General features: G+C 42.3%; 1 long non-coding RNA gene and 3 other non-coding genes across 4 annotated transcripts; all 4 read right to left on the reverse strand.

Annotated features, from left to right (window-relative positions):
- Nucleotides 1-19,736: 19,736 nt before the first annotated feature.
- LOC122722287 lies at nucleotides 19,737-24,340 on the reverse strand. The gene is made up of 2 exons (XR_006349235.1): nucleotides 20,406-24,340; nucleotides 19,737-19,947 (listed from the first exon to the last, which is right to left on the reverse strand). It is a non-coding gene; the product is annotated as an uncharacterized LOC122722287 (long non-coding RNA).
- Nucleotides 23,635-23,727, reverse strand: LOC122722333. Its single transcript, XR_006349301.1, has one exon. It is a non-coding gene; the product is annotated as a small nucleolar RNA R64/Z200 family (small nucleolar RNA).
- Nucleotides 23,816-23,898, reverse strand: LOC122722332. The gene has a single exon (XR_006349300.1). It is a non-coding gene; the product is annotated as a small nucleolar RNA U54 (small nucleolar RNA).
- Nucleotides 24,105-24,182, reverse strand: LOC122722331. The gene has a single exon (XR_006349299.1). It is a non-coding gene; the product is annotated as a small nucleolar RNA Z199 (small nucleolar RNA).
- Nucleotides 24,341-72,089: the final 47,749 nt, after the last annotated feature.

Here is a 72,089-nt window from a genome sequence, read left to right on the forward strand (position 1 = left end):
AAGGTTTGATATCAGCCCTACAGGCTCGTAGGCTCCTCAGGAGGGGTTGTCAGGGTTTTCTAGCTCATGTGAAAGAGCTGGATAGTTATGTCAGAGAGCCCGCCTCGGTGCCAGTGGTTAGAGAGTTTTTAGATGTGTTCCCAGACGAGCTGCCAGGTTTACCACCTGCTAGGGAGATAGAGTTTGAAATTGAATTGATGCCTGGAACCAGACCAATCTCTATCCCTCCCTACAGGATGGCACCAGCAGAATTGAAGGAGCTTAAGGAGCAGTTGCAAGAGCTGGTAGACAAGGGCTTCATCCGACCGAGTACCTCACCTTGGGGTGCTCCAGTATTGTTTGTGAGAAAGAAGGATGGATCCCTCAGACTTTGTATCGACTACAGGCAATTGAACAAGGTCACTACCAAGAATAACTACCCGTTGCCAAGGATCGACAATCTATTCGACCAGCTAGCAGGAGCAGGTTGTTTCTCCAAGATAGATCTGAGATCAGGGTACCATCAGCTGAGGATAAGGGAAGAGGATGTACCGAAGACAGCCTTCAGGACCAGATATGGGCATTTTGAGTTCCTTGTGATGCCGTTTGGGTTAACCAACGCCCCTGCAGCATTCATGGATCTCATGAACAGGGTTTTCAGTCAGTACCTGGATCACTTTGTTATTGTCTTCATAGATGATATCTTAGTGTATTCCAGGAATGCAGAGGAGCATGCCCATCATCTGAGGTTAGTTCTGCAGACTTTGAGGGAATACGGCTTGTATGCCAAGTTCTCCAAATGTGAGTTCTGGCTGAGGAGCATATCATTCTTGGGGCACGTTGTGTCAGAAAATGGGATTGAAGTGGACCCCAAGAAGGTAGATGCTGTGGCTAACTGGCCTAGACCCACTTCAGTGACGGAGATCAGGAGTTTCTTGGATTTGGCAGGTTACTACAAGAGGTTCGTTCAGGACTTCTCTAAGATTGCAGCTCCCCTGACCAGATTAACCAGGAAAAATCAGAAGTTTGTGTGGACCGACCAGTGCGAAGAGAGTTTTGAAGAGCTTAAAATGAGGTTAACGTCAGCACCGGTGTTAGCTTTGCCTAATAGTCAGGAGAATTTCACAGTGTTATGTGATGCATCCCGAGTGGGATTGGGTTGTGTGCTAATGCAGAATGAAAGGGTGATTGCTTATGCTTCTAGGCAGCTGAAGAAGCATGAGTTGAATTACCCTACACATGACCTGGAAATGGCAGCCGTAATCTTTGCACTCAAGATGTGGAGGCATTACCTTTATGGGGTAAAATGTGAGATCTTCACCGATCATAAAAGCCTGCAGTACATCCTGAGTCAAAGAGATTTGAACTTGAGACAAAGAAGATGGGTAGAGCTGCTGAGTGATTACGATTGCAAGATTCAGTACCATCCGGGTAAGGCGAATGTGGTGGCAGACGCCCTAAGCCGGAAATCACTAGGCAGCTTATCCCACATCACGGCTGAGAGGAGACCGGTGGTGAAAGAGTTTTACAAGCTCATTGAGGAAGGTCTGCAGCTAGAGTTGTCTGGTACAGGTGCTTTGATAGCCCAGATGAGAGTGACACCTGTGTTCCTGGAGCAGGTGGCTCAAAAACAACATGAGGACCCAGAGTTAGTAAAGATTGCCAGGACGGTTCAGTCAGGCAAGAATGAAGAGTTCAGATTCGACAGCAAGGGGATCCTCCGCTATGGGAATAGACTATGTGTACCAGGTGACATCAGTTTAAAGGGAGACATTATGAGGGAAGCTCATAATGCCAAGTACAGTGTTCACCTTGGAGCCACAAGATGTATCAAGATCTGAAGAGAGTGTATTGGTGGCCAGCTATGAAGAGAGAAGTGGCACAGTTTGTGTCAGCCTGCGAAGTATGTCAGAGGGTGAAGCTGGAACATCAGAAGCCGGCTGGAATGCTTAACCCACTACCTATTCCATAGTGGAAATGGGAGAATATAGCTATGGACTTCGTAGTGGGGTTACCGGCAGCATCCAACAGGTTAGACTCCATATGGGTGATTGTGGACAAACTGACCAAATCTGCTCACTTCATCCCTGTCAGGAGCAACTACTCAGTGGATAAGTTAGCGCAGGTGTATGTGGATGAAGTGGTAAGGCTGCATGGGGTTCCTGTTTCGATAGTGTCTGATAGAGGGCCCCAGTTCACCTCTAGATTTTGGCGGAGTCTGCAAAATGCTATGGGTACTAGGTTAGATTTCAGTACTGCCTTCCATCCACAGACGGACCGACAGTCAGAGAGGACCATCCAGACGATAGAAGATATGCTCAGAATGTGTGTACTAGATTTTGGCGGTTCTTGGAGGCAACATCTACCCTTGGTGGAGTTTGCCTATAATAACAGCTATCATGCTAGCATAGGGATGGCTCCATATGAAGCTTTATATAGGAGGAAGTGCAGGTCACCTGTTTGCTGGGAAGAAGTGGGGGAAAAGGCCTTGGCAGGCCCTGAGCTTGTTGAGATCACCAGCAGGGTGGTGCCCATTATCAGAGAAAGGATTAGAACTGCTGTGAGTAGACAGAAAAGCTATGCAGACATCCGCAGGAGGCAGGTAGAGTTTCAAGAGGGAGATCTCGTATTGCTCAAAGTGTCTCCTATGAAAGGAGTGGTTCGTTTTGGGGAGAAAGGTAAGCTAGCCCCACGATACATCGGACCCTTTGAAATCTTGCAGAAGATTGGGAATGTGTCATACAAGCTGGATTTACCTGCTTCAATGGAAAGAATCCATCCGGTTTTCCATGTTTCCATGTTGAGGAAATTCGTGTCAGATCCGGGCAAGGTTCTTAGTGAGCCTGATGTGGAGATCCAAGAAGATCTCACCTATGTTGAGCAGCCTGTGCGGATTCTTGACACCCAGATCAGGAAGCTGAGAAACAAGGAAATCCCGATGGTGAAAGTCCTTTGGAACCACCACAATATGAAAGAATGCACCTGGGAGACACGGGAGTCCATGCTCCAGCAATACCCTTATCTTTTCTAAGGTTAGTTTCTTGTATGTTTCATGTGTTTTATATGTATGATGTGTTATATGCCTTGCATGTGCTAGTTGAGGAACATTCGGGGACGAATGTTCTTAAGGGGGGAGAATGTAATACCCGGCTAGACTCCGGTATCGGAAATTCCTACCGTTCGGTGGAATCTCGGGAGTCGGAGACTTCTAGAAGGGTAAAATCATGTTTTATAAAATGTTTTAATGTAATTTATGTTTTTAAGCAAGAAAGAAAATGAGTTTTTGCATGAAAATACCATTGGAGGAAAACTTGGGTTCGGCCGCCGAACCTCAAGTTCGGCCGCCGAACATGCATGCGCTTCGGGAGTGCTTTAGGCCCCCGAAGGCATAAGTGAGGAAAGTCCAGGTTCGGCCGCCGAACATGGCATGCATGCGGAGGCACGTTAGGCCCCCGAAAGTGGCCTGGCCAGCCACCTATAAAGGGGTCCCCATGTCCGAACGGGTGAGCTTTTTCTCCCCATTTTCGGCCAAGGTGAGTCTCCGCCGCTCTCATGCCGATCTTGAGTTCTTCCTTCAAATCTTCCATGATTTTTATGAGTTTTCACCTTTGTTTTGAAGATTTTTAAGCAAATAGCAAGTTTTGGAGCTTGGAGGTTCAAGGAACTCGATCTCTCCCATCTCCGAGCTAGGATCATTTTTCCTCTCGATCTTCAAGAGGTAAGAGCCGATCTTGAGCTCATTATATGTTTTAAACAAGTTTCAAGTTGATTCTTGGGGTAGAAATGCATGCTTAGGTTAGTTGAGCTTTGTTAGGTTTTGTGTTGTGTTTATGGATAATGTAGGTTGCTGAGTTGCTTTCGATGTGTTGTAGTTGGGGTTTAGGATAGTTTGAAGCCCCTAGGAGCTTATGTATGTGTTTATGCATGTTTTGGTTGAGTTGTATGCATGATTGAAGGTTTTAGGAGGCAAATGTGCATAAGAGCCGAGTTTCTGCCACTTTGGGAGAAACTCAGGTTCGGCAGCCGAAGGGACTTTCGGCCGCCGAACCTGCCTGTGGAGGCAAGCTTTCGGGTGCCGAAGCCTGCCCCCGAAAGTGGACTTTCGTCTCTGGAGGGGACTTTCGGCCGCCGAACATGCATGAGTTTCGCCTCTGGAGAGAACCTTCGGCCGCCAAAAGTGCCGCCGAAGGTGCATGACTTTCGGCTCTGGAGGGACTTTCGGCAGCCGAACCTGCCGCCGAAAGTGCCTTGTTCAGCCCTCCTTTGCATGAATTCTTTGATTGTTTTGAGGTGTTTTAGGGGGTTTTTGGGGCATATTTTTAGAGTCATGTTCTAGTATGTTTGGTCCCTTATTTGAGTCCACCTGTGTAGGTTCGGACCCAAGGAACCGAGGACCCCAGCAGTGAGTTAGCTGCTTCAGTTCATTGTCAGAGTTAGCCTGAGGTGAGTAGAATAAACCTTATGTTTTAAATTAATGCAAGTTTTAGCATGAATCATGCATCACGAATGCCATGTGATATAATAGGTTGTTGCATTAGAATCCACGAATATGTTGCACTGCATTCTTTGTTATGGATGTGGGTGAATGCTGTATGATCCAATTAGTCCCTGAGGAAAGACCAGGACCCCATTCTACGGCCTGGCACGGTATGAAAGACCAGGACCCCATTCTACGGCCTGGCACGGTATGGAACGCGAAGACCAGGTGCCCAGATGAGGCCCTGGGGCAATGGTAAGTAATGTTATGATATGACAGGAAGACCAAGACCCCATTCTACGGCCTGGCACGGATATGATGCTGGGACTATTTGGTGACAGGTTCACCCTTGATGTGATTTGTCTGTGATATGATGCATTACATGATGACATATGTTTTAAATGTTTTAGTATTCTGCTCACTGGGCTCTAGTAGCTCACCCCTTTCCCTATATCCCCCAGGTTTGCAGGTACGGGCTAGTTCAGGGAGTCAAGAAGAGTAAAGTCTTGTGATTTGTAATAGTTAGATGTGGACATGATGATTTGTAAAATGATGTAAGGTTATGATCAGTCATGTTATGTAATATTGATATTGAGGATTAGAATTGTGCTTGACCATAGTATGTTTGAATAATCCCATGTATATACATGATCTATGTTTTATGATGTTTATGTTCAACCAAGCTTGATGTTTGATGAGATACCCCATTGGAGCATGTGATGAGACTCCAGTGTGTGGTTTATGTTTATGTTTATGTGCATGCACAGGTTGAGCTTGGTAAAAGAAAAGAAAAAGTTCTCATGTTTATGTATATGTGTGATCATGTATGGGATTTGACAGGTATTCAGGATGTATGTTTGGCTTGCTACGGGTCCCGGCGACCTTATGTCGATCTGGATCCTAGCGCCGGTAGCGGTCCGGTTTCCGGGTCGTTACAGAGTGGTATCAGAGCCCTAGGTTCATATGATCGGACCTATAGTGTGTCGGGCTCATAGGTGTCATAGAAGGTCAAGCACAATAGGATGATCATGTCCACTAGGATAGGATAAAGAGTCCTGTCTTGAATGATGATGTGAAATGCCATGATTATATGCATGTGCATTAATGTTATGCTATGATATGTGATGTATGTGATGCGGGTTCATGTGTTTGCACATGAACCATTTGATGCTAATGTTCTATGTGATGTGTACTGTTTTTCAGAAAACAGGATGAGAGGAACTCGTCGATCTGCACGATTGACTGGAGTACCACCCCAGGACGAGGGCACTGATGCCCGTCCTCCTGCATTGCCTAGGGCAATGTCAAGCAGGTCCAGCAGAGAAAGAGCAGTAAGAGACCCTAGAAGGTCTTTGGATCTGGGTAGAAGCAGATCAATGAGGGGAACAGTGCAAGGGGATATGTCAGAGGATGTGGGGGATCAGATGGATGTGGATCAGAGGAGGGATGGCAGTCTCGGAGTAAGTATGTCGGAAGAGGGAATGGGAGAGTCCCAAGGAGGCACTCAGGCCTCGGGGTTTGTTCAGCCACCTTACTACCCACCCTTTTCACATAATCCCGGGTATTCGATGGGAGGTACATCGGATTACCCCAGTTTTAACCCTTATCACTCTCAGATGCCATACCCACCTTTCTACCCACCGTACCCACAGTACCCTATGTACCCACCCCCACCCTACCATCCAGGTACAGCAAACCCTACCCCAGGGGATGCTGCACCTCCTCCACCACCAGCAGCACCTACTGTCCCAGAAACCCAAATGCCTAAACCTAGCTCATCTGGGGGGAGCAAGGTCAAGATGACCGATTATATGAAGCTGGGTGCTCCCCAGTTTGAAACCGGTGATGACCCGTTTGTGTACCTCGAGAGGGTCAAGACAATTACAGATGAGATAGGAGCTGATGACAGTAGAGCCATTCAGATGGCTGGGTTCACACTAAAATGCAAGAAGGCCCGAGAGTGGTTTAAGAACTATGTGAACCCGAGGTTGGACAGCCTATCATGGGAGGAGTTTGCAAATGAGTTTGCAGGATGGGCTTTCCCTGACAGTTCAAGAGAATTGAAGATGATTGAGTTCGAGCAGCTGAGGCAAACGGATGAGATGAGTGTGGATGAGTATACAGACAGATTCTTGGAGCTGTTGCCGTTTGCTGGGCAGAATCTGGATACAGATCAGAAAAAGTCAAGGAGGTATATCATGAAGCTCCATTCCAGGTATTCCTCCTTGATTCAGTCAGCAGAGAGGGAGAGTTTCCATGCCATAGTGGATATGGCTCGGAGGATGGAGGCTAGTGCAATAATCGAGGGGAAAGTCAAGCAGTCAGTGGCACAGCCTTCTGGTTCCAAGACCCCAGGTGGGGGAAAGTTAGACCCTTCTTCTCTGAGTTCAGGCAGTAAGAGATGGGGTAAAGCCAAGTCTAAGAAGAACAAGTTCTGGAGCAAGATCAAGTCAGGTCTGGGATTAGGGAGTGGCTCAAGCTCTGGTGCAGATAATGCAGTATGCAAGAAGTGTGGGAAGCCGCACAAAGGAGTATGTCTTGTTGGGACGACAGCCTGCTTCAGATGTGGGCAGGAGGGACACATGGCACGGGAGTGTCCTAGGGCAGCTTTTGTGGCACAGTCTCAGCAGACAGCTTCAGGTAGTGTGGCACAGCCAGTAGCTCCAGCCGCGACTCAGGCTAGTGGCAGAGGCAGAGGGAGAGGGGCAGCCTCTTCTTCAGCGGGTTTCAGGGGTGAGGGTCCATCAGCTCCGGCACGGATCTTCACCATGACTCAGCAGGAGGCAAACACATCCAACACCGTGGTGTCAGGTAATCTCATCATTGGTTGTTCCGATGTGTATGCATTATTGGACCCTGGTGCATCTCATTCTTTCATTGCTCCGAGGGCCGTCGAGAGGTTGGGATTGATGGTCTCTGGGTTAGAGTGTCCCCTATGGGTCAGTGGACCCAAGTGTGACCCGTCAGTGGCAGAGTCAGTCTGCCAGTGTAGTCCAGTTTTTGTGGAGGGAAGATGCCTGTCCGCCGACCTTGTGGTTCTAGATTTGACAGATTTTGACGTCATTCTAGGGATGGATTGGCTATCTACCCATGGTGCTACCTTGGATTGCAGAGACAAGGTAGTCAGGTTCAGATGTCAGGATGGGTCAGAGGTTGTCTTCAGAGGAGACAGGAGGGGTACACCTAGAGGTTTGATATCAGCCCTACAGGCTCGTAGGCTCCTCAGGAGGGGTTGTCAGGGTTTTCTAGCTCATGTGAGAGAGCTGGATAGTCATGTCAGAGAGCCCGCCTCGGTGCCAGTGGTCAGAGAGTTTTTAGATGTGTTCCCAGACGAGCTGCCAGGTTTACCACCTGCTAGGGAGATAGAGTTCGAGATAGAATTGATGCCTGGAACCAGACCGATCTCTATCCCTCCCTACAGGATGGCACCAGCAGAATTGAAGGAGCTTAAGGAGCAGTTGCAAGAGCTGGTAGACAAGGGCTTCATCCGACCGAGTACCTCACCTTGGGGTGCTCCAGTATTGTTTGTGAGAAAGAAGGATGGATCCCTCAGACTTTGTATCGACTACAGGCAGTTGAACAAGGTCACTACCAAGAATAAGTACCCGTTGCCAAGGATCGACGATCTATTCGACCAGCTAGCAGGAGCAGGTTGTTTCTCCAAGATAGATCTGAGATCAGGGTACCATCAGCTGAGGATAAGGGAAGAGGATGTACCGAAGACAGCTTTCAGGACCAGATATGGGCATTATGAGTTCCTTGTGATGCCGTTCGGGTTAACCAATGCCCCTGCAGCATTCATGGATCTCATGAACAGAGTGTTTAGCCAGTACCTGGATCACTTTGTTATTGTCTTCATAGATGATATCTTAGTGTATTCCAGGAATGCAGAGGAGCATGCCCATCATCTGAGGTTAGTTCTGCAGACTTTGAGGGAACACGGCTTGTATGCCAAGTTCTCCAAATGTGAGTTCTGGCTGAGGAGCATATCATTCTTGGGGCACGTTGTGTCAGAAAATGGGATTGAAGTGGACCCCAAGAAGGTAGAAGCTGTGGCTAACTGGCCTAGACCCACTTCAGTGACGGAGATCAGGAGTTTCTTGGGTTTGGCAGGTTACTACAGGAGGTTCGTTCAGGACTTCTCTAAGATTGCAGCTCCTCTGACCAGATTAACCAGGAAGAATCAGAAGTTTGTGTGGACCGACCAGTGCGAAGAGAGTTTTGAAGAGCTTAAGACGAGGTTAACGTCAGCACCGGTGTTAGCTTTGCCTAACAGTCAGGAGAATTTCACAGTGTTCTGTGATGCATCCCGAGTGGGATTGGGTTGTGTGCTAATGCAGAATGAAAGGGTGATTGCTTATGCTTCTAGGCAGCTGAAGAAGCATGAGTTGAATTACCCTACACATGACCTGGAAATGGCAGCCGTAATCTTTGCACTCAAGATGTGGAGGCATTACCTTTATGGGGTAAAATGTGAGATCTTCACCGATCATAAAAGCCTGCAGTACATCCTGAGTCAAAGAGATTTGAACTTGAGACAGAGAAGATGGGTAGAGCTGCTGAGTGATTATGATTGCAAGATTCAGTACCATCCGGGTAAGGCGAATGTGGTGGCAGACGCCCTAAGCCGGAAATCACTAGGCAGCTTATCCCACATCACGGCTGAGAGGAGACCGGTGGTGAAAGAGTTTTACAAGCTCATTGAGGAAGGTCTACAGCTAGAGTTGTCTGGTACAGGTGCTTTGATAGCCCAGATGAGAGTGACACCTGTGTTCCTGGAGCAGGTGGCTCAAAAACAACATGAGGACCCAGAGTTAGTAAAGATTGCCAGGACGGTTCAGTCAGGCAAGAATGAAGAGTTCAGATTCGACAGCAAGGGGATCCTCCGCTATGGGAATAGACTATGTGTACCAGATGACATCAGTTTAAAGGGAGACATTATGAGGGAAGCTCATAATGCCAAGTACAGTGTTCACCCTGGAGCCACCAAGATGTATCAAGATCTGAAGAGAGTGTATTGGTGGCCAGCTATGAAGAGAGAAGTGGCACAGTTTGTGTCAGCCTGCGAAGTATGTCAGAGGGTGAAGCTGGAACATCAGAAGCCGGCTGGAATGCTTAACCCACTACCTATTCCAGAGTGGAAATGGGAGAATATAGCTATGGACTTCGTAGTGGGGTTACCGGCAGCATCCAACAGGTTAGACTCCATATGGGTGATTGTGGACAGACTGACCAAATCTGCTCACTTCATCCCTGTCAGGAGCAACTACTCAGTGGATAAGTTAGCGCAGGTGTATGTGGATGAAGTGGTAAGGCTGCATGGGGTTCCTGTTTCGATAGTGTCTGATAGAGGGCCCCAGTTCACCTCTAGATTTTGGCGGAGTCTGCAGAATGCTATGGGTACCAGGTTAGATTTCAGTACTGCCTTCCATCCACAGACGGACGGACAGTCAGAGAGGACCATCCAGACTATAGAAGATATGCTCAGAATGTGTGTGCTAGATTTTGGCGGTTCTTGGAGGCAGCATCTACCCTTGGTGGAGTTTGCCTACAATAACAGCTATCATGCTAGCATAGGGATGGCTCCATATGAAGCTTTATATGGGAGGAAGTGCAGGTCACCTGTTTGCTGGGAAGAAGTGGGGGAAAAGGCCTTGGCAGGCCCTGAGCTTGTTGAGATCACCAGCAGGGTGGTGCCCATTATCAGAGAAAGGATCAGAAAAGCTGTGAGTAGACAGAAATGCTATGCAGACATTCGCAGGAGGCAGGTAGAGTTTCAGGAGGGAGATCTGGTATTGCTCAAAGTGTCTCCTATGAAAGGAGTGGTTCGTTTTGGGAAGAAAGGTAAGCTAGCCCCACGATACATCGGACCCTTTGAAATCTTGCAGAAGATTGGGAATGTGTCGTACAAGCTGGATTTACCTGCTTCAATGGAAAGAATCCATCCGGTTTTCCATGTTTCCATGTTGAGGAAGTTCGTGTCAGATCCGGGCAAGGTTCTTAGTGAGCCTGATGTGGAGATCCAAGAAGATCTCACCTATGTTGAACAGCCAGTGCGGATTCTTGACACCCAGATCAGGAAGCTGAGAAACAAGGAAATCCCGATGGTGAAAGTCCTTTGGAACCACCACAATATGGAAGAATGCACCTGGGAGACACGGGAGTCCATGCTCCAGCAATACCCTTATCTTTTCTAAGGTTAGTTTCTTGTATGTTTCATGTGTTTTATGTGTATGATGTGTTATATGCCTTGCATGTGCTAGTTGAGGAACATTCGGGGACGAATGTTCTTAAGGGGGGGAGAATGTAATACCCGGCTAGACTCCGGTATCGGAAATTCCTACCGTCCGGTGGAATCTCGGGAGTCGGAGACTTCTAGAAGGGTAAAACCATGTTTTTATAAAATGTTTTAATGTAATTTATGTTTTTAAGCAAGAAAGAAAATGAGTTTTTGCATGAAAATAGCATTGGAGGAAAACTCGGGTTCGGCCGCCGAACATGCATGCGCTTCGGGAGTGCTTTAGGCCCCCGAAGGCATAAGTGAGGGAAGTCCAGGTTCGGCCGCCGAACCTTATGTTCGGCCGCCGAACATGGCATGCATGCGGAGGCACGTTAGGCCCCCGAAAGTGGCCTGGCCAGCCACCTATAAAGGGGTCCCCATGTCCGAACGGGTGAGCTTTTTCTCCCTATTTTCGGCCAAGATGAGTCTCCGCCGCTCTCATGCCGATCTTGAGTTCTTCCTTCAAATCTTCCATGATTTTTATGAGTTTTCACCTTTGTTTTGAAGATTTTTAAGCAAATAGCAAGTTTTGGAGCTTGGAGGTTCAAGGAACTCGATCTCTCCCATCTCTGAGCTAGGATCGTTTTTCCTCTCGATCTTCAAGAGGTAAGAGCCGATCTTGAGCTCATTATATGTTTTAAACAAGTTTCAAGTTGATTCTTGGGGTAGAAATGCATGCTTAGGTTAGTTGAGCTTTGTTAGGTTTTGTGTTGTGTTTATGGATAATGTAGGTTGCCGAGTTGCTTTCGATGTGTTGTAGTTGGGGTTTAGGATAGTTTGAAGCCCCTAGGAGCTTATGTATGTGTTTATGCATGTTTTGGTTGAGTTGTATGCATGATTGAAGGTTTTGGGAGGCAAATGTGCATAAGAGCTGAGTTTCTGCCACTTTGGGAGAAACTCAGGTTCGGCAGCCGAACCTGCCTGTGGAGGCAAGCTTTCGGGTGCCGAAGCCTGCCCCCGAAAGTGGACTGTCGTCTCTGGAGGGGACTTTCGGCCGCCGAAGGTGCCGCCGAACATGCATGAGTTTCGCCTCTAGAGAGAACCTTCGGCCGCCGAAAGTGCCGCCGAAGGTGCATGACTTTCGGCTCTGGAGGGACTTTCGGCCGCCGAACCTGCCGCTGAAAGTGCCCTGTTCAGCCCTCCTTTGCATGAATTCTTTGATTGTTTTGAGGTATTTTAGGGGGTTTTTGGGGGATATTTTTAGAGTCATGTTCTAGTATGTTTGGTCCCTTATTTGAGTCCACCTGTGTAGATTCGGACCCAAGGAACCGAGGACCCCAGCAGTGAGTCAGCTGCTTCAGTTCATTGTCAGAGTTAGCCTGAGGTGAGTAGAATAAACCTTATGTTTTAAATTAATGCAAGTTTTAGCATGAATCATGCATCACGAATGCCATGTGATATAATAGGTTGTTGCATTAGAATCCACGAATATGTTGCACTGCATTCTTTGTTATGGATGTGGGTGAATGTTGTATGATCCAATTAGTCCCTAAGGAAAGACCAGGACCCCATTCTACGGCCTGGCACGGTATGAAAGACCAGGACCCCATTCTACGACCTGGCACGGAATGGAACGCGAAGACCAGGTGCCCAGATGAGGCCCTAGGGCAATGGTAAGTAATGCTATGATATGACAGGAAGACCAGGACCCCATTCTACGGCCTGGCACGGATATGATGCTGGGACTATTTGGTGACAGGTTCACCCTTGATGTGATTTGTCTGTGATATGATGCATTACATGATGGCATATGTTTTAAATGTTTTAGTATTCTGCTCACTGGGCTCTAGTAGCTCACCCCTTTCTCTATATCCCCCAGGTTTGCAGGTACGGGCTAGTTCAGGGAGTCAAGAAGAGTAAAGTCTTGTGATTTGTAATAGTTAGATGTGGACATGATGATTTGTAAAATGATGTAAGGTTATGATCAGTCATGTTATGTAATATTGATATTGAGGATTAAAATTGTGCTTGACCATAGTATGTTTGAATAATCCCATGTATATACATGATCTATGTTTTATGATGTTTATGTTCAACCAAGCTTGATGATTGATGAGATACCCCATTGGAGCATGTGATGAGACTCCAGTGTGTGGTTTATGTTTATGTTTATGTGCATGCACAGGTTGAGCTTGGTAAAAGAAAAGAAAAAGTTCTCATGTTTATGTATATATATGATCATGTATGGGATTTGACAGGTATTCAGGATGTATGTTTGGCTTGCTACGGATCCCGGCGACCTTATGTCGATCTGGATCCTAGCGCCGGTAGCGGTCCGGTTTCCGGGTCGTTACAAGTTAGTGCTCATGTTTTGAAAATGAAAGGCTACATTGATCACCTTGCTAGGCCTGGCCATCCTCTGAGTGTAGAACTCTCTACGGGTTTGATCCTACATTCTTTACCTAGCAGTTTTTCTCAGTTTGTCATGAACTATAACATGAACAATATGGAGAAATCCATTCCTGAGCTGCATGGGATGTTAAAAATAGCTGAGGTGAATGTCAAGAAAAAGCCTACCCAAATTTTGAATGTCAATAAGGGTAAACCCATGAAAAATAAGGGGAAGTCCAAGTCTAAAGATGGTAATGGGCCTAAGGGACGAGGCAAGCCTAAATGGCAATCCAAGGCAAAAGTTTCTAAGAAAGGAATTTGCTTCCATTGCAAGGAACCACGGCATTGGAAGAGAAATTGCAAACTCTATTTGGATGAGTGCAAGAAGAAGAAGAGTAGTGAGACTACGACTTCAGGTATTTATGTTATAGATATTAATTTATCTATTTCTACTTCATGGGTATTGGATATCGAATGTGGTTTTCATATTTGTACAAATGTGCAGGGTCTCAAAAGGAGTAGAAAACTGAAAAAGGGCGATGTGGACCTACGTGTAGGCAATGGAGTAAGAGTTGCTGCCTTAGCTGTAGGGACTTATGAACTTATGTTGCCCAATGGGCTTTTGTTAGTTCTGAACAATTGCTTTTACGTTCCTACTTTGAGTAGGAATATTATTTCAGTTTCTATTTTGGACGATGAAGATTTTTCATTTCTTATTAAGAATAAGAAATGCTCATTTAATAAAGATGGTTTGCTCTATTGTATTGCAAATTCATATGATGGCCTTTATGTCCTTAATCTAGATGATTCTAGAGACAACAATATCTATAACATAACTTCTAAGAAAACTAAGCCAAATGAGTTAAACCCAACATATTTATGGCACTGTCGTTTTAGCCATATAAATGAGAATCGCATATCTAAGCTCCATAAAGATGGTTTATTAGATTCATTTGATTTTGAATCATTTGAAAATTGTGAATCTTGTTTGCTTGGTAAGATGACAAAGGACCCTTTTACTGGAAAAGGTTAAAGGGCTTCAGACTTATTGGGCTTAATACATACAGATATATGTAGCCCACTAAGCATTAGTGCCAGGGAAGGTTATCAATACTTCATTACATTCACTAATGATTTCAGTAGGTATGGCTACGTCTACCTAATGAAACATAAGCATGAATCTTTTGAAATGTTTAAAACTTTTCAAAATGAAGTACAAAATCAACTTAGTAGAACTATTAAAATGCTTCGATCTGATCGAGGTGGTGAATATTTGAGCCAAGAGTTTGATGAACATCTTAGAAATTGTGGAATTGTTTCATAATTGATTCCTCCAGAAACTCCACAATGGAATGGTGTTTCTGAAAGGAGAAATCGAACTTTATTAGATATGGTTCGATCTATGATGAGTCGAACAAATCTCCCTTTATCATTTTGGGTTTATGCCTTGGAAACAACTGCATTCATTTTAAACCGAGTACCATCAAAAGCGGTTGAAAACACACCATATGAGTTATGGACTGGCAAAATGCCCTGTTTGTCTTTTCTTAAGATTTGGGGTTGTGAGGCTGTTGGGAAATCTTGAGATTATTGCAACCCAGTTGCGCAGCGGAAAAATAAAATCTCTGTTGATTTCCTTTTCCAGAATCTGAGTGCTTCGTTTAATTCAAAAGATGGATATGAAACTAACCTGTTAATCTCGTCAAGAAGATACAATGCCGGACTGATGGTGCTGCCTTTTCAAACGAACACCCTCAATGGTATCCACACGAACGTCTTCTATCCTTCTAGAGTGCTAGCTCTCTCAAGGATGGATAGATTATGTGCTCCACAATCTGCAGCGATTAGACTGAATTTTCTAAAAACTGTCGTCAACACTTTCTTCGTAGAAAGAGTATTTATATGTTTCAGTCTTTTTGTTTTCCCACAACTCTTTTCCCAAAAGAGTTGTACTACTCTTTTCCCAAAAGAGTTGTACTACTATTTTCCCAAAAGAGTTGTGTTCAGAACCCACTATCACAATCTCGCAGATACTCAAATATCTTTATGTGATAGAGTCCTTTATCTGTAACAGTTACAGATAGACTGCAGATCTTTTGAATATTATTATCTTATAATAATAAATAATTAATAATAATAACACTTTATTATTATTAATTATACTAATGGGCTTTTAGCCCATTAATATAGCACATCAACAACGTTCTTGTGTGTGACCCAATAGACTCACATTAATTGGCAATAGGCCTAGTCCAACAAGGCCTATAAGTCATAAGTGGCCTCTAGCAAGACATTATGACTACCCAACTAATATGAGGATCAATAGTCCGATAAAGCCTATTAAATAGAACATGTATTAATCCCTTTGTCACACGATATCTAGTTTGAACATAAGTCATGGTCAATGTCAAACTTATAATGTTCAAACTTATGATTTCTCGATCTCTAAGTAAACTGATAAATTCAAATAATATTGATCACACTATCAATTCATTTGAGCACGGCCATGCATTTCTCAGTCTCACTTATCGAAGGGCCTAGAAGATATCTCTCTCAAAGAGAGGGACAAATCCTATCTTGATTGTTCATTATCCTCTACATAATTTCTATCATGCTCAACCATAACCTTTATAATTGTCCGATTAAAGACAACGTTTGGTTATGTCAAAACATAACAGTCCTTATGTTGGAAACTATGACAATCTCAAGTCAAATGATTAAGACATAACTACTTTGATATTCACTTATGACAATGACCCATGTAGTGATCTCAATGCGGGTCCATCCAATACTTTGTTCTCTAACAAGTATCTATGATTATTGAATTATATCAACATATACATAATCATCTCATGATTATCAATCAATAATCATACCAGTTATATTTTATTATTATCAACATAATAATAAATAATTAGTGATGATAATCATTATTATGTAACATGCAAACAAATAATAATGATAAAAACCTCTTTTATTAATAACCAAAACGACATACAAAAAGGCCCAAGATAATGGCCTAGGGCATATACACTAACAGAGGCTTATGTGAAACGCCCAATTTCAGATAAGCTAGCTCCAAAATCTATCAAGTGCAATTTTGTGGGGTATCCTAAGGAAACCAAAGGATACTATTTCTATATTCCCTCAGAGAACAAAGTGTTTGTTGATCGAAATGGTACCTTTTTAGAAAAGGAATTTATCTCTCAGAGATTCAGTGGGAGTACAGTGCAACTTGAGAAAACTCAAGCACCACAAGAGAGCATTGAACCGCCAATAGAACCACTTTCAGAACCACAAACAGTTGTGGAAACTGAAAGGGTGACACAAGTCCCACGCAGATCTGATAGGACACGTCATCAGCCTGAGAGATATGGATTTCTCATGACTGATAGTCGTGAACTTTTGTTCATTGATCAAGATGAGCCTACTACCTATCAAGAGGCTGTGTCAGAAGCACCACAAGAGAGCATTGAATCGCCAGTAGAACCACTTTCAGAACCATAAACAGTTGTGAAAACTGAAAGGGTGACACAAGTCCCACGCAGATCTGATAGGACACGTCATCAGCCTGAGAGATATGGATTTCTCATGACTGATAGTCGTGAACTTTTGCTCATTGATCAAGATGAGTCTACTACCTATCAAGAGGCTGTGTCAGGTCCAGATTCCGAGAAATGGCTTTCTGCCATGAAATCTGAGACCTTTTCGCCAGTTGCAATGCTTAAGTCGGTTAGAATTCTCATTACCATTGCTGCGTACTATGATTACGAGATATGGCAAATGGATGTCAAAACAGCTTTCCTTAATGGAAACTTGCTCGAGGATGTGTATATGACACAACCTGAGGGTTTTGTAATCCCTAAGAATTCTAGAAAGATTTGCAAGCTTCAAAGATCCATTTATGGATTGAAGCAAGCTTCTCGGAGCTAGAATCTTCGTCTTGATGAGATAGTCATGAGACAGTCAGGGACTTTGGATTCATCAAAAATGAAGATGAACCTTGTGTTTACAAGATGGTTAGTGGGAGTGCAATTGTGTTTCTAGTCATATATGTGGATGACAAATTACTCATTAGAAATGATATCCCTACCTTGCAAAAGGTTAAGACTTGGTTAGGGAATTCATTTTCAATGAAGGACTTAGGTGAGGCTGCATATATCCTTGGTATTAAGATCTATAGGGATAGATCAAAGAGGATAAGCGGTCTGAGTCAAAGTAATTATATTGACAAGGTGCTGAAAAGGTTCAGCATGCAAGATTCCAAAAGAGGATTCTTGCCCATGTCTCATGGTATTCATCTCAGCAAGAATCAATGTCCTAAGACATCTGTTGAGCGAGAACGGATGAATAAGATCCCTTATGCTTCTGCAATAGGATCTATCATGTATGCCATGTTATGTACTAGACCAGACGTCTCATATGCATTGAGCACAATAAGCAGATATCAGGCAGATCCCGGTGAAAGTCACTGGACAGCTGTTAAGAATATCCTAAAGTACCTTACAAGGACTAAGGATGCATTCTTAGTTTATGGAGGTTTGGAAGACTAGCTAGTTGTAAATGGTTACACAGATGCTAGTTTTCAAACCGACATAGATGACTTCAGATCGCAGTCAGGATTCGTATTCACTTTAAATGGTGGAGCTGTTAGCTGGAAAAGTTCCAAGTAGAGCACTGTAGCATATTCTACAACAGAAGCTGAGTATATAGCAGCATCAGATGCAACTAAGGAGGCAGTCTGGTTGAAGAAATTCATCTCAGAGTTGGGAGTGGTTCCCAGCATTGTAAATCCTATGGACCTTTATTGTGATAACAATGGTGCTATAGCACAGGCAAAGGAGCCCAGATCTCATCAGAGATCTAAACACATACTCAGGCGATATCACCTTATTTGAGAGATCATTGATAGAGGAGATATCAAAATATGCAAAGTAGACACAAATGACAACATTGCAGATCCACTAACCAAGGCTCTTTCACAGGTCAAGCATGATCAGCACACTAGGTCTATAGGTATTAGATACTTGTATGATTAGGCCTAGTGCAAGTGGGAGATTGTTAGTGTATATGCCCTAAGCCATTATATTGGACATTTTTTGTATGTCATTTTGATTATTAATAAAAGAGATTTTTATTATCATTATTATTTGTTTGCATGTTACATAATAATGATTCACATCCCTGGTTACTTATTATTATGTTGATAATAATAAAATATAACTGGTATGATTATTGATTGATAATCATGAGATGATTATATATATGTTGATATAATTCAATAATCATAGATACTTGTTAGAGAACAAAGTATTGGATAGACCCACATTGAGATCACTACATGGGTTATTGTCATAAGTGAATCTCAAAGTAGTTATGTCTTAATCCTTTGACTTGAGATTGTCATAGTTTCCAACATGAGGACTATTATGTTTTGACATAACCAAACATTGTCTTTAATTGGACAATCATAAAGGTTATGATTGAGCATAATAGAAATTATGTAGAGGATATTGAACAATCAAGATAGGATTTGTCCCTCTCTCCGAGAGAGATATCTTATGAGCCCCTCGATAAGTGAGACTGAGAAATGCATGGCTGTGCTCAAATGAATTGATAGTGTGATCAATATCATTTGAATTTATCAGTCTACTTAGAGATCGAGAAATCATAAGTTTGAACATTATAAGTTTGACATTGACCATGACTTATGTTCAAACTAGATATCGTGTGACAAATGAATTAATACATGTTCTATTTATTAGGCTTTATTGGACTATTGATCCTCATATTAGTTGGATAGTCATAATGTCTTGCTAGAGGCCACTTATGACTTATGGGCCATGTGGGACTGGGCCTATTGCCAATTAATGTAAGCCTATTGGGTCACACACAAAAGAACGTTGTTGATGTGATATGTCATATTAATGGACTAAAAGCCCAAAGCCCATTAATATAATTAATAATAATATGTCATATTAATCGAGATGTCACACATCATGGTTTTGTAACTTTCAAAGTATGTCGTCTCTTATTGACATCTCGATTTTCTCTTTTAGTTGCTGGCACTCTTTTATCGTATTTATGTTGTCTGTATGAAAACGACAATACTTGATCTTATTTCGCCTTCCAGCTTTCTTAGGGTTGAGCTTAGGAGGCCATCTGATTTTCTTATAATTTTTCCTTATCAACATTAAAATATGTGTTCATGAGTTTTCCAATGGAGTATAATTCTTATACTTACCCCAGTTGCCTCTTCCTCTAAACACTAGGTAGTTCCTACGGTCTTTTTCATATTTTCACCTTTTCAATTTTTGGGTTTGCTCTTTACTCGTCCTCTTGTCCTCTTCTTGTCCTTCCTGGTACCTTTGAGCAGCTCATACCAACTTCCTGTCAACGTCCTTTAGAATACCATCTGATGACTCCTCTTTCTCAAACTTGTCCTTTCCTTTAGACCGCATCTGAATTACCTCTGTCCGAGTCCTTGAAGTATCAACGGAGGCTTCCTCCCTTCTCCAAGGAGCCATGAATGACACCTTCTTCCAAGTTTTGTATTGCTTGAAAGTAACTTGCAATCTTTTAACATACTGGAATATTTGCTCAATGCTTAAATTGTTGAAATATGCTTTGTTGACTATAAAGGATGTGTTTTGTCCACTTCCAAGAGTTGAAGAAATGATAGCATTCTCATTGGTAGCAACCTTAGCAGCAGCTCATGAATTATCGGTCATTTCGAAAAAGAAAAAATATATTTTTTTAAGAGAAAAAGAGGATAAGAGACTAGTTTTAATCTAAATAAACAGATAAAATTTAATGGATCTCCCGATAGCGGAATAAAATAATATAACCGAAAAATAAAACTATACTGTGATTGGTCCACCTGCAAGAAAGAGAATGTGAGATAATTAATGCTCCAATACTCAAATTAGTAAACTGCTTTGGTTGTACTATTAAACTCACATGCCTAACGAATTTAACAAGGTCACCTTCAACCATTCACCCTATTGTTAAGCAATAAACATGCAAAGCCAAGTTGAAACACCAATTTATAATCTCTTCATGCCAATAACAGACTGTACAGTTGTCAGCATAGACAAAGGAAGGCATCCTACAGCAGTTTAGGCAACAATACTAAAGTATAGGAACATCCGAAAAAATGCAATAAAATAAAATTAGAAAACATCAGATTTTGTATCCAGCTCCCACAGATTCACAATCAACATATCCCACAAATCAAAACAATCAGATCCAATCAAGAAATATTTTACATCTATTCACAAAACATAAAAAGAACAAATAATAAAACAAAAATAAAAATAGAAATAGGAATCAGAATACCTAAATCCTTGGTTCGAGGATTTGACAGCGAGGAATGAGGATAAAGCATAAATCTCAAGACTCCCGGTTGCAGGTATGCACGAGTAGAGACAGTAGCTTTAAGCAACCTCCGAAGTCGTCTGAACCAAGGTCAATCCTCCTAATAGCAAAATAGAAACCCCTGTTGCAACAAGCATCACCGAATTGATTTTGGATTCAACCAAACCGACAATCAAGGCTTCAATCAAAGAACCACGCCGAAGCTGAGTTTTGAAGCCGAGAATAGTCTGTAAGGTGGTGACGCGGACAAAATAGTGTATACAAAGGCCACTTAAATTTACCAACACAACAATAATAAATAAAATCAGTGCTTTCTTTGAAAGATGAAAGAACAGCATAAATAAACATATAATATTATAATAAATAAGAGCATTAATTACTTTGATGACTTATACGAATTTATTATCTTGTAAATCAGAAAATTCTTTGTTCTTTTTACATCTATTATGTAAACAACTTTTAATTACTATATATATATATATTGATTCATTGGATATGACCACAAAATTGTGCTCAAGTTGCTGTCGATATTTATATCTTGAAAGAAATGTGAGCATATTTTTAAATTTAAATTATCAATATATGCACAAATAATGAAAATAGCTCCAATTTTGAATTTTTGTGGCATAAATTCTATTATAATCTACGCATGATATGCTTTATTCCTTCACAAATTTGCTCAATAATGAAAATAGCTCCAATTTTGAATTTTTGTGGCATAAATTCTATTATAATCTACGCATGATATGCTTTATTCCTTCACAAATTTGCTCAATAAATGTGCCTTGCATCACGTAGGACATTATTCATTTCACTCATTAAATATTGATTCAAGGGTAAATTAGATACAAATTAAAAAAATATATATAGCTCAACTGCCTCCTTAATCTATGTAAATTTTATTTTCTCTATATAAAAAGAATATCTTGTTTCTTTTAATTCTAACAGTTAGAGACCCTCAAACACTACAATCACCGCCATTGCCGCCGTTGCCTCCGCGATAAATAATACTAAATTGAACTGCTAATTACACTGACACCAGTAACAATGTAGTGAAAATTGCTTGATTAGATATGAATACCCCCCCCCCCCCCTCTCTTGCGCATATCAAGTACAGACAGAGATATCCAAGTGCCCATTCATAATTCTTGCCCTTGCTTCTGTTATTCAAATTGTGCATAACTTTACAACAAAGTAAGATATGATCCGAGACAATGCACTTTGTTTAATACCACTGAACTCAGAAATTCTGAGTTTTTGTTTTTTTTTTAAGCCTTCCACGTAATTTTCAGTGAATATAATAATTCTTACTCCATAACTTAAACAAAATTTCATCAATAAAATTCAATAGCCCATATACAGTTGACTTGCTGCTTTTCTTGCTTTTAGCTTCGTATTACTAATAAAGAATAATTTCAAGGCTTTCCTGTTCATAGCATCATAGTCAATCCACTTGTAGATGATAAACTAAAAGTACTACCAACTTCCCAAACGATTATGTGTACTTGCTGAATGAGCTCAAATCGAGCAAATGGCGAGTAGGTATAAAAGACCGGCTCGCTCAAAAGGAGCAATTAAGCCATAGTGATGAATTATCCAACTCACTCGAATCTTGTTGACATCAAAGACAGATGCATCTCTCTTCAAGTCGAAGGGATTAGCCCAATCGAACCTTAACCCATTAAACAACTCAAAAAATCTAGATTCCAAAACACAAGATTCGACTGCAAGCCTTACATCAACATCTCTTCCCCAATGGGAAAGAGAAGGCTGCTCTAGATGCCCGTCTGCCATCAACGCTTGAGAATCCCAACAATAGCCAAAAGACTTATTACAACACACTGAACCTCAAAGCACAGTACAATCAGCCAGCACATCAAACAAAAGAATAACCTTGACCAATATTCAATAGCATGCAACTCAGATCCGTGAGTCTGGAGCCAAGAATAGAGTTGCAATCACACTTGCAGAGAGAAAACACAACAAAAGAGCTGAGAAGGAACCCATTGTTACAGAAAGGAAAGGAAAACCTTCATAATCAACTCAAGTACCCATCGCCAGAACCAGCCAAAAACCACAAGATCAAAAGACACCAAGGCACTAACAAGAAAGCAGTCCTCTGCAAGACAACACCATTTGCCTACTGCGGTGTTCAAGACGTGGAAGGACAAATGAAGAAACCCAAAGCACCAAAACAACCGAAAGGGCACAAGAAGCAGCTCCCTCGTCAAAGCTCAATTCACTGGAGACAAAAAACAAACATGAAAACTTTTTACATCCCCACCTCATAGAGGGAGCAAACCCATTTCTAGGCTGAGGTGAGAAAAGCCACCCCCACAGCTATTGGGTAGGGATGGCCGGCGTTTCCTGCAGAAAAAGGCTAACTGCCTAGAGAAGGCTAACTGTCTAGAGAGAGTTTAATGAGTTGTGATGTTCACTAACAATGAGACTGAAATATCTCTTACCATCCAATTAAATTCGGGATAAAAAGATCTTTTTTCTTAAAGCTCGCCAGATCTTAATCTCAGTGAAGTTGCCGGTAATTTCCTTATGGCCCTCTCAAGGGCAAACAACAGAGACTGGTTTCCCAAGAAAACATTAGATTTGCACCTCTTTGGTTCTCTGCGAGGGATTAGAAACAAATGTGGCTAAACTGATCTAATGATTTAGTGCTCAAAGAAGCAAAAGAAGACGCTTGCTATTTCTGTCACCGAAAGCGATTCATTAGCATCTTCCACAAGATTCATCAGATTGCAGATATATGACTTGTTGTCAACAAGTAATATACCACCAACTTTCTATTTTGCATTTGTATTATGAACCTTCGTAGACCATGTTACCCATCAACCATTGAAAATAATCAAATAGTGACCAACTCCAATTATGTATGGAGCTCGACCATATAATATTAATTTTCTTTTTTTAGGTCTCATCGAACACTAGTAAGAATAAACAACGATGAGTCACCCATATTTATTTGGCAGCATAGCTTCAGCTTCTGTTATTTATTTCTTTAGCCGTTCATTCTTCAATAGACGATATATAATTCCTCAGGTTCGCATTTAAATGCCACCGAATTCTCATCTTAGTTCTCAATGCAAATCCATGACAGCTTTAGGAATTAAACTAATATAATTCGAAACCAACACGAAGAAATCGAAAGCCAAAATGGGATTCTGATACTCAGTCACTTCTGCTCAGAAAAATGAAATTTCTTCTCACTGATTGAAAAATCTCTGAAGTCTGACATGTGAATTGTTTCATAAATTCATCATTGCAGAAGCCCGACTATAACTTCAAATTATTAAATACTAAAACAACAAAACAAATACCCATAAAAACTAAGAATAAATGAAAATACAGTGAAAATTAGCTCTCATTTTCTTCATATATCCGCTCATGTTTTAATCAGAATAGCGTATACCGCCCAAATCAGGCGTATAATCACGGAGCTCATAAGTTTGTCAAGAAAATAAAAAGAATACAGGATTTTCTAAATCTAAAACATAATTTTCCGAAAGATTCAAGAGATCAGAGTGTGCTAAACGGATATCTGTCACGGTTAATCAGAAACACGGACCAATTAAGAATACTCATCATATCTCCAATAAGTAAATTAAAAAGGAAATCAGATCAAATGAGAGAAAACAAAACAGAATCAATCATCAGAGACTTAAATACCATGAATCATGGATAGAATCCATCATATTGTTGCAGTTTTTTTCTCATCACTTGATTGGCAATTCTTCTTCTACGAAGAAAAGAGAAACGCAAGAGATTGAACATGTAAGAGATGGAGAATTGATGGAGGGCAGGAATTTGGATTTGAAGAATAACCTCTCAACCTCAGGAGACCCCAATGGCGTGCGCTGAGATCTCCTTTAGGTTCGCGGCCTATTTATAGAAGCCACGGCTGAAACCCTAAATACCAATGGTCAGGTTTCAGATCCACCGCTGTGATGTGCCGCAGGGGTGGTGGGCCTCGTATCAAATGGGCTGATACAAAGGTTCACTCCTGCACGATGGGCTTATTTAAGTGGACAAATGTTTTTCTTTTTTTAAAAAATAAATTATATTCTAATTTTTAAATTTTAATATAATTAACAACATCAATTAATATTTTTAAAATTAAATATTTAAATTTTTATATAATAATTTCATTTAAATTAAAAATTTTTCTATTTATAATTCCATTAATTAATAAGTTAAAAAAATAAATATTTTAAATATCTAAAATATATGAACATTAAGAATTTTATATTATGTAAATTATATTTTAATTTTTTAAATTTTAGCATATTAACAAATTAGTCTTTTTATTTTTAAAATTAAATTTTTAAATTTTTTTATATTTAATTCGTCTAAAATTACAATTATTTTATCCATTATAGATATTAGTTTACAATTAGGGGATGATTAAATTTATTCTGAAACTATACATTTTTTTTCTAAAATACTCTTTATAAAAATTTATAACCTATTGATTATTTTGTAACATTTAAAAATAGCTTAATTTGTAAATATTTTCTCAAAATTTTGAAATTATAAATGTTAGAAATATTTTAATAAATGGAAATTAAAGAAAAAATATTAAAAATTAGTTAAATGAGATATTATAAATAAAAGTTAATGGGATTTAAATATTCTTTCAAATAAAAAATAAAGAATCAAAATTTTTAAATTATAATAGATAAGAACGGACTGATTATAAAGAAATTTAAGTGTATAATTTTAAATATACAGAAATTAATTCATTATAAAAAAATTTAAATATTTAATTGTAAAAATATATAAATAAATTCGTTAATTATACTAAAATTTAAGAATTAAAATATAATTTATGTTTAAAAAAAGGAAAAACAATGAGTATAAATTGGCTGCTCATCACTCAACTCAGTTCGATATAATATTCCTTTTTGAAGAGTTATAAAATAGTCTTTCAAGACTTTACATAATTAAAATAAATTTTTGTGTCTTGGATTCGAATGTTGCATTTTGTCTCTATTAATAAGGCTTTGTTTTCTCTAAGTTTTTGTTTTGTCTAAATCTTTCTTTGCTTGCCAAAAAAAAATTATATTTAAAAAATATTTTTATATTTAAAAATATTTTTTTACAAAATAACTTAATTTACAGTGATATTTTTAATTTAAAAATTAAAAATATTGATAAATTTATACATAATATAGACAAATATTGTGAAAGAAGTTGAAAAGAGATAGTTAATAATAGATTACTTAGAGAAATAGATAAAAGAAATTTCTATTCAAAATTTAAAAGTTGGTAACCAATATAATAAAGGTGGCTAATTGTTGTTTCAAAGGCTCCCCTCATCTTTTTTTTTATATATTTTAAAAAGCTATTTCACCCACTCCAGTAAAGAACTGTTATAAATATTATGAGGTAATATAAAAATAAATTCAATTTGATGTCTAAATATTCGGTTTGATAAGTAATAAAAATATTATTTTTTATTAAAAAAATATTTTCTATCAACTAAATTATTTAAACGTTAAAAATATAAAAATATACTTTATTTTAAACAAGTGAGCTTAATTAATAATTAAACACGCTTCAAAATATATTATTACCTCCTAACTGGATTAAATTATAAAATTTATTTTCTATTTCATTAACTTTCTTAATAGTTACTTCAATCATTTTCTTTACTCATTTCTCTCTCTATCTCCCTCTCTTTTCTTATGCTCTCCTCTTTCCCTCTCCCTTCTCTAAATATAGACACATGCATTTTTTCTCTATCTCTTGTTTTTATTTTTTCTTCTTTCAATATTTTTTATTCCTTCCCCCTCTCTTTTCCTCTCTCATTTTGCCTACTCATTCCTTAACTTGAATCAACAATCACAATCAACAAATAAAATTTTCATCTCTATTTAATTCAAATGTAATTAACCACTCAAAATTCTCAAATAAAACAAAAATTACAATGTAACCATAGAGTGTTAAAATTGAAATAAAAAGAGTTAGTTAACAAACTTTAATTGTAAAGCAAATACTAATAAGCTCTAAATTTGTAAAACTCAAGAAAGTTCTAGAATTCCAAAGTACAATCTCTTTATTGTAATTTCAGAACAAAAGAAATAAAAAAAAATTCAATATTTTCATATGAATATAATAACCCAATTCATAAAACCAATAAAACTCTTTCAAATGTAAAAAATTAATTAATTAATAAAAAACCAATAAGACTCGATTATAGTTATCTAGACACCACATGCAGTAAGTCACCATATAAGAACAAAAATAGTTATGCTTGCACATACATCCCTCTCTTTTTGAATCTTACTAATATTTCAATTCACTTATCCATATCAAATTCATGCTGCGATTTACAATTATAACTATAATTCTCATATTTGCACTTGAAAATACTCCCTAAACTATATAATATAGTACTAGATGATAAACCCACATATTGTTGTGGAAGATAAATTTCTTGATTTTAAATTAATAGATCAAAGTTTATATTTTCACAAATATATTAAGTGTGATTAATTTACCATAAAAAATACACTAGTCAATTTAATATCTGGTGTAGTATTACATAGATAATCTAAATGGTTTAAATTAATATACAGAAGACACATTATGCTTGCGACATAAGCATTTTTCATAGCAGAAATTCCTTAAATATATAACCATATAATCTGAGATGAACGAAAGAATAGGGGAAGAGGGGATCAACTACAAAGAAAAAATAACAAAAATAAAACGCAATATATAAAGACTCGTAGAAGTTTGAAAAACAAATCAACCTAGGTCATAATCTTACAAATAAAAATCTTGAAAATGCAAGAAACCCATAAGACAAAAAAAAAGATATAAAAATTAAAATAAAAAATAACCGATAAATGTACAATCGAAAGAATCAACGAAAACATCCATGATTTACACCAATTCAGTTCTCACTCATTATATGGTATATATATAACTAGTTAAATTAAATAGAAGACTCCATCTCTTTTCATTAAAATATATTCATACATGATGACCGCTGGATTTCCCTACCCCCAATCCCGAACCTAGATTACGGCCACGGCCCATGAAAGGAAGGCCCGCACACCCTCTCAAAACAAGTCCAGATCATCAGACCCCTGAGGCCGGACTCCACCAGATTCTTCCTCATCGAGATCGGCCCAGCCCGTATAACCTTCCCATGGATTCCTTCTCCTCCTGGGTTCAGCGTCCAACCCAGCTCTCGGCCTAACCCAGAATCCAGAACGAGACTCGTCATACAGCCTGGCAGATCCGCTCGAGCGTACGCACGGGGGAGAATCAGAGGCCGTTACGCATGGAGCAGGCGCCTGATATCCTCGTACGCCCATATCTGTATGGCAGAGACGCGTGGCCCAATCATGGGAGAGCCGTTATACGTCACCAGCAAGCAAAAAGAAAGGATAAAAGGGGTATCCCTTTAGGGAGATGGGGATAAGCTTTATTCTTCAATACCAAAACCCTTGTAAAACCCTATTCTATTGGATCTCAGATCATCAATTGGCGCCGTCTGTGGGAAAACGACGGAGATCTTTTCATCACCGGAGTTTTCACTCTTAACAAAACCCACTGAGATCCACGATGGCTAATCACCAGAAGAGTAACCTCAACATACCCAATGACCTAAGCTCTGCCCAAGAGGGGCAACAATTCTCCTTTTCTAGTCCTACGACATTAAACAACCAAACACCTGTTCCTCTTAATCCCTCGCTAAGTTTGGCAGGGAATACTCCCACTGTTACCCTGTCTAACCAGGATCTTCAAAATATGGCTTTCCAGTTACAAAATACTGCCCACTGGTTGGGGCAGATAATGCAACAGAGAGGCCTCAGCACCCCAGTAAATACACTCCCGGTTGTAGAGGAGCCTCAGACCAATGACCCCCGACCTGCACCTGACCGTCTTCAAACTAGCAGCCGCGATACTGGAGAAAGAGGGAAAAGAGTCGAGGAAGAGGAAGAACCGGAGGCCCGAATCCATGCGAGGAGGGCGAGAGAGATGATAGAAGATGAGGAGATGGATAACTATTCAGCCGAAACAACCGGGTGGACGGGAACTGAAGCAGAGGAGGAGTACCACCTGGAGAAAAAACCCAACCCGGAAGACGAGAAGGTGGACCAAAAGTTGAAGAGATTGAAAGAACAGCTCCTAGCCGAGCTAGGTAAGAAAGACCAAAGCCAAACCTCCTTGCCTACTTTTTCCCCTTTCTCAAAGTGGGTGCAGCAATAAACTGTCCCTAAGAAGTTTATGATGCCATCAATGGCGGCCTATGACGGGGCCGGTAACCCGAGGGAGCACGTCATGAACTATAAGACCTTCATGGAGTTGTAAACTCTGTCAGATGCCTTAATGTGTAAAGTGTTTCCAACGACGCTCTCGGGACCAGCGCGGGCGTGGTTCAACAGCCTTGAGGCCGGAAGTATCAGAAGTTTCAGAGACTTAGCCACTCGCTTCATCAGTCGATTCATAGCCGGGGTGCCAGCAGAGAGAAAGACGAGCTACTTGGAGACAGTAAGACAGAGAGGGGGCGAATCACTCAGAGAGTATGTCGCTCGTTTCAATACGGAGGCCCTGCAGATTCCCGAACTCGATGAAGGAAGGGCGGTAGAGGCCATGCAAAAGGGAACGACCTCTGCCGAGTTCTTCGGTTCCTTAAGCAGGAAGCCTCCGACCTCCTTGGCCGAGCTGATGAAGAGAGCGGAGAAATATATAAGGCAGGATGACGCCTTAGTAACCAGCCGATTTGCCAAAGGGATGATAGGAAAAGAAAAAGCCTCAGAAGAAAGGAGGCCGGAGAAACATGAAAAGAAACATGGCAAGAGGCCCGAGCCGTACAAGCAGGCTTGGGAGCGAAGGGATCAAAGGCCTCCCCCTCCACGGGTCCATGAGCCAAGATTGCCTCCCCCTTGGGTCCCTGAGAAACCGACTCCACTAAATGCGTCCAAAGCCGAGGTGCTCATGGCTGTCCAGGATAAAGAGTTCCTCCAGTGGCCCAAACCTATGAAGTCGGAAGCAAACCAACGGAATCCTGACAAATATTGTCAATATCATCGGACGCATGGCCACGATACCAACAACTGCTTCCAGTTGATAGCAGAGATAGAGAGGTTGATAAAGAGGGGGCACCTCAAGAACTTTGTGAAGAAATCAGAGGGACAAAGGCCTCAATCCAGTCCGGCAGTTCAGATGCCGAGGAGAGCAGGAACTAGACCAGTAAACGATGGATCCAGTGGGACCATCAACATGATTGTTGGAGGAACGGGAGGTCGGATGGGCCGCCGAGGGAAGAAGAGAAATCGGGAGGGAGAGACCAGCAGCACCGAGGTCATGCAAATCGTTGACCACTCTCCCATGACCATCACCTTCTCTTCAGAAGATGCTCAGGGTATTCAGATGCCCCATGATGACGCGCTCGTCATTGAAGCCGTCATTCACAATTATCGGGTAAAGAAGGTCTTAGTGGATGATGGGAGTAAAGTCAACTTGCTACCATACCGGGTCTTTCAACAGATGGGAATTCCTGAAGAACAGTTGGTCCGAGACCAGGCACCAATCAAGGGGATTGGGGGAGTACCGGTGCTCGTAGAAGGGAAGGTAAAGTTGGCTCTCACCTTAGGTGAAGCACCCAGGACTCGCACTCACCACGAGGTATTTTTAGTGGTCAAACTCCCGTTGAGCTATAATGTGATACTGAGGAGGCCTGTGCTGTTCAACTTCGAGGTTGTCACCAGTATCAGGTATTTGGCGCTTAAATTTCCAACAGAAGAAGGAGTGGGAATAGTCCGGGGCAGCCAGGAAGAGGCAAGAGCAGTATACTTAGCCACAGTAGCAGAACCGAGCTCCACTGAAAAGGCTCTTGACTCGGAAGTTCTAGAGGTTCGGGACGAGAAAACAGAGGCCAGGACAGAACCAGTAGGGGAGCTGGAGATCTTCCCTTTATCAGAAGCAGAGGCGGACAAGGTCTTCAGTCTCAACGCCGGCCTCACTGAAGAACAAAAAGCTGAAGTCATGACCCTGATCCGAGGTCATGCGTCTAGTTTCGCCTGGAAGCCCTCCGACATGCCTGGAATTGACCCTAAGGTAATGACACACAAACTGAATGTACTCCCCGAAGCCAAGCCAGTAAAGCAGAAGAAGAGAGTAGTAGGAAGAGAGAAGCAGCAGGCCACCAGGGAGGAGGTGCAGAAACTCGAGGAGGCAGGCTTTATTAGGGAAGTTATGTACCCGCAGTGGCTAGCAAATCCTGTATTAGTCAAAAAAGCCAATGGCAAATATAGGATGTGCATAGATTTTACTGACCTAAATAAAGCCTGCCCTAAAGATTGTTATCCCCTTCCTGATATTAATAAAATGGTCGACTCTACGGCCGGTTTCGATTATATGTCTTCTTTAGATGCTATGTCTGGTTATCATCAAATCCCAATGGATAGGTCGGATGAGGAAAAGACCTCGTTTATAACTGAAGATGGAACTTATTGCTACAGAGCTATGCCATTCGGATTGAGGAATGCCGGGGCAACTTACCAAAGATTGATGAATAAAATCTTCAAAAACCAGATTGGCAGAAATGTAGAAGTTTATGTAGATGATATGGTGGTCAAAAGCCCAAATTTCCAGCAGCACATAGCAGACTTGAGGGAGGTATTCGGGGTATTAAACCAGTACAGAATGAAGTTGAACCCAGCAAAATGTGCTTTCTTTATTAGAGGAGGAAAATTCTTGGGATTCATGGTGAGCGGAAAAGGCATCGAGCCTAACCCGGAGAAGGTAGAAGCCATATTGAAAATGCCAGAGCCAACCTGTGTAAGGGACGTCCAACGACTAACCGGAAGAGTAGTAGCACTCAACCGATTCATGTCAAGGTCAGCAGAAAAATGCTTACCATTTTTCAAAAAATTGAGGAAGGTGCCAAACTTTGAATGGACAGAAGACTGCCAAAAGGCCTTCGCAGAACTTAAGAGATATCTCAGCTCGCCCCGCGTGCTCAGTAGTCCTATGAAAGGAGAAGAACTCCTGATATACTTGGCAGCCTCAGAACAAGCAGTCAGCGCAGTGTTAGTAAGGGTGGAAGAAGGGGAGCAGAAACCCGTTTTTTACGTCAGCAAGGTACTCAGAGATACCGAGGTCAGATATTCGAACATTGAAAAAACGGCTTACGCCCTATTGCTAGCAGTCCGGAAATTCAAAGTTTATTTGGAAGGACACCAAGGAGTTGTGATGACAGACCAACCCTTAAAGAAGATTCTGCGCAGGCCGGAAACTTCAGGTCGGATGTTGGCTTGGTCCGTAGAAATCAGCCCTTACTGCCTAGAGTATCGACCTAGGACAGCTATAAAATCTCAAGCCTTGGCTGACTTCATAGCAGAATGCACATTCAACGGGGAGCAGAGAGGATCACCCTCAGGGATAGCAGAAAAGGAGCATGAGGGGGAGCCTCATCCAGAATTTAACTGGAAGTTGTATGTAGACGGATCATCAGGCACTGAGGGCAGTCGTGCTGGAATAACGCTTAAGGGGCCAGAAGATTTTAAGGTATGTTACGCCTTACGTCTAGAGTTCAAAGCCTCGAATAATGTGGCGGAATATGAAGCCCTGATAAACGGGATGTTGGTGGCATTGGAAGTGGGAGTAACCGATCTCGAGATAAAGAGCGACTCTCAGCTGGTGATCAACCAAGTAACAGGGATGTATCAGGCTAGAGACCCCATTATGCAGAATTACCTGGCCAAAGTAAAAACTTTAGAGGCCGAGCTCACAGGCCGAGGAGTAACCATCAGATTTCAAAAAATACCCCGAGAAGAAAATGAGGAAGCAGATCTGCTTAGCCGATTATCCAAAGAAGAATTGGAACAGCTTCCCGATGAAGTGTACATACAACATGTCCATATACCTGCTTTTAATAAAACTAACACGATATTGCATGTGGAACAGAACCCGACTTGGATGACCCCTTACTTAGAATACCTGGAGAAAGGTAAACTCCCCGAGGATAAAGATGAAGCCAGAAAGATAGCAGCTCGTGCCGCTAACTACCAAGCGATAAGGGGGACCTTATATAGAAAAGGAAAGTCCAGTCCGTGGCTCCGATGCGTGAGCCCGGAAGAAGCTACGAAGGTGATGGAAGAAATACATAGAGGCATGTGTGGAGCCCACGAGGGAGGAGGGACATTAGCTAATAAAATATTCAGGCAAGGGTATTATTGGCCCACTGTTAAAAAAGAAGCAGAATAGTTCGTCCGAAGGTGCGACGTATGTCAGAGATTTGCTAATGCCATCAAAACTCCAGCCACTCCTCAAGCAAGCATATCTAGTCCATGGCCTTTCTCGCAATGGGGAATTGACATCCTGGGACCTTTCCCCAAAAACCACGGGGCAAAGGAAATTTGTAGTGGTGGCTGTAGAGTACTTCTCAAAGTGGCCAGAGGCGGAAGCAATAGCCACAATCACAGCTCGAAAGATGATAGATTTTGTGTGGGGACATATCATCTGCAGATTTGGTGTACCCAGAGTGCTTATTTTAGATAATGGCAGACAGTTTGATTGCAGCACCTTCAGAGCTTTCACAACGAACATGGGTATCTGGCATAAATTCTCCTCTGTGGCTCATTGTAATACCCGGCTAGAGTCCGGCACCGGAATTCCTGTTGTCTGATGGAATCCGGGGTGTCGGAATTCTTAAAAAGGGTAGGATTATGTATTACTAGGTGTTATGATGTGTTTAAATGTTTTAAGGTTAAGGGAAGTGAGTTTGGAGTTGAAATGACCTAAGGCAGTTGAGCCAAGTTCGGCCGCCGAAAGTAAGTTCGGCCGCCGAAAGTGTTTGGCTTCCGAAGGGAAGTTCGGCCCCCGAATGTTGCATGATGTTGCATGCGATTGGGCAGCCGACATTGAGTTGGCCAGCCAGCTGAGTCATGGCTTTTGACAGATGTTGGCCTCAGATTCTTGCCATGAATTAGCCACGTCTTCTATGACTCATCTGCAAGTGTTTTGAGCAGCTCATGCAGGAGTTTGCTCATTCACCACGTTTTGAGAGTTTTAGAAAAAAAGTGAGTTTGAGAGAGTTTGAGAGTGGGAAAGGAGGTGATCCGTTTTCCCTTGTTCAGAGTGTGTAGTTTCTTACTACAGGAGGTAAGTGATGTTCTTGAATGTGTTTTCTAAAGGTTTTAGGGGGATTTGTGGAAGGAGATGCATGCTTAGGTTATTCATGATAGTTTTGATGAGTTATGCATGGATACATGTTTATGTGTTATGTTTGATTTGTTGTTTGGGGTTATTAGCTAGTCTTGGACCCCTGTGATCATATACATGAGTATATGTATGGTGAGGAGGTGACGTTTGCATGGTTTGAGAAGTTGAAGGAAAGAAGGAGATGGTTTGCCGTTGAAACTGAGTTCTGGATGAACTCAGGTTCGGCAGCCGAAAGTTCATTCGGCCGCCGAACCTCTTGCATGGTGGCTTAGGCTGCCACAGCTTGCCCCCGAGTGTTTTGCATGTTCGGCTCTGTTTGGGGGGATTCGGCCGCCGAAGGTGCCGCCGAAGGTACTTGAGTTTCGTCTCTGGAGAGGACTTTCGGCCGCCGAACCTGCCGCCGAAAGTGTTCTGTCCAGCTTTTCTTTTGCATGTTTGCATGAGTTTTAGAGTGAGCTGAAGGGGTTTCTTGGGTAGGTTAATAGAGATATTGATACAGTAGTTTGGTCCCTCATTTGAGTCTATCTGTATAGGTACAGACCAGAGGAACCAGAGAGAGCAGCAGTGAGTACTGCTCCAGAGTTTCAGAACCTGCAGAGTCAGTCAGTCCAGATAGCCAGAGGTGAGTGGAACTAAACTTATGACTTTTAATTGAACCACAAACTGCTTTTAGCATGTCTCATGCATCATGTTTATGCCATAGGTTGATTGCATTAGTATTCACGAATATGTTGCATTGCATTGTTATTTGATGATGTGAGTAAATGCTGAATGATCCAATAGTCACAGACAGGAAGACCAGGAGCCTTTGACTACGCCCTGGCACGTATAGCAAAGACCAGGAGCCTTTGACTACGCCCTGGCAGGTATATAGTAAAGTCCAGGAGCCTTTGACTACGCCCTGGCAATGGTAAGTTCACAGGTGTTATATACACATATACATATATGACAGGAAGACCAGGTGCTCGATTCTACGCCCTGGCACAGAGTTACTGGGACTATGTGGTGACAGGTTTACTCGTGATGTGGCTTGTCTGTGATATGGTGCATTCCATGAGATCATATTTTACTGAGATGTTTTACTATTCTACTCACTGGGCTATAGAGCTCATCCCACTCCCTTAACCCCAGTTTTGCAGGTTCAGTATTCAGTGTTCAGTGTACAGGGACAGTCCAGCAGAGTACAGGAAAAGAAAAGAGATCTGTAATAGCTTAGAGTGGACATGTAATTTAAAGAGATGTAATAGTTGTTGCTTGACCTAGTGACCTAGTGATGTATGTTTTGTACATGATCTGTATATGTATGTATGTTTTCCTGTATGTGAAAACCAGGCTTAACAGGTATGAGTTAACCCATCTAGAGCAAGCTCTAGGCAGGGATACAGAGTACAGAGTACATGAGTACAGAGTACAGAGATAGTGCATGCACAGGTTAAGCCTTGGTTCAGCAAAAAGTTTTATTTTCACATAATATGTATGATCATGTATGAGTTTTACAGGTACACAGAGAGTATAGCAGGCTTGCTACGGGTTCTGGCGGCCTTAAGCCGACCTGAATCCTAGCGCCGGTGACGGTCCTTTTTGGGGTCGTTACAGATTGGTATCAGAGCCCTAGGTTCACATGATCGGACCTATAGAGACAGTGTTGGGCTCAGACAGGGTAGAAGTGGTCAAGCACAATAGGAAATCATGTCCACTAGGATAGGGTCTTGAGTCCTATCTGCTATGATATGCCATGAGTGTTGTATGTGTATGATTGTTATGTGATATTTATATGCTAAAGTGGTATGATATGTTGTGTTTCCAGAGTAAAGATGCGAGGAACTCGTCGATCAGCTCGATTGACTGGAGTCCCACCAGAGAGTGAGAGACCAGCTGCTCGTCCTCCTGCATTGCCAAGGGCAAGGTCTCAGAGATCTAGCAGGGAAGGTACGTCAATAGACCCAAGAAGGTCTGTAGACGAGAGCAGAAGAGGAACAGTTAGGGGAGGAAGATCAGAGGAAAGGAGGGAAGCGATGGAGATTGATCAGTCTAGAGACGACAGCATGGGTATAGGCAGTTTTGAGGAAGGTATGGGAGAGTCGCAGGGAGGTGCTCAGGCCTCAGGTTTTGGCTATCCATCCTTGTTTCAGGAGCCAGAGTATCCGATGGAGGGGATGTCGGAGTACTCTCGATTTGACCCATATCCTACATACATGCCATATATGCCATATCCTCATTATTACCCATCATATCCTATGTATCCCTCTTCCCCTATACATCCAAGTGCAGCACACCTAGAGCTAAATGAACCAAATGACCCAGTACCACCACTAGAACCAGTAGCCCCTGTTGTTGACAGACATGAACCTAGCTCATCTGGAGGTAAAGTTCACATGACGGAGTACTTGAAATTGGATGCTCCTAAATACAACACGGGAGATGATCCATTTGATTACCTCAGAGCAGTTAGGATGATAACTAGTGAATTGGGAGCAGATGATAGGAGAGCCATTGAGATGGCAGGTTTCACAATAAAATGCAAGAAAGCCAGAGAATGGTTTAAGAATTATGTGGAGCCTAAAATGGACAGCATGTCATGGGAAGAGTTCGCCAATGAGTTTGCAGGGTGGGCTTTTCCTGACAGTTCGAGGGAGATGAAAGTAATTGAATTTGAACAGTTGAGACAAACAGATGAGATGAGTGTTGATGAATTCACAGATAAGTTTCTGGATCTGCTTCAGTACGTGGGTCAAGCCTATGATACTGATCAGAAGAAAGCAAGGAGATATACCATGAGACTTCATCCCAGGTATGCTTCCTTGATTCTTCCAGCAGAAAAGGAGAGTTTCCATACGATAGTAGATGCAGCCAGGAAAATGGAAGCGAGTGCCAAGATTCAGAAACAGTCACAGGCACAAGCTTCGGGTTCTAAGGCCCCCAGTTCAGGTTCTACAAGCAGTAAGAGATGGGATAGAGCGAGAGGAACAAGGAAAGGGTTCTGGAATAAAGTCAAGTCAGGTCTGGGAATAGGTAGTGGCTCAAGCTCTGGCACAGCTCCAGTCTGCAGATGATGCGGAAAACCACATGGAGGAGTTTGTCGGTTGGGATCTACGGCTTGTTTTCGATGTGGACAGGAAGGGCATATTGCTCGGGATTGTCCGCAGATGACTTTTGCACCATCCCAGCAGATGAGTTCAGGCAGTGTGGTACAGCCAGTTGTACGGCCAGCAGCTCCAGTCATGCCTCAGACTAGTGGTAGAGGTAGAGGGAGAGGGGTAGCCTCTACTTCAGCAGCAGGTTCCCGAGGTGGACATCCGGTAGCCCCAGCACGGATTTTCACAGTGACACAGGAGGAGGCTAACACGTCGAACACAGTGGTGTCAGGTAATCTCATCATTGGGTGTTCAGTTGTGTATGCTTTAATGGACCCCGGTGCTTCTCATTCCTTTATTGCTTCGAGAGCCATAGAGCGATTGGGTTTGATCAGTTCTGAGTTAGAGTATCCTCTCTAGGTCAGTGGACCTAGATGTGACCCATCAGTGGCAGTGTCAGTCTGTCGTTTCAGTCCAGTATTCATAGAGGGTAGATGCCTTCCAGCTGACCTTGTGGTTCTAGATTTGACGGATTTTGATGTCATTCTAGGGATGGATTGGCTATCTGCATATAGTGCGACGTTGGACTGTAGAGAGAAGTTAGTGAGTCTCAGAGACCAGGATGGGTCAGAGTGTGTCTTCAGAGGAGACAGGAGAGGTACACCCAGAGGTATGATTTCAACCCTTCAGGCTCGTCGTTTGCTTAGGAGGGGTTGTCAGGGGTTTCTAGCTCATGTGAGAGAGCTAGACAGTCAGGTGAGGGAACCAGCCACAGTACCAGTAGTCCGAGAGTTTCTCGATGTGTTCCCAGACGATTTGCCAGGACTACCACCTGATAGGGAGATAGGGTTTGAAATTGAATTACTGCCAGGTACTAGACCTATCTCTATTCCTCCCTACAGGATGGCACCAGCTGAGTTAACAGAGTTGAAAGCACAGTTGCAGGACTTGGTAGATAAGGGTTTCATCCGCCCTAGTACCTCACCTTGGGGTGCTCCAGTGCTCTTTGTCAGAAAGAAGGATGGATCCCTCAGACTTTGTATCGACTACAGACAGTTGAACAAGGTCACTATCAAGAATAGGTATCCCTTACCTCGGATTGATGATCTATTTGACCAGTTAGCTGGAGCAGGTTGTTTCTCGAAAATAGATCTGAGATCTGGGTATCATCAGTTGGGAGTCAGAGAGGCAGATGTGCCTAAGACAGCTTTTAGGACCAGATATGGGCATTATGAGTTCTTAGTGATGCCGTTCGGGTTGACTAACGCCCCTGCAGCATTTATGGATCTCATGAACAGGGTATTCAGTGAGTTTCTGGATCACTTTGTCATTGTGTTTATTGATGATATCTTAGTGTATTCCAGAGATGCAGAGGAGCATGCCCAGCATCTGAGGATAGTACTGCAGACACTGAGAGAGCATGGTTTATATGCCAAGTTCTCGAAGTGTGAGTTTTGGTTACGGAGCATTGCCTTCTTGGGGCATGTGGTATCAGCAGAGGGTATTGAGGTAGACCCCAAGAAGATAGAGGCTGTAGCTAACTGGCCCAGACCCACGACAGTGACTGAGATTAAAAGCTTTCTGGGACTGGCAGGTTACTACAGGAGGTTCGTTCAGAACTTCTCAAAGATAGCAGCTCCTATGACCAAACTGACTCAGAAGAACCAGAAGTTTATCTGGTCAGACCAGTGTGAAGAGAGCTTTGAGGAGCTCAAGAGGAGATTGACAACAGCACCAGTGTTAGCTCTGCCTGTCAGTACTGAGGACTTCACAGTGTTCTGTGATGCATCTCGAGTGGGATTGGGTTGTGTATTGATGCAGAGTGATAGAGTAATAGCTTATGCTTCTAGACAGTTGAAGAAGCATGAGTTGAATTACCCTACCCATGACCTAGAGATGGCAGCAGTTATCTTTGCACTTAAGATGTGGCGGCATTACCTCTACGGGGTTAAATGCGAGATCTTCACTGATCACAAGAGTTTACAGTACATCTTAAGTCAGAGAGAGCTAAATTTGAGGCAGAGGAGATGGGTCGAATTGCTCAGTGATTATGATTGTAAGATCCAGTATCATCCGGGTAAGGCGAATGTTGTCGCAGACGCCCTAAGCCGGAAATCACTAGGCAGTTTATCCCATATAGCAGCAGAGCGGAGACCAGTTGTGATGGAGCTTTATAAGCTCTTTGACGAGGGATTACAGTTAGAGTTGTCTGGTACAGGTGCATTGATAGCACAGATGAGAGTGACACCTCTGTTTCTGGAGCAGATAGCTCAGAGACAGCATGAGGACCCTGAGTTGATGAAAATTGCCAGGACTGTTCAGTCAGGCAATAGTATAGAGTTCAGATTTGACAGCAAAGGGATCCTTCGCTATGGAAGTCGACTTTGTGTACCAGATAGGGGCAGTGTGAAGGAAGACATTATGAGGGAAGCTCATAATGCGAGGTATAGTGTTCACCCAGGAGCTACCAAGATGTATCAGGATCTGAAAAGGGTCTATTGGTGGCCAGCCATGAAGAAAGAAGTGGCGCAGTTCGTGACAGCCTGTGAGGTTTGTCAGAGGGTGAAATTAGAGCATCAGAAACCAGCAGGAATGCTTAACCCATTACCGATTCCAGAGTGGAAATGGGAGAACATAGCCATGGATTTTGTAGTGGGTTTACCAGTAGCGTCCAACAGGATAGACTCGATATGGGTGATTGTGGACAGACTCACGAAATCTGCTCATTTTCTTCCAGTACGGAGTAACTATTCTGTGGATAAGTTGGCACAGGTCTATCTGGATGAGATAGTGAGGTTACATGGAGTGCCAGTGTCTATAGTTTCAGACAGAGGACCTCAGTTTACTTCTCGCTTTTGGCGGAGTCTGCAAAGTGCAATGGGCACAAGATTAGAGTTTAGTACTGCTTTCCACCCACAGACTGATGGACAGTCAGAAAGGACCATCCAGACCATAGAGGATATGCTTCGCCTTTGTGTGTTAGACTTTGGCGGTTCTTGGAGGCAGCATCTACCTTTGGTGGAGTTTGCCTATAATAACAGTCATCATGCTAGCATTGGGATGGCTCCTTATGAAGCATTATATGGGAGGAAGTGCAGATCACCTGTTTGCTGGGAAGAGGTAGGAGAGAAGGCTCTTGCAGGGCCAGAGTTAGTAGACATTACCAGTAGAATGGTGCCCATGATCAGAGAGAGAATCAAAACAGCTCAGAGTAGACAGAAAAGTTATGCAGACGTTCGCAGAAAGCAGTTAGAGTTCCAGGAGGGTAATTGGGTATTGCTGAAAGTGTCTCCAATGAAAGGAGTGGTTCGTTTTGGGAAGAAAGGTAAATTGGCTCCACGGTACATTGGACCATTTGAGGTGTTGCAGAGGATCGGAAATGTATCATATAAGCTGGATTTACCTGCTTCTATGGAAAGAATTCACCCGGTATTTCATGTTTCTATGCTACGACAGTTTGTATCAGATCCGAATCAGGTTCTGAGTGAGCCTGAGGTGGAGATTCATACAGATCTCACCTATATAGAGCAGCCAGTGCGGATTCTGGACACGCAGATCAGACAGCTAAGGAACAAGGAGATTCCGATGGTGAAAGTTCTATGGAACCACCATAACCTAGAAGAGTGCACCTGGGAGACGCGAGAGTCGATGCTCCAGCAATATCCCTATTTGTTTTGAGGTTAGTTCCCTCCTTGTGTTTTGTTTTGTGTTTTCGGAACATCCGAGGACGAATGTTCTTAAGGAGGGGAGAATGTAATACCCGGCTAGAGTCCGGCACCGGAATTCCTGTTGTCTGATGGAATCCGGGGTGTCGGAATTCTTAAAAAGGGTAGGATTATGTATTACTAGGTGTTATGATGTGTTTAAATGTTTTAAGGTTAAGGGAAGTGAGTTTGGAGTTGAAATGACCTAAGGCAGTTGAGCCAAGTTCGGCCGCCGAAAGTAAGTTCGGCCGCCGAAAGTGTTTGGCTTCCGAAGGGAAGTTCGGCCCCCGAATGTTGCATGATGTTGCATGCGATTGGGCAGCCGACATTGAGTTGGCCAGCCAGCTGAGTCATGGCTTTTGACAGATGTTGGCCTCAGATTCTTGCCATGAATTAGCCACGTCTTCTATGACTCATCTGCAAGTGTTTTGAGCAGCTCATGCAGGAGTTTGCTCATTCACCACGTTTTGAGAGTTTTAGAAAAAAAGTGAGTTTGAGAGAGTTTGAGAGTGGGAAAGGAGGTGATCCGTTTTCCCTTGTTCAGAGTGTGTAGTTTCTTACTACAGGAGGTAAGTGATGTTCTTGAATGTGTTTTCTAAAGGTTTTAGGGGGATTTGTGGAAGGAGATGCATGCTTAGGTTATTCATGATAGTTTTGATGAGTTATGCATGGATACATGTTTATGTGTTATGTTTGATTTGTTGTTTGGGGTTATTAGCTAGTCTTGGACCCCTGTGATCATATACATGAGTATATGTATGGTGAGGAGGTGACGTTTGCATGGTTTGAGAAGTTGAAGGAAAGAAGGAGATGGTTTGCCGTTGAAACTGAGTTCTGGATGAACTCAGGTTCGGCAGCCGAAAGTTCATTCGGCCGCCGAACCTCTTGCATGGTGGCTTAGGCTGCCACAGCTTGCCCCCGAGTGTTTTGCATGTTCGGCTCTGTTTGGGGGGATTCGGCCGCCGAAGGTGCCGCCGAAGGTACTTGAGTTTCGTCTCTGGAGAGGACTTTCGGCCGCCGAACCTGCCGCCGAAAGTGTTCTGTCCAGCTTTTCTTTTGCATGTTTGCATGAGTTTTAGAGTGAGCTGAAGGGGTTTCTTGGGTAGGTTAATAGAGATATTGATACAGTAGTTTGGTCCCTCATTTGAGTCTATCTGTATAGGTACAGACCAGAGGAACCAGAGAGAGCAGCAGTGAGTACTGCTCCAGAGTTTCAGAACCTGCAGAGTCAGTCAGTCCAGATAGCCAGAGGTGAGTGGAACTAAACTTATGACTTTTAATTGAACCACAAACTGCTTTTAGCATGTCTCATGCATCATGTTTATGCCATAGGTTGATTGCATTAGTATTCACGAATATGTTGCATTGCATTGTTATTTGATGATGTGAGTAAATGCTGAATGATCCAATAGTCACAGACAGGAAGACCAGGAGCCTTTGACTACGCCCTGGCACGTATAGCAAAGACCAGGAGCCTTTGACTACGCCCTGGCAGGTATATAGTAAAGTCCAGGAGCCTTTGACTACGCCCTGGCAATGGTAAGTTCACAGGTGTTATATACACATATACATATATGACAGGAAGACCAGGTGCTCGATTCTACGCCCTGGCACAGAGTTACTGGGACTATGTGGTGACAGGTTTACTCGTGATGTGGCTTGTCTGTGATATGGTGCATTCCATGAGATCATATTTTACTGAGATGTTTTACTATTCTACTCACTGGGCTATAGAGCTCATCCCACTCCCTTAACCCCAGTTTTGCAGGTTCAGTATTCAGTGTTCAGTGTACAGGGACAGTCCAGCAGAGTACAGGAAAAGAAAAGAGATCTGTAATAGCTTAGAGTGGACATGTAATTTAAAGAGATGTAATAGTTGTTGCTTGACCTAGTGACCTAGTGATGTATGTTTTGTACATGATCTGTATATGTATGTATGTTTTCCTGTATGTGAAAACCAGGCTTAACAGGTATGAGTTAACCCATCTAGAGCAAGCTCTAGGCAGGGATACAGAGTACAGAGTACATGAGTACAGAGTACAGAGATAGTGCATGCACAGGTTAAGCCTTGGTTCAGCAAAAAGTTTTATTTTCACATAATATGTATGATCATGTATGAGTTTTACAGGTACACAGAGAGTATAGCAGGCTTGCTACGGGTTCTGGCGGCCTTAAGCCGACCTGAATCCTAGCGCCGGTGACGGTCCTTTTTGGGGTCGTTACACTCATCCTCAAACTAACGGCCAAACAGAGGTCACCAACAGAGCCATCCTACAAGGATTAAAAAAGCGACTAGATGGGGCAAAGACAAATTGGGCAGAAGAACTCAACAGCATCCTGTGGGCACTCCGAACCACCCCTAGAGCACCCACTAAAGAAACGCCCTTTGCACTTGCCTATGGTACAGAGGCCGTAGTCCCAGTTGAGTTGCAGATTCCTACCCATCGAGTCCAATTTGCTAGTGAAAGCACTAACGATGACAAGCTAAGAAGCAACCTGGATGCCCTTGAGGAAATCAGGGAAGAAGCTCAAATCCGAACTGCCGCCTATCAACAGCGGGCAACACGATACTACAACCAAAAGGTCAGAGAAAGAAGCTTGAAAGTGGGAGACCTGGCCTTAAGAAACCTGGAAGCCACAGGAAAAAGGGCGGCAGCTGGTAAACTAGCACCGACCTGGGAGGGCCCGTTCAAGGTAACAAAAGTAGTCCGGCCAGGAGTATATCAGATCGAAGATATGCAAGGGAATCATGAGCCCCACGCTTGGAATATGCAACACCTAAAGAGGTATTTCCCTTGATATAGTTGTAAAGAAAAACATTGTATTCTGATAAATATGAAGGAAACAAGTTATTTACACAATGAGATTATCTTTATTATCATGAATAATATTCCTCCATGAAAAGAAAGGTAGGTGTACAGGATCCCCTAGATTTCTTGACACCACAAACCAAGTTGAGAGCACAAACAACCGGCGGGGCCTCGAGGTCACCCCGGAACAAAAACGACCAGGATCTCGTAAGATCTCCTGGAGCAAAAATAACCGGCGAGGCCCCGAGGTCATCCCGGAAATACAAAAACGACCAGGATCCCGTAAGATCTCCTGGAGCAAAAACAACCGGCGAGGCCCCGAGGTCATCCCGGAAATAAAAAAACGACCAGGATCCCGTAAGATCTCCTGGAGCAAAAACAACCGGCGAGGCCCCGAGGTCATCCCGGAAATACAAAAACGACCAGGATCCCGTAAGATCTCCTGGAGCAAAAACAACCGGCGAGGCCCCGAGGTCATCCCGGAAATACAAAAACGACCAGGATCCCGTAAGATCTCCTGGAGCAAAAACAACCGGCGAGGCCTCGAGGTCATCCCAAAAATACAATAATAACCAGGATCTCGTAAAGATCTCCTGGAGTAAAAACAGCCGGCGAGGCCCCGAGGTCGTCCCGAAAATACAAAGAAGACCGGGATCCCCTAAAAACTCCCGGAAAAACAAAGTAAAAAATAGTTGGAGAAGGCCTTAAGACCATCTTTAAGCAAAAATTCCCTATATCATGTGCAGAGATAATTCATAAAAATACGGTTCCGACCTCACAAGAAAGATGAGTCTAAAGACTACCAAAGGCAGGCCAAATTCCGACCTCTCGAAGGAGTTCGGAACACTATAACCAAGAGGCACTAAAATTGAGAAATGATCGCTGACGCTAAGCTGGCTCATCTAGCCTAGAAAGAGGTTGAGACAGCAAATAGCCCGGAAAACATCCAGAGGTATGAGAAACATCACAGGCCATAGGTATAAAAGCCCAAGTAAAGAGTAAAGAGCCGAGCTCCCAACTCGGATAGACTCGCCACATAAAAACGCTCGAAAACATAGAGGAAGGCAAATGAAGACGGAGGACCGTGCTCATAACCAAGAAGAAAAGAAAAAATAAGCCCACACAAGCATATACAGAGTTTAAGGATTTACCCCCTCACCACCCATATAATGAAAGGTTGAGGAGGTAAAGGGAGCAATTTGGGAAGAAAGGACCTCAGCTCCATTTCCTGACAAGTCAGAACTAAAAGCAAAAAGGCAGCCTTACTAATCACCGTTAGAAGGTATATGATCTAACTTCTCATAAGTTCAGAACAGTTAGCTAAGAAACGAGCTCATGACAAAAGGCTAATCTAGTTCAGAAAAGCTTATGAATAAAAACATACAGTGTAAGCATTACAGTTACGAGAAGGAGAGATAAATTATAAAGCGAAAAATAGTTCAAGTAAAAAGCAATTAAAATTTCATTAAGAGTACTGGGCTATTACAATCTACTTATCGGACGAGGTCGAAGGAAAGATAGTCCTTAAAGGACTTACATTTGTAAGAACATCCTCGCCTACATTATGTTTATTTACAACTGTATCTGGAGGAAGCTCGGCATCCTTTGGGTCAGATGTCCCAGTATCCACAACAGGGGCAATCTCCAACCCTGGATTGAGGTCCTCCCCTTCAGATTTGGGGTCACCTCCTTCAGACTCAAGGGCACCAATGTCCTCCCCATTCGGCTCGGATTCTTCTTCAGAAGATACAGCTGACGGGCCTCCAACATGACAGTCCCCTCTAGGCATAGGGAAATCATCTTCTCCATACAACACCGGCTCACCATCAGAGTCCACTTCAGCCATACGAAGCTTTGCCAGAGGAGTATCAGGAGCATGCCTAGCCTCTCTTATACCGCGATTGTAACCAGTTACATACATGCGGAAGGCTTTCTGAAGAACAGCAGCTTTCATGTCTGCAGAGGCTAGATATTCGTCAAGACGTGTTTCACAGGCCTCAGCTATAAATGTCTTCAACTCAGGAGAATCCTTGTAGTCCTGAAGGTGAGCTTCACAGGCCTGCTCAATCTTTCTTTTCAGCTCCTCCGACTCCTGATATTCTGCTAGACACCTCTCGCGTTCTAGCAGGACCTTGCCTTCAGCATGTTTCACCACCTCGAGCAGGGCTGAACATCTATGTTCCAAAGTCCTGACTTCATGGTTAAGCTGTTGATGGCGAAGTTGGGACTCCTCCGCTGATGAAGCCAGGACTCTGATACGTTCAGAGCTCGTGCTCAACTCCTGCTCAAGGACTTCCACCCGAGCTAAGGCCCTCTCCTTCTGAGCATTCACCTCAGTCAGGCGAACTTGAAGTCCTTCAGAATCAACCTTTAAGGCTTCATATTGGCACCGGACTTCATCCCTTTGACTTACAGCCTCATCTCTTTCCTAAAGAGCTATTGTCATAGAGGACAGCTGCTTTAAAACTTCTACACAACGAACTTCCACCTCAGCTGTCCTCTCATCAGACTCCTGGAGAACCCTGCGAGTACGAGACAACTCTGCTTCCAGGGATTTGGTGTGCCCTGATGCCTCAGCCGCTTTGTCTTCAGCTCTTTTAAGGGCCTCCAACGCAGAGTGCAACTCCGCCTGGAGGGACTGGGAATGTTCCCGGGCAGCTAGAAGATTGCCTCTGGCGTCATTGGTGGCAGAAATATTCTCCTCCAGGCGCGCCTCTTCAATCCGGCGATCCACGGACTCCCGAAGGGAGTGGTCGCGAGCGTCCACCTCCATAAAAAGACTCATCACCTAGTAGGGGAGAACAACCGTCAAAAGAAAGAAATAAAGAAGACCAAAAGAGAGAGAAAAATAATTTACCATCAAAAGCATCTCCCTGATTGTATTCCCGAGCTCTTCACGAGATCGGGATCGGAAGGACGTTTGCTCCTTGGTAGAACTGGCTAAAAAACCAGTAAGGGCAAGCAGGCGTGGATCCGAGGCCTCTGTAGCTCCGCCGAACATCCGTTCTCTAAGAAATTCGGCGACGGCATTGGCCGGAGATTGAGAGGTGATGTCCGCTACGTTCAGAGTGTCGTTGTTAGTAGAAGACAAGGGAGGTACAACTAGAACATCTTTTCCCTTCCCAATAGGAGGAAGGGTAGGAGAAGATCCTTTGGAAGCCCGGCGTTTCTTCTGGGCACGAGGAGGGGCAGATGTTCCATCAGGCGCTGGACGCTTGTCTCCGGTTTTCCCTACGGGGTCTCCAGACTCAGACCTGACCCCCACAGGGGCAGGGGCATCCTTGGCAGGCGCCTCCAAGACGTCATCCTCCACAAGGACGATCTCTTTTCCCTTCCCAGGGGCCTCCTCATCCTCGGTAATGGGGGACTTAAATTTTCCCCCTGACACCCCTTCAGAAGAACGAGCAAGACCCAATTGTGCCTTTTCAACGACCTCGGTCTGCTCCACAATGGCTAGAGAAACTTCCCTCACACCCTCTGAAGAAGCTTGAGCAGACTTAGGCTCTTCAGTAGGCTTAATAGTCAAGGCCGACTTGCCACGACTAGATGGCCGAGATGACTTAGAGCCTCGAGAGCTCGGCTTAGGATCTCGAGAGGAAGCCTTGGTAGGAGGTCGGCTAACTTTCTTGGAAGAAGCAGCTTGAGCCACCTCTGCAGCGACCTCAGGCACAGAACGCCCAGCCCGAAGGGCATCGAAAATTGCATGCATATTATCCCGAGACAAGACTAAGTTCTTCGGATGCCTGATCTCTTCCATTTCAACGACAGAAGCTGCAAAAACACGAAACTATAAAGGATTAGCGCATTTTATAATATCATTTACAACGAAGAAACGGAGTCATTGGACGAGGCACTATACCCGTGTCCCGGATATCCCTAAGATTAGACACGAACATACACTTCTCGACATCATACTTCCTTTCAATAGAAGTCAGTCGAAGCAACCCCACCTGCTCAATAAGGCTCAACCGGGGCAGGTCATTGCAGCCCAGAGGAACATCCTCCCAACTTAGATCCACTTCCCATGATAAGGTGGATTCTAATTTCAGCTCCGCCACAAGGAAATTCTCAACCCACCCCTTTATGGAATCCTTGTAGCCCGTGAAAAGAGACAACCCACTACGGGGGGAAAAATAATAGAAATTCTGAACCGCCCTAACGAGACGGAAGAAAGTGACGAACAGACAGGCCGTGGGTGTGAAACCCCAGCTTCGGCAGATGGATTCGAAACAACTCATGAACAGAATAGAATTTGGGGATAACATCCGGGGGGTTACTCCGAAGTATCGGAAAACCTCGATAAAAAAAGGAGTAAAAGGGAAAGGTAGACCGAAATCCCTCTGTTTGAGGAAAAAGACTATACAACGCCCCCTCTGGGGATCCATCAAACCAGGGGGGGAGGGTTTGGAAGAACTATCCTCTCATTTTGGAAAGGCGCTCGAATAAGATAAAGTGGAGTATCTAGATACCTCCGAGAAATATGTTTATTTATGGTAGAAGAAGTGATATGCGACCTAAGATTAGCGACATCTGGGAGCTTTGGACCCTCCATGGAAGAGCAAAGAAGCGTACCTGAAAACACAATAGGGTGGAAAAAACAGAAGAAGTTGCAGGAAAACAGAGAACAGAAGAGAGCGAGTTTCTTCAGAAGACAGGGAGAATTCGAAGTGAAAGGCAATAATGAGATGAAACGTTGTTCTGAGCAGTTTTGTCTTGGAGCGGCGTGATCATTAATTGCTCTCGAAGTTTACCCTCTCAACGGTTAGATAATAACCGGCGAGAAGGTAAAGGGGCAAGGAGATGACCGCTGGGCTTCTCCACCCCTACAAAGGGCCAGGCCCACGACAATAGCCCATCAGCCGAAGGCCCACACGCTATCTACATAAGATAAACCCAAATTGTCAAAACCCTGAGACTGAGCTCCAATTGAATCTCTCATTCAGGACGACCTGACACACAAAATGCACATCATCACTGCTTAGGCAGTAAAAACTAAGGAAGAAGAGTAAATTGTAGAAAGACCCAAGGAGACAAACAGGGGGAAGCATGATAAAGGTCAGACCAGCCTATCACCTAAGAAGGATCATCATTAAGCAAAGGCCAGGAGCCCAGAACGAAGCGATGAAGACGCCTCGGAATCTTACAAAGTTATGGGTCAGAAGCTCAACCCATTGATTAAAGACAGAGCTCACAGGTCGGTTAGTCCAACTCGAAAAAAAGTAAATTGAAAGTTATGGGTCAGAAGCTCAACCCCTTGATTAAAAGCAGAGCTCGCAGATCGATAATCTCGCTTGGATAAAGTAAATCGAAAGCGAGCTCGTAGGTCGGTAGGTCTCGCTTGGATAAAGTAAATCGAAAGCGAGCTCGCAGGTCGGTCGGTACAGCTCAGAAAGAGTAAACTAAAAACTCAGACTGGCTAAATGGATTCTGGGTCGGGTCAATTAAAAGACAAGAAGGAAAAAACAATATCGTAGACTTCTCAGAGAAAACCACGAAGAAAATAGTCTCAACATCTCATTCATAATAAAGAAGGAACAGTTCGGATATGAACGGAAAAACGAAAGTTTCATTACAACACGTTACGAATACCCACATTACAGAATAAAAAAAGCTATCCTTAGAGGATTTACATGATCAGATACATCGTCTACGTTTACATCACTATCACCCATCACACTATCCTAGTTTTCGATACAGAGGAACTCTCGGATACGGAAAATGAGCTCTGTAGGTCGGTCGAGCCCCGCTTCGTTATTATAGGGGAACTGAATAAGTTGATTCCCATAAGCATTTCTCACTGTTCCCCTATAGGCAAACATTCGGTTGCCCAAATGTGATGCACGATACATACGAACAAGCTCAGATATTATACGCTGTTCGTATGTCACGCATGAAAAACATAAGTCTTCGAGTTACGGCTTCAGGAAGATCACAGAGCATATATTCGAAGGCATCGACGGAAGCTTGACTGAGTGCAGCAAATCTCAGCCTCTTATAATACAGGTACTCCACACCAAAGGGGACAATAAATTAATCATTTTCGCCACCTCCATTTATATCAAAAGCAGACAACATGGACATCGGAGAAATTTTCTTCTCGAAGGAAGGTAAAGTCAAAACAGACCCCCCAACAGCCCATAGCCTCTTTGGAGCTCGAACAACAACCAGAGGAGGAGGCCAGCCAAATGATCTGGGTAAAACAGTTTCAACGACCTGCCAAATGACTCCACCCATCAACCGCCCTACTAGGAGGACCTCAGAAGCAACCTTCAGACTCCCTCGAGGTAATATCAGATTTTCAAGAGGTTTGGACTGACCCATCTTTATCTCAGGTACTGCAAAAATTTCCAAACAGAGACAAGTCAGGATAATCTTTTGTCAAGGTAATGAAAGCAAGATTAAAGCAAACCCCTGGGGCAACAAAGCAATGAAGCCCCAGGCTCACCTCAATCCGTTTGAAGAAGGCGTCAAATAGATCCTTTGCAGAAAAAACAGGAGAATCTCGCTGGAAGGAAAGACTCCCTTTCTCCGACAAAGGGCCTAGAAGTGAAGAGGAGTCAACACTGATATATACTCAAAATTCGAAGTCTTAGCGCAAAGTAACTCTAGACTCTAAGCCCACGATGTCAGGATCTTTAAAAGATATTCATGGAAAAGGAAAAAGAAGCATGTTCAGGCGATAATGACAGGGAAGTAAAGAAGAGCAGAGTATCTGAGAGGTAAGGAAAGGCCAGAAAGGGAAAGAGGCAGATAGGATTCAAGAAATGAGGAATGACAAAAAGATGAAAGGGAGTTATGAAGGCATTTGTACGCGAACAGACGCGGTCATAATGGTTCTCAATATTCACCCCCTCGGCAGTCAGAGCAATAACTGCCAAGAAGGTGAAGGGGCAATTGATGACCGCTGGATTTCCCTACCCCCAATCCTGGGCCTAGATTACGGCCACGACCCATGAAAGGAAGGCCCGCACACCCTCTCAAAACAAGCCCAGATCATCAGACCCCTGAGGCCGGACTCCACCAGATTCTTCCTCATCGAGATCGGCCCAGCCCGTATAACCTTCCCATGGATTCCTTCTCCTCCTGGGTTCAGCGTCCAACCCAGCTCTCGGCCTAGCCCAGAATCCAGAACGAGACTCGTCATACAGCCTAGCAGATCCGCTCGAGCGTACGCACGGGAGAGAATCAGAGGTCGTTACGCATGGAGCAGGCGCCTGATATCCTCGTACGCCCATATCTGTATGGCAGAGACGCGTGGCCCAATCATGGGAGAGCCGTTATACGTCACCAGCAAGCAGAAAGAAAGGATAAAAGGGGTATCCCTTTAGGGAGATGGGGATAAGCTTTATTCTTCAATACCAAAACCCTTGTAAAACCCTATTCTATTGGATCTCAGATCATCAATACAATTACTATATTATATAATTAAATAATGCATTATAGACAACTACAAAATAATAAATCAATGTAATTTTCATTGTTTATTTGGGGATGGGAAAGAAGAGACATTTGAGTATAGACTTTGTAAATAATGAAAAGAAAATATAAATCTCAATAACAGATATTACTATCACACTCAAAACACCAAATAATGTGCAAGTACGTAAATAGTCAAGCTATAAAGTGGCTTGAAGCATTATGCAATTATATTTTATTGCTTACTAAGAAGCATAAATAAGAATATAGAGTTCTAGTAGCATTTCCATTCCCAATCAAACAAAAAAAGATATAGAGGTTACAATTGTTTACGGTGCAAGCCCTTTAATTTTACTAAGAGAATCCACACCAAGGTAGGATTAAATTATTTCTTATTTTTATGTTTCAAAACATAAATCTCAATCTCTTAGTATACTATTTTGAATATCATTAAATTTTCCTATTGGGACTAACAACTAATAACTATTTAATATTTGTAAACTTAGAAACTGAAATGGAAAATATATATATTATGAATAATAAATACAAAGGAAACAAATAAAAGCAAAATAAATCACAAAAGAAATGAAGATCCAATACAAAACCACCTGAGACATTTGCAGCAGCATAATAAACTCATAAAGGCAAAATATGGAATACAAACCAACTATAGGAAGAAACGCCCAATTAGAATAAAAAACAATACAAGAATCATATCGTAATAATCAATAAAGATCGACACCTAAAAACAAAAGTGGCAGAAGATAAGTGAATAATAAACAACAGAAAACAAAACTAAAGAAGAGCAAAAAAAGAACACATGACAGGAAGTCACCTGACTGTCGGTTGTCGAGTCGGTTGTCGAGCCCGGTCAAAAATAACCTTAACAGTTATCAATAATATTACTACTGTAGATAGTGGAATAAGGATCGAATCCACAGGGAATTGATACCTACCTATCTTTCTTATCAAGACCAAATTAAACTAAAAATAAATTAAAGCGCAAGTAAAGTAAAATGGGGGGTTTTGAGATTGATTTGATTAATCTAATGGTGAAAGCAATAAAACAAGCGATTAATTAAGATAAAGAGAAATCAATAATGAGAAAAGTCTAGTTGAAGAGTTGGATTCACTTTAGTTGTTGGGATTGATCATTGACTCTTATATTCTTTTGTTTGATTCAATAGATTGGTTATGGAGATGGAAGAAACTTCTCACCACCAAAACTCTCCTTTAGCAAACCAATTAGAGAACGTCTGTAATACCCGGCTAGATTCAGACATCGGAATTCCTACCGTCCGGTGGAATTCGAGGATGTCAGAGGTTCTAGAAGGGTAAGAGAAAGGTTTTCTAAAACATTTTCAAGTGTTTCAAAGGCTTAGAATAGAGAAGGATTTGAATTTTGAAGAGAAAAGACCAAGGAGGCAAAATGCAGGTTCGGCCGCCGAAGGTAAAGTTCGGCCGCCGAAAGTGCCCTAGATTCGGCCCCCGAAAGTCTGAGTTCGGCCGCCGAACGTTGCATGGTGTGCACGAAGTTGAGTTCTGGATGAACTCAGGTTCGGCAGCCGAAGGAGGATTCGGCCGCCGAACATGCCCGACTTTCGTCTCTGGAGGAGACATTCGGCCGCCGAAGGTGCTGCCGAAGGTGCCCTGTCTAACCTTCCTTTGCTCGTTTTACATGCATATTTTGAGGTGTTCTAGAGGGGTTTTGGGGAGTTGTTTACCAGTTGCATAGAGTATGTTTGGTGCCTCATTTGTGTCCTCCATTGTAGGATTGGACCCGAGGAACCGAGGTGTTTAGCAGTAGTAGCTGCTTCAGAGTTAGAGGTAGCCCAGAGTTAGCCAAGCAGTGGCTACAGGTGAGTGGAACAAAACTTAATATTTTACTTGAGAAATGACACGCTTCTAGCATGATCCATGCATCATAAAATGCCATGTTATGTATTAGGTTGTATTGCATTAGAATCCACGAATATGATACATTGCATAAGATGATATTTGTGTGGATGAATGTTGGATGATCCTTAGCCCTTGATATGAGATGAGTTATGGCATGAGGTAGCCATACCAGGTCACTCCTGGATAGTCCAGGTCGCTCCTGGTACTATGAGTTAGACAGTCAGCCTGTCAGATCAGATAGAGAAGTCCAGGTGAGGCCTAATCGCCCCTGGCACAGTTGGACATACTACTATGTATGTAGAGGGCTGTGGTGACAAGTTCATCCTTGAAATGATATGTTTGTGATGTGACGCATTTCATGAAAGCATGTAATTAATGAACTGTTTTACTGTTCCTCCTCACTGGGCTATAGAGCTCATTCCACTCCCTTAACCCCAGTTTTGCAGGTTCCGAGATAGCTATGGGAAGTCAGAGTCAGCAAGAGTAAAGAAAGATATGCATGAATGTATGATTGTAATAGCATAGTGGACATGATGTAAATAAAAGATTAGTTGTAATGTAATGTATAGATATGTACTGTCATATACTGGATAGACTTTTGCTTTCCCTAATGTCTTTGCTTTAGTGTGATGTATGATTAATCCCTTGTACATGAATCCTGTTTTACGTTTCTTGATGAGAAATGTGTGTATCAGGCTTAATGTATGGCTTTGATGAGATACCAGTGGATTGTGTTACAGATTAAAAGGGTTTCAATCCCTTGACCCATAGCAGATAGTAGTCACTGGTATAGGCCCTGAGGGCCATTTCAGATTGGCATATCTGAGTAGCAGTAGTTAAGCCTGGAGAGTTTTACAGGATTATTGAGTATTTTTGATCATGTATGGGATTTATCAGGTACACAGAGAGTATAGTCGGCTTGCTATGGGTCCCGGCGGCCTTAAGCCGATCTGGATCCTAGTGCCAGTGATGGTTCGGACCGTAGGGTACCGGTTTTCGGGCTGTTACAACGTCCTCTAATTAATTACTAATTAATAAGTTGCCAAAGAACGTCTTTGAGCCTTAGGCCTCTTACAACTGTCAATCGCATTAAGAAATAAAGAGAACTAATCCTAGTTACCCAAGCGCATGGTGATGACACTAGATCATGCAATTTTCTTAGTTGTGCACCAAGTGTTCTTATGTTTGAACAATCCAAGCAATTACGGACTTAAAATTATCCAAATTAACAATATATTACTTTGCAATAAAGAGTCAATGTAGATCTAAACAACAAAGCAATAATGTCATAAAGCATGAAATCACAAGAATATTGAATAACAAAAGGTTAATAATGTAGTCCAAGTCTCTCAATCCACAATACAACCAAAACTTCACTTAATCTTCAACTAGAAACAAAGGTTTTAGCCACTCATGACTGAACCAAAAATTAAAAATAAAAGAAAAGAAGAAAGGTAGAAGAGAGATGAAGAGAGGTGCGGCTACCCTTAGTGTGGCCAAAGAGAAGAAGTGAGTGGAGAGAGATCCGGCTGCCTTGAAAGAGACGTTTAAATAGATTAGATGTTGCCCTACCTCTTACTTGCTGCCCAAGTTGTTAAAAGGCTGCTTGCTGCCCAAGTTATGTCTGAAAAGGAAAGAATCGCGTTGCAAGGACTTCAGAAGGAAGGAGGCGCGCAGATGGCTCTTCAGAGGGAAGGTAGGCGCGCGGAAAGGTTGTGCAAAAGGGAAAGATGTGCTGTCCAATCTTTCCTTTTTAGGTGGAGCCTTCGTTTGAATTTCAAATCTTGAATACTGAATGCAAGAGAGACAAGTGCGTCTTCTTAAAATCTTGCTGCCTAAATAGGAAGATCTGACTGCTGAGGTGTCTGCTGTAATACCCGGCTAGACTCCGGTATCGAAATTTCTACCGTCCGGTGGAATCTCGGATGTCGGAAACCTCTAGAAGGGTAAAATCATGTTTTTATAAAATGTTTTAATGTATTTTATGATTTTAAGCAAGAAAGAAATTGAGTTTTGAATGAAAAAGACTATGGAGGCATTTCCAGGTTCGGCCGCCGAACCTCAAGTTCGGCCGCCGAACATTGGATGGTTTAGGGGGGCAAGTTAGGCTTCCAAAAGAGGCAAAGGTTCGGCCGCCAAACCTCATGTTCGGCCGCCGAACTTGCATGAGTTTTGGAGGCACTTTAGGCTGCCGAAGGGTGGTCTGGCCAGCCCCTATATAAGGGCTTCATGGCCGAAACGGGCGAGCTTTCTCTCCATTTTCGGCCAACGGTGAGTCCATGCTCTCCCATGGTCGTTTTTGATGTTTTTTTCTCTAATCTTTCATGTTTTAACAAGTTTTATCTTGGTTTGAAGATATTTGAGCAAAAGAGCAAGTTTTGGAACTTGGAGACCCAAGGAGCGAGATCTCCCCCATCTCCGAGTTGGATCGTCTTCCCTCTCGATCTTCAAGAGGTAAGAGTAGATCCACACTTCTTTTCAAGTTTTAGATGAGTTTCATGAAGTTTCTTGGGGTAAATGCATGATTGAGTGAGTTGGGAGGCATTTGTGCATGAAAGAGGCTGAGTTCTGCCCTTTGGAAGAACTCAGGTTCGGCAGCCGAAGGGACTTTCGGCCGCCGAACCTGCCTGTGGAGGCCAGCCTTTGGCTGTCGAACCCTGCCTCCGAAAGTTGACTTTCGGCTCTGGAAGGGAGTTTCGGCCGCCGAAGGTGCCGCCGAACATGCATGAGTTTCGTCTCTGGAGGGAACCTTCGGCTGTCGAAAGTGCCGCCGAAGGTGCATGACTTTCGGCTCTGGAGGGACTTTTGGCCGCCGAACCTGCCGCCGAAAGTGCCCTGTCCAGCCTTCCTTTGCATGATTGCTATGATTGTTTTAAGGTGTTTTAGGGGGTTTGTGGGGAGTATTTTAGAGTCATGTTCATGTTTGTTTGGTCCCTCATTTGAGTCCACCTGTGTAGGTTCGGACCCGAGGAACCGAGGACCCCAACAGTGAGTCAGCTGCTTCAGTGTCTTGTCAGAGCTAGCCTAAGGTGAGTAGAATGACTCTTTACGTTTTAAGCAAATAATGAAAGTTTTAGCATGACTCACGCATCATGAATGCCATGAGATATATTAGGTTGTTTGCATTAGAATTCACAAATATGTTGCATTGCATATTATGTTGTTGATGTGGATGAATGTTGAATGATCCATTAGTCCTCGTATGATATGGTATGATATGATGATGATATGGTATGGAAGTCCAGGAAGACCCATTCTACTTCCCTGGCACTATGTAAGAGAAAGTCCAGGAAGACCCATTTTACGTCCCTGGCATATTGGAATGTTATGATATGTTATGTAAGAGGAAGTCCAGGAAGACCCATTCTACGTCCCTGGCACTATTGGATATATAGAGGACTATTGGTGACAAGTTCATCCTTAATGTGATTTGTTTGTATTGTGATGCATTTCATGAAAGCATGAACTTTAAATATAATGTTTTATTATTCTGCTCACTGGACTCTAGTAGCTCACTCCACTCCCTTAATCCCCCAGGTTTGCAGGTACGGGATAGACCAAGAGGTCAGCTAGAGTAAAGTCTTGGTTATGTAATAGCTAGTGGTGGACATGATAAATATTGAAATGTAATGTATAGTTCAGTAATGTAATGAATGGTATTAAATAGTTATGTAATGTAATTATGTTATTGAAGATTAGAGTTGTGTTTGACCCTAGTTTGTATGTTAATCCCTTTTGTTATATGATCTTTCAAATGTAATGGTTTAATGATGTATTATGTAGACCAAACTCACTATATGCTATGTTACCCCATTGGAGTATTTGATGAGGACTCCAGTGTGGGGTTGATGTTTATGTTTATGAGCTGGGCATGCACAGGTTGAGTTTGGTGATTGAATGAGAAAGTTCAAAATTTTTATGAAATTGTTGATCATGTATGGAATTAAACAGGTTTACAGGATGTATGTCAGGCTTGCTACGGGTCCCGGCGGCCTTATACCGATCTGGATCCTAGCGCCGGTAGCGGTCCGGATTCCGGGTCGTTACATCTGCACATCTTTAAATAAGGAAAGAAAGATCTGCAATTTGAATTTTAAATAATCTTCTGACTGCGCTTTCCTTATTTGCTTTTGCTTCTGCACTTTCCTTATTTGAAAACTTTGCTTTTCTGAAAACTTCCTTTATTTGACACTTTCCATATTTGACACTTTTTGGCAATTTTAAGAGCATTTTCACCAGATTGTCTCTTTACACCTAATATCTGCAAAATGAGATCAAAACCACAAAATTAGACAGAAAAGATGTAAATAAACATTAATAATATCATGATAAAATGGTCTAAAATATGCTCTCTCATCACCTTTTGAAGGTAAGATATTTAAACAAAGGCAAGTTGTTAGCCTATTTATAGAAGAAAATATAGGAAGACATCACCATTTAGAGGAAAAAATTGTGTCAATGAACATTAACTCCGAATCAAAACACATAATTAAACTGAATTTGGATCAATGAAAAGCAGTGTAATAGCAAAAAGCAGTACCAGTTCACTCAATAAACTAAGTAAACAATCCAATAAAAAATAAATATACTCAGCAATGATCACTAAAAAATAGTAATGCTAATAACTACGTGCATAATCTAATTGAAAACAATAAACTATAACATCAATAAATGCAAAACAATCATCTCAATTCTCAAACTCTAAAATATTGGAACCAAGAAGAATAAAAGTAACAAAAAATAAACTAAAAAGAATTACTCATAATTGATATAAGATATTAATTATTGAATAATTAAGAAAAGCAAAAAAAATAAATTAACATAACAATCTGACAGCTAGGAATTGTAAAACAGAGCAACCTGCTTTAAAAATCAATACACTCACCACAATTATCCTCGTACAATTAAAACAAAAAAGAACATTTTCAAATTAAGAAACAAGTGAGAGCAGGGAAGTGAATGCATTGCATAGTGGCAATACAGAAATAAAAAGACAATACAACACAACAATATACAGTAAATTTAGTTGAAGTACATGACACCATTTCAAACAAAAACTAAGTACAATGCAAGTAAACGAGGTTGCATTGAGATATGGACCAAGAACCATTGATCCCACAATAAAATATTTTAGGCATCATCTCCCCCTTCCCCTAAAAAAAATAAAGAACGCATCGTTCGCTAGAAAAAAAAACAACATATCTTATACTCAACTCTTAAAAAAAGTAAGACAAAAATGCATACATTTCAAATGATGGTATTTGAAATCGAAACAGCCTAAATCGCCCATCCCTCACCCATGATCAATGGAGAAAGCTTTCACAATCCTAAAGTTGAAACTATCAATGATTGTATCCCTTTAGCTTTCAATGAATATTTGAGGAAAGAGACATGCCAAAAACAGGAACTCAACAGCGATGATACTGTCTGAACATGGAACGACACATGCGAGAACAAACTGACATCAGTCATCACCTATGAATGACAAAGAAGACTATCATGGCCTATCAAAGAAAATCACAACAAGCGACAGAAAGAAAATCAATGCAATTGAGTACCATCTAATACTGAAGCAGTGTCATTCTGAATAGGGACCATGACACATGGAGAAATATGAAATAATACGTGTATGAGCAGCACAAAAGAATCAGAAAAGTAGGGCCAAGTATACATAAAGCATAAAAAGAGTAGGAAAGCATAAAAAAAGTAGGAAAGTAGGGCCAAGAAAATTCAGCAAAAATCAAATGTCCAATCAAACAATAAAGGGTCACAAATAGGTTTGGGATATAATAGTAAATAGTTGATATCCAATTGCTACTATTCATACACTAGCCATGGCAGCCTGACCTTTATTCTATAATATACATATTTTATTATATAATAAAATAAATATACTTAATCATGTATTATAATCTACTACACCTTAATAATAATACAAAATGGTTAAAAAAATTATGCTGAAATTTATATTTAAAAATTAACTTACTTAGAACCATCGTGATTCGTTATTAATAAAAACATCATCATTATACTTTTCAATGTGATTTTATCGAAATGAATCAATCTAATTTAATAATGTATCTAATTTTTTAACCGATAAAATTAGAACAATTATATTATATAACTTATGAAATATGTATTTAACATTTACGTAAACAACAATATACATAACTATGAAAATTATACATTTAGTTTCAAAAATTATATTAATCGATCCTCATGAAGCTTAAAATTTTATTGAGACGCCAATATGTTTCCTCACATATCATTTTTTCCTCTTGTTAGATTAATTTTACTAGCCTATGATTTCTTTTGCCATTCTATGATTTCTTTTGCCCTTCTACCATATTTTAATAAGCTATTAATTGAATTTATTTATTTTTTTTGCTTTATCCATTATGACCCTAAATTATTTAAATTAGCAATATCACTCTTCTTATATTTTACCAACATATTATTCTCAATTATGTTGAGAATATATATGCATTTGTCATTTTCAATCTTATCTTAATATATCTTATGTAGAGATAATGAATAATGAATAATTAAATGATAATTTAGAAGCATTCTTATACTAAAAATAAAATGCAAAAAGTAAATAAACTTTTGTCATATGTTTTAAAGATATAAATGCTAATAAACAAACAACTTGTAGGAAATTCACTTGGAAATTTGACTAATAAGGAAAAAGGCTTAAATAACAATAAACATAAATAAAATTAACTTAAATAATATAAGCGCATGCCTAAAAGTAACTTTATAAGTTCAGTCATACTAAGAATGGTTGTCCAGAGGGGTAATTTTGGGTACCCGACTAATCCCAACCCTAATAGGACAGATTGAGTTTTTTTATTTTAAAAGAGTTGGGTGGATTCGGATTTCAATTTTTAAATCCAAATATAATTTATTAATATAACATATTAACAATATATTGTAAATCATATATTGTAAACCCTAATATGATTTGTTAATATAAGCAACTTTATATTGTAATATTTCTTAATATGATGTGAAATTTATAATTATTTATTATTTATGTTAAATATATTATTAAAAATCTTTATTATATTTTGATTTATAATGTTCCTTAATATGATTTGAACTTTTTAAATTTTTATACTGTTATCATAACTCCACTTTAAATTATTATATCTCAATTCAATTCGTATGAAAATGATTTGAACTTTTTAATAATAGTAATGAGTATTGTATTAATATATAAAATGTATTATCGTTATTACTTTATACTTTACATTATATATTACTCTAATTATATATTGCTCTAATATGTAATATGCATGACTCTATTTAATATAAATATTTTTCTAATTACATTTATTATGAATATACTTTAAATTATATATATTACTCTAATTATGTATTGTTTTAATATGCAATGTGTATTGCTCTAACTCTAATATGTAATGTGTATTACTATTGTTACTCTAAATTATACTATGAAATATATGTATTTTTCTAATTTCATGTATTCTAAATATACCATAAATTATATGTATTATTCAAATAGTACGTGTTACTCTAAAATGTACTACTCTAATTACATGTGTATTACTCTTGATTATATATTGCTCTAAAATATATAATATGTATTACTCTTATAACTCTAAATTATAGGTATTACTCTAATTATATGTATTAATTTAATTATGTATCACTCTAAGAAGTAATGTATTAATCTTATTACTCTAAATTATATTTATTACTCTAATTATATGTATTATAAATACACAATAAATTATATATATTATTCTAACATGTATCACTATAATTATATATATATATATATTATTCTAACATGTATCACTCTAAATTATATATTTGTAGGCAAAAGACCCTTTTAAACTCCTAATAAATATTCAAATGTCCCCTTGAGCCCCTAATAATTTTTTTGGTTTACCTCGAAAAATAGTAAAGGGTATTTAACTCTTCATTAAGCTTAAATGAGATCAATTTAAGCAAATATTAAGTACGTGAGTTGCACACATCTAACAAACGTTAAAATGTCTGTTAGAGTAGCGATTTCCTCCTCCTCTTCTATTTTATTTTTCTTCTTCTCTCTCTACTACTTCCTCCTCTTCCCTTTTTTCTTTTTCTTCTTCTCTCTCTCAAAAAGATGAGGGCTTTTCTCCCTCCACTCTTGAACCCAATATTCTGACCTTCTCAAACTCAAAGATGAGGGCTTTCAAGATTGTAGAAAGAGAGAGAAAGCACTAAAGGTGAGCTTTAATGGGGGAGCTCGTCTCTCTCATTAAAATTCAGAAGAACTACAAAAAATTTTTATGATGACATTGCAAGCCAGCAAATGAGGGGGAGCAGCACGTGAGTGAACTCACCTTCACTTCCTCTCTATTATTTTTTTCTTTGGGTTTCTATTTGGCTTTATTTTTTAGAGATTTTATCCTTACAAAAATGGACAAACATGGCAAGAGAGGGAGAATAGATTCATAAGTACTTCTCAACTTAAACCCATTTGTGATTTGAAAATGTTTGAAAATTAAAATCTCAAGCTATTAGATAATTACGTAAATACTTCTATCAATAGATTAAATCATTATTTCATAAAAAAAATCAAATCATTATATTTGAGAATCAATAAATCAATTATAAAATTAGTCACATGTTTAGTTGTGTATTTAAAAGTTAATTTTTAATTTTCAAATTTTAAACTAAGTGTTTATTAGAAGTAAACTTTAAATATATTTACTTTTATATTAGATATCTTTTCATATTTATTTTTACCATATATATAAAAAATCAAATATAATGACTCTTTTAACCATTCAATAAATTTTTATCAAAAAATTAAAAAATTTAAATTATCAATTTTAATATTTTAATCATTATAGAAATTACAATTATTTACGGATATTTGTGAGATTAGAATTTGAATTTACCTTATAAAGTTAATTGAAACTTTGGATTTTAAAGAAAAAGTCTCGCCCACTCGATAGAAGGGGATGATGGAAGCAAACAGATTGGGTTATTTCTCCCTTTCTATTTAATCGAGTGATTAAATGAATAAAAAAATTTGTTTAGGGTTTAAGTAGACATTCAGTTATTTGTTAGGGATTTAAAAAGACTTTTTGTCTCTATATATTGATATTCTGAGATCCAGAAAATAGGGTTTTACAAGGGTTGAGTAAGCTTAGTCCGAGAGGAGCATGTTTTCCCCCCTTTTATCCTTTTCCTTTATCTGTCAGTGACGTGTAACGGCCTCGCTGCCATTGGGTCACCTGTCTCTGCCATACGGATACGGACGTACGAGAATATCAGATTTCTACTCCATGCATAACGGCCATTTAATTTTCCCTGGCACGCATGCGGATGGACCCACTAGGTGAATGGGGCTGGCCACCTTTTCTTCTCCGGACGGGGCTGGAAGATGAGATTAGGACTGGAGCCCAGGGGGGTCTGACTTAGGGCCGAAAGGACTGGGCCGGCCCGATTGAGAGGCTTTAGATGGAGTCTGGTCTTCAGGCCGAGCGGGCTGAGCCTGGTTCATGCGGGAAGCTTAAGAGCCTTCAAGTCATTGGCTGCTATCATGGGCCAGGCCTCAGACCGGGATGGCGAACCCCGCAGTCATCAATTGCCCCTTTACCTTCTCATCAGTTATTGTACGACTGATGAGGGGGTAAATATCGAGAATCATAATAACCATGCCGCCTAAGGACAGTTTTCCTTAGAGCACCTTTTCGTCTCATTACTATTTCAAATTTCGAATTCTCTCCGTCTTCTCGAAACTTCTGCTCTCCTCTGCTCTCTATATGCATTGCTAGCTCCGTCCCTCTGCCTTTTTTGCTTTCAAGGTACGCTTTCTCATTCTTCCATGGAAGGTCCAAAGCTCCCTGATGTCTTTGATCTCGAGTCTAGTATTACCCCTTCTACCCTGACAAATTTCTTCTCTCAGAAGTATTTGGACACCCCCCTTTATCTCATTCGAGCTCCTTACCGAAATGAGAGGATCGTTCTTCCCGATCCCCCTCCTTCCGGCTTGATAGATCCCTAGAAAAATCTCAGTCTAGTCTTTTTTGTCAAACAATGAGACTTCGGTCTAACTTTTCCCTTTACTCATTTCTTCAACGAGGTCTTCCGGTACTTCGGGATAACCCCCTTGATGCTGTCTCCCAATTCCATCTTATTCATGTGTTCCTTCGAATCTATCTGCTTGAGCTGGGGGTTAACGTCCACGGCGCGTCTGTTCGTAACCTTCTTTCGTCTCATTAGGGCAAGCCAGTGCTTCTACTACTTTGCCCCTCGTGGTGGGTTGTCCATTTTCACGGGTTATAAGGACTCCATAAAAGGCTGGGTAGAGGGATTTGTGGTGGTGGAGTTGAAGAAGGACTCCGGTCTGTCCTGGGAGGTGGAACTCTCCTGGGAAGATGTCCCTCTGGGTTGCAACGACCTGCCCCAGCTGAGTCTCTCTGAGCAGGTTGGATACCTTCGACTGACTTCTATTGAAAAAAAGTATGACGTCGAAAAGTGTATGTTTGTGTCCAGTCTTCAGGACTGCAGGGCTGCGGGTACTTCCCCTTATTTTAATTGCTTGGTTCCTTCCCTCTTGATTTTTCTTATGTGTTTTTTCTAACTTATGTTGACTTTGTGTTTTTGCAGCTTCCCAAGTGGACATGGACAAAATTAAGGCTCCCAAGAACTTCACCCTTTCTCGGGAGAGCATGAACGCTGCATTAGACGCCCTCCGAGCCGGGCGATCTATGTCGGAAGCCACTCAGGAGGTGGCCCAGGTCATCTCGTCCAGGTCGGCAGGCCGGTCCATTCTTCCCGCTCCTGCTTCTTCCCGAGCTCCCAAGCCGAGCTCCCAAGCCGAGCTCTCGAGGTGTCAGGTCTTCCAGGCCCTCCAGCCGCAGCAGATCAAGCTCGGCTCCTCAGTCTTCTCAAGCCCCCAGGTCCCAACGGGCTTCTATTGAGGGGGCGAAAAAGGCTCCAAGGGTCTCCGCTAGGCCGGTTGAAGGCACCGAGCTGGTGAGGACGGATTCTGGCTTACCTTCTTGGGATATTTCCGAAGAGAGGCTCGAGACCTCTACGACCGAGGAGAAGGTTCCTGAAGAGGGGATGGAGATTATCCCTGCTGGTGAAAGTGCCAGGGGGCTTCTGTTGAGGTCGCCCCTATTACCGAAGAGAGAGAGCCCGGGCCAGTTGATGATGCCGTCTCTGAGGGCGCTGTGAAGGGGGCCGGGAGCAAGCGTCTTCCTCCTTCTAAAGTTCCTGCCCCGGCTTCTGATTCTAAGAAGTCCCGGACCTCCAAGAGACCAGCTCCAGCTCTGCGGCTAGAGGGCCTGGAAGACATAACACCTCGAGAGCTCGGCTTGGGAGCTCGGGAAGAAGCAGGAGCGGGAAGAACAGACCGGCCTGCCGACCTGGACGAGATGACCTGGGCCGCCTCCTGAGTGGCTTCCGACACAGATCGCCCGGCTCGGAGGGCGTCTAATGCATCGTTCATGCTCTCCCGAGAAAGGGTGAAGTTTTTGGGAGCCTTAATTTTGTCCATGTCCACTTCGGAAGCTGCAAAAACACAAAGTCAACACAAGTTAGAAAAAACACATAAGAAAAATCAAGAGGGAAGGAAACAAGCAATTAAAACAAGGGGAAGTACTCACAGCCCGGCAGTCCTAAAGACTGGACACAAACATACACTTTTTGACGTCATACTTCTTTTCAATAGAAGTCAGTCGAAGGTATCCGACCTGCTCGGAGAGACTCAGCTGGGGCAGGTCGTTGCAACCCAGAGGGACATCTTCCCAGGAGAGTTCCACCTCCCAGGACATACCGGAGTTCTTCTTCAACTCCACCACCACAAATCTCTCTACCCAGCCTTTTATGGAGTCCTTATAACCCGTGAAAATGGACAACCCACCATGAGGGGCAAAGTAGTAAAAGCACTGGCTTGCCCTAACGAGACGAAAGAAGGTTACGAACAGATGCGCCGTGGTCGTTAACCCCCAGCTCAAGCAGATAGATTCGAAGGAACACATGAACAAGATGGAATTGGGAGACAGCATCCGGGGGGTTATCCCGAAGTACCGGAAGACCTCGTTGAAGAAAGGAGTAAAGGGGAAAGTTAGACCGAAGTCTCGTTGTTTGACAAAAAAGACTAGACTGAGATTTTTCTGGGGATCTATCAAGCCGGAAGGAGGGGGATTGGGAAGAACGATCCTCTCATTCCAGTAAGGAGCTTGAATGAGATAAAAGGGGGTGTCCAAATACTTCCGAGAGAAGAAATTTATCAGGGTAGAAGGGGTAATACTAGACTCGAGATCAAAGACATCAGGGAGCTTTGGGCCTTCCATGGAAGAATGAGAAAGCGTACCTTGAAAGCAAAAAGGGCAGAGGGACGGAGCTAGCAATGCACACAGAGAGTAGAGGAGAGCAGAAGTTTTGAGAAGATGGAGAGAATTCGAAATTTGAAATAGCAATGAGATGAAAAGGTGCTCTGAGGAAAACTGTCCTTAGGCGGCGCGGTCATTATGATTCTCGATATTTACCCCCTCATCAGTCGTACAATAATTGATGAGAAGGTAAAGGGGCAATTGATGACCACTGGATTTCGCCATCCCGGTCTGAGGCCTGGCCCATGATAACAGCCCATGACTTGAAGGCTCTTAAGCCTCCCGCATGAACCAGATTCAGCCCGCTCGGCCTGAAGACCGGACTCCCTCTAAAGCCTCTCAATTGGGCCGGCCCAGTCCTTTCGGCCCTAAGATCAGACCCCCCTAGGCTCCAGTCCTAATCTCATCTTACAGCCCCGTCCAGAGAAGAAAAGGTGGCCAGCCCATTCGCCTAGTGGGTCCATCCGCATGCGTGCCAGGGGGAATGAAATGGCCGTTATGCATGGAGCAGAGATCTGATATTCTCGTACGTCCGTATCCGTACGGCAGAGACAGGTAGCCCAATGGCAGCGAGGCCGTTACACGTCACTGACAGATAAAGGAAAAGGATAAAAGGGGGGGGGGAACATGCTCCTCTCGGACTAAGCTTACTCAACCCTTGTAAAACCCTATTTTCTAGATCTCGAAATATCAATTGGCACCGTCTGTGGGAACGAAGGAGATCTTTTCATCGTCGGAGTTCCACTCTTACAATACCCACTAAGATCCACGATGGCCAACCATAATGAAAACAACCTTGTTAATACCCCAAATGACATGAGCTCTGCTCAGGAGGGACAACAGTTCTCTTTTTCTAGTCTCACAACCCCAAACAACCAACCACCAATCCCCTTCAGCCCTTCGCCGAACTCGGCAGCGAACATGCCTAGAGCTGCCTTATCCAACCAGGACCTCCAAGCCATGGCCCTTCAACTACAAAACACCGCCCACTGGTTGGAGCAGATAATGCAACAGAGGGGCCTCAATACCCCAATGAACGTGTTGCCTGTGGTAGAGGAACCCCGAACCAATGAACCCCAGCCTACCTTTAACCACCCCCAAACAAACAGCCGAGAAACTGGAGAAAGAGGTAGAAGGGCCGGGGAAGAAGAAGAAACGGAAGACAGAGTTCGTGGGAGAAGGGTGAGGGAGTTGATAGAAAACGATGAGGTAGACAGTTATTTTGCCAGAACAACCAGGAGAACGGAGGAGGATGAATGGAAGGAAGAAGATCGTCTGGAGAAACGGCCCAGACAGGAAGAGGAAGGTGTGGATCAAAAGCTGCAGAAAATGAAGGAGCAGCTCTTGGCTGAGTTGGGAGCGAAAGATCAGAATCATGCTCTCTTGCCTACCTCTTCGCCTTTCTCAAAATGGGTGCAGCAGGAGACCGTCCCCAAGAAGTTTATGATGCCACCCATGGCGGCTTATGACGGAGCGGGAAACCCAAGGGAGCATGTCCTCAACTATAAGACTTTCATGGAGCTGCAGACTCTATCGGATGCCTTGATGTGCAAGGTATTCCTCACGACGCTCGCAGGGCCGGCACGGGCGTGGTTTAACAGTCTGGAGGCTGGAAGCATCAGAAGTTTTGGAGATTTGGCCACTATCTTCATCAGCCGGTTCATTACCGGAGTACCTGCGGATAGAAAGACGAGCTACCTGGTGACAGTCCATCAGAGGAGGAATGAGACTTTAAGGGAGTACGTCGCCCGTTTTAACATGGAGGCCCTACAGATCTGTAACGACCCGAAATCGGACCGCTACCGGCGCTAGGATCCAAATCGACTTAAGGTCGCCGGGACCCGTAGCAAGCCTAACATACAACCTGTCATACCTGATAATCCCATACATGATCATACATTTACATAAAAATTTTAAACTTTTTCATTCACCAAGCTTGACCTGTGCATGCATCATAACCATAACATAAAAACCTCACATAAGAGCCCTCATCAAATGCTCTAGTGGGACATCATATCATACATCAAGCTTGGTTTAACATTTCTTAACATTAAAACATTTTATAACGATCATGTACAAAAGGGGATTAACATAACATTAGGGCCAAGCACAATACTAAATCTCATAACATTTTTACACCATACATTACATTACATTATCTTTCATTATTTTCTCATGTCCACATCTAACTATTACATCCATAGAACCTTTACTCTTGCCGACATCCTGGTCTATCCCGAACCTGCAAACCTGGGGGTTAAGGGAAAGGGGTGAGCTACTAGAGCCCAGTGAGCAGAATAGTAAAACAATATATTAAAATTCATGCTTTCATGAAATGCATCACATCACAAACAAATCACATCAAGGATGGACTTGTCACCAAGAGCCCTCTACACATTCCAATGGTGCCAGGGGCGTAGAATGGGCCTCACTGGTCTTTCTCTTAACATAACATAACATAACATTCCAATGTGCCAGGGGTGTAGAATGGGCCTCACTGGTCTTTCTCTTACATCGTGCCAGGGGCATAGAATGGGCCTCACTGGACTTCCATACCGTATCATCGTCATCATATCATACCGAGGACTAATGGGTCATCCAACATCCATCCACATCAACATCAAAGTATGCAATGCAACATATTCGTGAATTCTAATGCAAACAACCTAGTATATATCATGGCCTTCGTGATGCATGATCATGCTTGAAATTTATTTGCTTTAAAACATAAAGATCCATTCTACTCACCTCAGGCTGACTCTGAACAGACTCTGAAGCAGCTATCTCACTACTGGGGTCCTCGGTTCCCCGGGTTCGAACCTACACAGGTGGACTCAAATGAGGGACCAAACATACATTAACATGACTCTAAACATCTCCCCAAAACCCCCCTACAATACCATAAAACATTCATAGAAAGCATGCAAAGGAAGGCTGAACAGGGCACTTTCGGCGGCAGGTTCGACGGCCGAAAGTCCCTCCAGAGCCGAAACTCAGTCACCTTCGGCGGCAGGTTCGGCGGCCGAAAGTCCCCTTCAGAGCCAAAAGTCCAAACTTTCGGGGGCAGGGTTCAGCAGGCAAAACTGCGTCCTCAGGCAGGTTCGGCGGCCGAACATGGTTTCGGCTGCTAAACCTGAGTTCTTCCAGAATGGCAGAACTCGAGCTTCTCTCCCACATTCAGCCAACCAAACCTTCCAACCAAACCAACTCATGCAAAAACATGCAAAAACACATCCTCAAGCATTTAGGGGCTTAGAACTAACCTATACCCCAAAAACATCTCATTTAACAAACAATAAACATACATTTCATCATTAACTCACATAAACCCTAACACTTTACAACTAGCCTAATCATGCATCAAAACTCTCTAAAACCCCTCAAAACTTACATAAAACATAAAAGAAGGGTAGGGTCTCCACTTACTTCTTGAAAAACGAGAGGAGAGGCGATCCAAACTCAGAGATGGGAGAAATCGAGCTCCGGGGTCTCCAAGCTTCAAAACTTCGTTCTTAGCTCAAAAATCTTCAAAACCAAGTTGAAACTTGTCAAAACTTGAAGGATTTGAGGAGAAAACACAAGATCGACCAAGGGGTGGGAGAGACTCACCTTGCCCGGAAATAGAGAGAGAAAACTCGCCCATTTTCGGACAGGGAGCCTTTTATAGGTGGCTGGCCAGACCACCTTCGGAAGCCAAAAGTGCCTCCGCAACTCCACCATGTTCGGCGGCCGAACATGGGGTTCGGCGGCCGAACCTGAGTTTCTCTTCCAAAACATTTTCTTTTAAAACTCAATTTCTTTCTTCATTAAAACCATAAAAACATGTTAAAACATTTTAGAAAAATATATTTTACCCTTCTAGAGGTTTTCGACATCCGAGATTCCACCGGAAAATAGGAATTCCGATGTTGGGGTCTAGCCGGGTATTACATTCTCCCCCCCTTAAGAACATTCGTCCCCGAATGTTCACCAAACAAGCATAGCAAGACATAACACACATAAACAAAAAAAAAAAAAAAACACATAGATGCTAACCTTAAAAGAGATGAGGGTATTGCTGGAGCATAGACTCCCGTGTCTCCCAGGTATATTCTTCTATATTGTGGTGATTCCAAAGGACTTTCACCATCGGGATTTCCTTGTTCCTCAGCTTTCTGATCTGCGTGTCTATGATCCGCACTGGCTGTTCTACATAGGTGAGATCTCATAGGATCTTCACATCTAGCTCACTAAGAACCTTGCCGGGATCTGACACGAACTTCCGTAACATGGAAACAAGGAAAATCGGATGGATTCTCTCCATTGAAGCAGGTAAGTCCAACTTGTACGATACATTCCCGATCTTTTACAAGATTTCAAAGGGTCCGATGTACCGTGGAGCTAGCTTACCTTTCTTCCCAAAACGGATCACCCCTTTCATAGGAGACACCTTGAGCAATACCAAATCTCCCTCCTGAAACTCAACAAGCTTCCTGCGGACATCTGCATAGCTTTTTTGCCGACTTACAGCAGTTTTGAACCTTTCTCTGATGATGGGCACTACTCTGCTGGTGATCTCTACTAGCTCAAGCCCTGCTAAGGCCCTTTCTCCAACTTCTTCCCAACAAACAGGCGATCAGCACTTCCTCCCAGAAAGAGCTTCATAAGGAGCCATCCCGATGCTAGCATAATAGCTGTTATTGTAGGCAAACTCCACCAAGGGTAGATGTTGCCTCCAAGAACTGCCAAAATCTAGCACACACATTCTGAGCATATCTTCAATTGTCTGGATGGTCCTCTCTGACTGTCCATCAGTCTGTGGATGGAAAGCAGTGCTAAAATCCAGCCTGGTACCCATAGCATTCTGCAGACTCTGCCAAAACCTGGAGGTGAACTGGGGTCTTCTATCAGACACAATTGAAACAGGAGCCCCATGCAACCTGACCACTTCATCAACAAACACCTGCGCCAATTTATCCACAGAGTAGCCACTCCTAACAGGGATGAAGTGAGCAGATTTGGTCAGTCTGTCCACAATCACTCATATGGAGTTCAACCTGTTGGACGTTGCCGGTAACCCCACCACGAAGTCCATAGCTATATTCTCCCATTTTCACTCTAGAATCGGCAGTGGGTTAAGCATTCCAGCCGACTTCTGATGTTCCAGCTTCACCCTCTGACATACTTTGCACGCGGACACGAACTGTGCCACTTCTCTCTTCATAGCTGGCCACCAATAGACTCTCTTCAGATCTTGATACATCTTAGTGGCTCTAGGGTGAATACTGTATCTAGCATTATGAGCTTCCCTCATAATGTCTCCCTTCAGACTCACGTCATCTGGTACACATAATCTACTCCCATAGCGGAGGATCCCCTTGCTATCAAATCTGAATTCTTCATTCTTGCCTGACTGAACAGTCCTAGCAATTTTCACTAACTCTGGGTCCTTATGCTGTTTCTAAGCCACCTACTCCAGAAACACGGGTGTCGCTCTCATCTGGGCTATCAAAGCACCTGTACCAGATAACTCCAACTGCAGCCTTTCATTAATGAGCTTGTAGAATTCCCTCACCACCGGTCTCCTCTCTGCTATAATATGGGATGGACTGCCAAGTGATTTCCGGCTTAGGGCATCTGCCACAACATTTGCCTTACCCGGATGGTATTGAATCTTGCAACCATAGTCACTAAGCAGTTCCACCCATCTCCTCTGCCTCAAATTCAACTCCCTCTGACTCAAGATGTACTGCAAGCTCTTATGATCTGTGAAGATCTCACATTTAACCCCATAAAGGTAATGCCTCCACATCTTGAGTGCAAAAATCACAGCTGCCATTTCTAGGTCATGTGTAGGGTAATTCAACTCATGCTTCTTCAGCTGTCTAGAGGCATAAGCAATTACCCTCTCATTTTGCATCAACACACAACCCAATCTCACATGGGACGCATCACAAAACACTGTGAAGTCTTCATTACTGGTAGGTAGAGCTAACGCCGGTGCTGACGTCAATCTTTTCTTCAGCTCCTCAAAGCTTTCCTCGCACTGCTCAGACCACACAAACCTCTGGTTCTTCTTGGTTAATTTGGTCATAGGAGCAGCAATTTTTGAGAAGTCCTGAACGAACCTCCTGTAGTAACCTGCCAAACCCAAAAAGCTCTTGATCTCAGTTACTGTAGTGGGTCTGGGCCAGTTAGCTACAGCTTCTACCTTATTGGGGTCCACTTCAATTCCGTTTTCTAATACAACATGCCCCAAGAATGAGATGCTCCTCAACCAGAATTCACATTTGGAGAACTTGGCATACAAGCCGTGCTCTCTCAGGGTCTGCAAAACTAACCTCAGATGATGGGCATGCTCCTCTACATTTCTGGAATACACTAAGATATCATCTATGAAGACAATAACAAAGTGATCCAGATACTAGCTAAACACTATGTTCATGAGATCCATGAATGCTGCAGGGGCATTAGTCAGCCCAAACGGCATTACTAGGAACTCATAATGCCCATATCTGGTTCTGAAAGCCGTCTTCAGCACATCTTCTTCTCTTATTCTCAGCTGGTGGTACCCGAATCTCATATCTATCTTGGAGAAACAACCTGCTCCTGCTAGCTGGTCAAATAGATCGTTGATCCTAGGTAACAGATACTTATTCTTAGTAGTGACTTTGTTCAACTGCCTGTAGTCGATACAAAGTCTTAAGGATCCATCCTTCTTCTTCACAAACAGCACTGGAGCACCCCAAGGTGAGGTATTCGGTCGGATGAAACCCTTGTCTACCAACTCTTGCAACTGCTCCTTTAGCTCTTTCAACTCTGCTGGTGCCATCCTGTAGGGAGGGATAGAGATCGGTCTGGTTCCAGGCATCAATTCTATTTCAAACTCTATCTCCCTAGCAGGTGGTAGTCCAGGAAGTTTGTCTGGAAAGACATCTGGAAACTCCCTGACCACGGGCACTGAGGGTTTCAAAGTCTGTTATGCTCTGCGCCTGGAATTCAAAGCTTCTAACAATGTAGCAGAATATGAAGCCTTAATAAACGGGATGTTGATCGCGATGGAGGTAGGAGTGACCGATCTTGAAATAAATAGCGACTCCCAATTGGTGATCAATCAGATAACGGGGGCATACCAGGTAAGAGACCAAACCATGCAGAGCTACTTGGCAAAGGTAAAAGCCATAGAGTCCTAGCTCGTCGA

This window comes from Manihot esculenta, chromosome 17 (genome assembly GCF_001659605.2).
Source record: "Manihot esculenta cultivar AM560-2 chromosome 17, M.esculenta_v8, whole genome shotgun sequence".
NCBI lineage: Eukaryota > Viridiplantae > Streptophyta > Magnoliopsida > Malpighiales > Euphorbiaceae > Manihot > Manihot esculenta.